The sequence below is a fragment of the Spermophilus citellus genome (assembly GCF_964194105.1).
Source record: "Spermophilus citellus genome assembly, chromosome: 17".
Taxonomy (NCBI): Eukaryota; Metazoa; Chordata; class Mammalia; order Rodentia; family Sciuridae; genus Spermophilus; species Spermophilus citellus.
Window position 1 is genome coordinate 55,760,561 of NC_138199.1, and position 71,433 is coordinate 55,831,993.

Consider the following 71,433-nt stretch of genomic DNA (forward strand, 5'->3'; position numbering starts at 1 on the left):
CCCACAGCAACCCACCCCAGGGATTTCTCTCCCCATGTCCCCAGCCACTTCCCTCCTAGCCCAACCTGCAGTCACCCATTTCCCTGTGCAAAGTTCATCCCCCCCTGCCCCCAACAACTGCAGCAGCATGGGTGCAGTTGCTTTGCTGCTTTCTGCATTCTAGCTCTCAGAGGTCCTTCCAGCATTCCCTCTCCTTACTTTCCTCCAGAAACTTCCCCTCTTGCCAAACTGCTTCTGTTCCTCATTGCTCTGACTTCAGAATTCTCCTACACACTCTGGCTCTGTTCTTTTCTATCCCCTGTGCATGCGTGCGGGTGTGCGTGGCGGGCGGGGGGGCACATGCGCATGCGCACTTTTCCTCCTCCTAGTGCCTTCTGAATCTTAGCCCTTCTTCAGGACCCTGCTCCAGTTCATTCTCCCTGGACCTGCCCAGGCCAGCCCTTCAGAGAAACCCCACAGAACTGCAGTCCCTGTGTCCACACCTTCCCCCATAATCATTCTCCTCCTGAAAAGCCAGCTGGGCTCCGAAGAAGTCCGCAGGCACTCCTGAGCCCGGGGCTTCTCTGATCTCCTAGGTAGCCACCTGCGCAATGCCTGATTGTGGGTTGACAAGTGATTTTCATATTTGCAGTAGTGTCTTCTACAAGCAGCCCACGGAGAATGAGGTTAGTTCTGAGAGGATTCCACTGATCCATGTTGGACAAGCCTGCTTGAAAGAATCTATTGCAGGAGAGGCAGGCCCGGCCACTCCCACTCAAGTCTAGAAGTCAGCCCTGGCCTGCTGGGCAATTTGTCCTTCCTTGTGACCCCCTACCCTTATCCAATCCCAGCAGCAACTTGGGATCTCTGTCTGTAGTTGGTGGGTCCACTATCTTCCTGGACCATTCTCTGAACTGTGAACTCTTTGAGGGTTGCACCTTTACCCACTCATCCTACCATACCCACAGGGACAAGCTGGGGACTGTAACACATCAGTATGGTCCCCACATGTGTGCACCAACTTCACTAATAGTGGTATTAGCAAACTTACCTGGGTGGGGTTTAGGGACTCACCCAGGGTCACCCTGCCAGAAAGTGGCTCAATGAAGGTTGAAACCCAAATTAGTAAGATGGATGAATCCCTTGGTCCATCTAGAAAGCCAGCTGCATATCATACTTAACTCATAGAAGATGCACACAATAAAATATCCACAGAAGTGAATCCACCTGGGAGCAAAGACTATAAGAATCATCAGGAGACTTGAAATGGAGCACCAGGGAGCCCCAGGGTTCTTTGCACATGCAGGCCAATTGGAGGGCTGAGCCAGACACATCCCTCTGGTTTTAGCCCAAAGGGACACATTTCAAAATAGCTTCCCAGAGGCTCACATTTTATCTTTAACTGCCATCCAGTTCCGGGAGATCTGGGGCCTGGGGAAGAGTCTGCTGGGTAACGGTCCCTGTCTAATTCCTCATGTTCTCATCTCAGTTTCAGTCAGGGACCTGTGGCCAAGTATGCTACAGGTTGGGAGGACACCCCTTCTCCACAAACACCAGCTTGGGAGCAGCTCTCCTCTCCCATCAGAGGCACATTCTTTTTTTTTTTTTTTTTTTTTTTTGAGAGAGAGAATTTTAATATTTATTTTTTTAGTTTTCGGCGGACACAACATCTTTGTTTGTATGTGGTGCTGAGGATCGAACCCGGGCCGCACGCATGCCAGGCGAGTGCGCTACCACTTGAGCCACATCCCCGACCCCAGAGGCACATTCTTTTTTTTTTTTTTTTTTTAAAGAGAGAGTGAGAGAGGAGAGAGAGTGAGAGAGAGAGAGAATTTTTAATATTTATTTTTTAGTTCTCGGCGGACACAACATCTTTGTTGGTATGTGGTGCTGAGGATCGAACCCGGGCCGCAAGCATGCCAGGCGAGCGCGCTACCGCTTGAGCCACATCCCCAGCCCGAGGCACATTCTTAATAGTCCTGACAGCGTGGAGGAGAGGGGACACCTCAGTGACTTCCCAGGCAGAAATGAACAACTCCATAAAGAGTGGGTGTCAATGCTAATGAATCTGACAGACTAGTTTAGGTGATGCCGTGAGACTTCCAGGCACAGACGGGTGAAACTCTGCTCAGGGCCTGAGGACTCTGCCCAGGGGACGATGCCTGTGAAATGTGGGGAGAATTGTTAGCATGGCTCTGTCTGTAGCTACTTGCTAATGAGATAATTAAGCACATTTTTGAAAATAACTAAATAAGCACATTAAAAAATAACCTTCAAAATTGTAGATATTGGTGAGGCTGGCCTTGAACTTGTGATCCTCCTGCTTCATCCTCCAGAGTTGCTGGGTTTATAGGCCTGTGCCATCAAGCTCAGCTTGTTATCCCCATTTAACAGGCAAAAACCTGAACTTGATAGGCTAAATCGCAAAGCCAAGGTCAAGTGGCTTCAGAGCCAGACTATGCATATGATTCAGACCTAGTTGTCTCAGGTCTGGCATCCTGCCCCCACTTGCCTTGACATGTTAACTGCCTGACTGGTGATTGGCTGCTTGGTCCTTTCAGTGAATCGAGTTGGGCTCTGAGAATTCCACCCCCCAACACAGGGAGTTCAGCACATGCTGGCTCTCATAGCATGATGGTTATATTGCCCTTCAGTGGCTCCTGCTGCCCGGGCCTGCCTGCCCCTAACTATTCCCACCTCCACAATCCCCCAAGCCATATCCCTGTTCCTTCATCCCATGCCTGACATTGAGAAGTGGCTGTAGGATGAAGGAATGAGGTGTCAGAGAATCTCAGACTTTCAGCATTAGGACTCCTTATCCAAGCCAAACTTGTACTCAGCAAAGACATCTAACCAAAACCTCCTCCAGCCCACAAGTCTTTGGGCTGTCACCAGGGAATTTGAAGGAAGGATGCAGCTGCCTTTGCTGGTCCATCTGAAAAAAGCAGAGATCACTCCCAGCACTTTTGGTCACACTGAAGCATTTTACAGTAGGAAGGGTATATTATCATTCTCATCTCAAACCCAGGCCATGAACTCCAGGAAACCCAGATTCTTTTTCCTATTCTAGAGATGTCCATCTGTAGTCAGGAGCAGTGTAATCCCAGCAACTCAGGAGGCTGAGGCAGGAGGATCTTGAGTTAAAAGCCAGCCTCAGCAGATTAGCAAGGCACTTAGCAACTCAGCAAGTGTAGCTAAGTGGTTAAACATCCCTGGGTTCAATCCCTGGTGCCAAAGGAAAAAAGGAAAAAAGAAAAAGAAAGAAAGAAAAGAAAAGAAACAGATGCCCATCTGTGCTAGGCTAGGTCCTGTTCCAGGTTCTTTCTTGGGCCCATGTGGGTGAATGAGGCAGATACAGGCCCTGATAGCAGCTGCCTTAAAGTCTGCTACTGGAAGGGGACATCACAGAGTTGTAGCAGGGACAGCTGTCTAGCCCACAGCACTTTCACATTTCTTCCACTTAAAATTTAGAAAATGGAATTTCAGGGCAGATGTGCCTGGGGCTATTTTGGAGGAGCGTGATTCAGAAACCTGCAGGTGACTCTCTAACTTCCCAGGCACGTGTATGCAGCTTGGGCCACAGGGGCCACAGACACTTCACACCTCCATCCATTGGCCACAGTTCTTGTTCTATGATCAAAAGTGTGTCCTCAAGCTCAGGAGAGTTAGAAGCTCTGGCCGGGGCCCATGGCAGTCCTGTTGCAGTTCTGGATTTCATCGCAAGGTGGCGGCCCTCATCTCACCACCTGGTTCACAACGCTAAAATATTCCAGCTGAACCCAGAAATCAGGTTTTCTCCCTCTTTCTCCAGAGTAAGTGAGAGCTCCTACAGAGATTCCCTTTGACCAGGGCATCAGATGCTCTGAATATCCAAGAACTGGAAAATTAACTGTTTTGGGTGTCAAAAATGAGAGGTGTGATGTGGGTTAACTGATAAGAGGAGCTGAATGCCATTGCTGTTTGAAAATGTAAACACATGTTGAGATCTCAAAAAGAACCCATAGCTGAGCCATGACTATAGGGGTGTGTGTGGGTGGGTGTGTGCGCTCTTGCCCCTGCGTTGGTATTTCTATTCAGATGACAGAACTTCTGCTGAATGGAAGAGCAGGTCCGTGCAGTAGCATGTCTAAGAGCATTTGCCATGGATGCACAAGTGTGCTGGTGCACTGAACCTATCCGTATTTGATTTTGTGTAGCGTGTGGCCCACACATATGGACTCTACACAGGCCCTGTCGGAATCTGGGGAGATGTGTGCAGGTGAACTTGTGTGTGCGCATGCGCCCCTGTGCACTGCCGCTCTAGGGCTTGGGCAGGGTCAACTTGTTCCCTTTTCTTGATATTCTACCTCTCCGGACACAAAGTCCTTCTAGGCTGCTGTTGTCCTCGGCAAACCTTGCACCTTCCTCTCTCCTCGGCTGAGTGTGCCTTAGGGGAGATTGTTTATTTCTTCAATTAAAACAAGAAAGACCCTAGGAGGCTGCGCACACTCGAAATAACGATATTTTAAAAAGCTCTGACATTCATGAAATCATAAACCAGTGGTGGTGCTCCAGCTGCCCCCAGGCTCTTCCCTGCGCTGAACTAAGGATTCCCTCCTGCAGAACTTGGACAGTTCCACCCCTGAGGCTGGGAGATCTGACCTCTCTGTAGCCAGAAAGGCTCTGTGTGTCCATTGTATGCATAATCGTCTGTCAATCTTAGTTCCCCTGGGTCTTCTTCTGCCTCAGTGTGATATTTTTTAAAAAAGCTAAGAGCCGGATGTAGGGGCGCTTGCCTATAATCGCAGTGGCTGGGGAGGCAGGAAGATCGAAAGTTCAAAGCCAGCCTCAGCAATGGCAAGGCACTAAGCAACACAGTGAGACCCTGTATCTAAATAAAATACAAAAATAGGGCTGTGGATGTGGCTCAGTGGTTAAGTGCCCCTGAGTTCAATTTGAGAGAGAGAGAGAGAGAGAGAAAAGAAAAGAAAGAGACTAAGAATCAAGAAACCCAAATTCTAGCAACCCTGTGTGAACTTGGAAAAGGCCCCTACCCTCTTTGGGCCTCAGATTTCTCTGTGGCCAAATGAAATTGGTGCACACTATGATCTTGTGAGACCTGAGGTTCTCTGATATGTAGAACCTTGCACAGTGAATACAGAAGGAGTTAGCATTATTCCCACTTTACAGAAGATACAGAAGTTCATTGAGGTTAACTGAAAAAGCAGAGATCACTCCCAGCACTTTTGGTCACACTGAAGCATTTTACAGTAGGAAGGGTACTAAGTACTGTTTTTCCCATACTACTACCCTGAAATGTGCAAAGAGAGAGCAGCGAAGAACATGGACTCATGCTCACCACTCCATTCTCTGGGCCTCTAGAGCACCCCAAAAGCTAGGAGGGGAGAAATGAGAGTTCCTCACAGCCCTACATGGTAATGATCCATGTTCATGATGTCACCCGCAGGCATTACATTCCCCCTAAGGCCTTCAGAATCATCAAAGAAAGATTAAACCTTGCCTAGAATCATTGCTCTTTGAAATACCTTCTATTTTATTCTCCTGCTTGGAAAATTGATAACCTATGGATTTTCAATTAACTTTAAGTTACAAAGAATATTCAGTTTACCCAAGTGTCTCATTCATTTATAGTTCCCTGTGAGAAGGGGTTTATTATCCAGCTCAGGCCATAGCCCCCAAGGAGCCTGGCATTTTTATGGCATGACAGAGTTTGGAGATGGAAAAGCCCTACCTCTGTAATTGAAGGTCCTGGCCCCAGATCTTTCTAAGGCTGGGACTTTGGCAAGTCACTTTGCCTCTTGGAGCCTCCATGTCCTCACCAGTAAGAGAGTGGATTAATGTCAGCTGTGCTCCCTCTGAGTCATTTCCAGAATCAAGTAGATTAAGAATGTGTTTGTAAATGTCACGTCTATGCAAACCAGAGCTGCTCAGAAAGCACTTGAAACTGCTTGGTAAGACTCCTGGCTCAGCCAGCAAAATTGTTCGTTTAGGCAAGGAGCACCAAACAGGCTCCTGAGCCTATAGAGTTCCCAAGACTGACCTGCCCATGTTGGGTGCCAGGCCTCCCTGGACCTCAGCTTCCTCATCTGTGAATAGGGAGCAGGGAGGCTTGGACCATATCGGAGATTGCCAACTGGCCACGCAAGAATCAAATCATGTCCACAGCTCTCTTTTAATTAATCAGCATTTTTTAAATTCATTACCAATTTTGAAAAATTGAGAGATTGCCTTCTCAAAAAGTCCAAAATTCCTGGGTATAGTGGTGCATACCTGTAATCCCAGCTGCTAGGGACACTGAGACAGGAGGATTGAGAGTTCAAAGCCAGCCTCAGCAATGGCGAGGTACTAGAAACTCAGTGAGACCCTGTCTCTAATAAAATACAAAATAGGGCTGGGGATGTGGCTCAGTAGTTAAGGGTCCCTGGGTTTAATCCCCAGAACCAAAAAAAAAAAAAGTCTAAAATTATGACTTCTCTTGGATAATGGAAAGATGTGGTGAAACTCAGCTCATGTTCACACCTGGCAATACTGGGCAATGCCAAATAGCTGTGGGTGGGCACCTCCACCTCCCATCTCATCCCAGTGTCTCCCTCCAGCTGGTAGCTGTGTTGACTCGCCTGGCCCCATGTGGGTTCGAAAGCCCCAAAACTTAGTGATCTCTAAATTTTTAGACCTGGAAACATCACAGCTCCTCCAGGGAAGCTGGTCATCCTTCTCCGGGAGGGAGAGGTGACCAGAGAGCTGCCAAGGGCCACCTTTCCTACCTAGACCCAGCTGGGGAGGGACTTATTGCTTCAGCAATTCCCAGGCCTGGTGGGCAGTGCGCTGGCCCCCAGAACCCTGGCAGCCGGAGCCCATAACTCACGACTGTGGTTACCCGCATGCTGATTTCTGTTTTAAAAAATACTGCTGGATAAACAGTGAGGGAAACCCGAGCTGTTCCCACACCACATAAATTCCCGGTTCGCTGTCCTATCTGGTTAGTTGCTTTCCCCCAAATAAGGGCACGGCTGCCTCCAGAGCAAGGGCTGGAAAAGCAAGTTCCTGGGAAGTGGGAAGTGGGCGATGAGTCTCCCAGGTGCTCCAGCCCAGTCATGGAGGCCTCCTGCCTTCTCTTTCAGCACTTCCTGTCCAGGGGCACTCACCTTTGCCCTCACTCCCTCCACCTGGGCTGCCCTCCCTCCACCTGCCCTCCTCCCCCAGCTTCTCTCATTCACAGGAGACTTTTCCTGGGGACCCTGAGCTCTTCCAGAAACAAGGAAGTTCACAGCCTAAGTAAGTCTACTCCGTTACCACACCTCCCCCTGGAAGCCCCTTTGAACTTCCCTTCCAGAACCTTCCATCAAAAAATAATGCCCAGGGGCTGGGGATGTGGCTCAAGCGGTAGCGCGTTCACCTGGCATGCGTGCGGCCCGGGTTCGATCCTCAGCACCACATACCAACAAAGATGTTGTGTCCGCTGAGAACTAAAAAATAAATATTAAAAATTCTCTCTCTCTCTCTCCTCTCTCCTCTCTCACTCTCTCTTTAAAAAAAAAATAATAATAATGCCCTGGCACAAAGGTAAAGCCAGAGCCTTCTCCATTCTGAAGTGCTAGATTAGTATGGCCAATCTTAGGGGAGGGGGTAGAGACACCCAGTTAAATTTGAATTTTAAATAAACAACCATTTTTTAAGCCACTATATGTCCCAATATACTTTTGTTGTTGTTGTTGTAGATAGACACAATACCTTTATTTTATTTATTTATTTTTATGTGGTGCCTCATACGTGCGAGGCAAGTGCTCTACCACTGAGCCACAATCCCAGCCCCTGTCCCAACATACTTAGGTGGGCACCCTATATTCTACCTGGTGGCCCTACCTTGAGAACTGGTTCTGGGGGAGAAGGGGAAGAGGGAAGAATTGTTAGGGCCTCCAGTTTCCCAGCCTCCCTTGCAGTTCCACATGGCTGGGTGGAAAGTTCTGGTCAATGGGGCTGAAGAGTGATTGTTGAATAGGACTCATAGAAAGTCTCCTTTGAATGGAGCAGGAAGATGGGAAGAGTCCATTTGTCCTTCTTTCCTGCTTCTGGGAACACGGACATGATAGTTAGGCATAAGGTCGCAAGTGGCTGAGGGGAAATGAGGTAGGTTTCCTGCTGACTTAAAGGACTTGCCAGGCCAGGCCAGACTGTCACCTCTGGACTTCTTTTAAGGGTAAGATAACCAACTGTGTGTGTCCCCTGTTGTTACTCTTGGGTTTTCCTAACTAATCAGTCTTGACTGATGCAAGCTTCCCTGGCCCATCCTTGCCAGGGCCTCACCCAACACCTTTGTAAGTCCACCTGCCTCTAACTTCATCAGGCACAGACCCCCTGGGAAGTGTCCATTGGCTGTCACCTGCTGAGTGTTTGAACATCATCTATACAGTGATTCTCCACTTGACAGTTGAGGAGACTAAGCTTATGTGACTTCCAAAAGCCAGGCCATTCTGCATATTATTGTGTCTTTGGTCAGCTTCAAAGTTTTAAAAAATAGAGAAACAAGAGAACATTGTCATCTGCAGAGTTTGTCTCCATCAGCACACTGTTTTGGGGGATTTGGGTGGGGGAACCATTGTGGGGTCCCTGAGATAGGATGTCTTGGTCCCCTGGTAGGCGTCAATGTGACAATGGTAAGAATGGTTTGCTCATCTCCATCCCATAAACCATAGTGTCTGAGCCTCGTAAAGCCTTTGAGGGCAGTCTGGCAGGCAGTAGTAACCCTGCTGCCGCAAAGCTTTCCGGGAAGCAAAGGGCATTCATCCATATTCCAAATAAATACCTGGCCCAGTAGCAAATATCCTAGTTCATAGCCATTTCCAACATATTCAAAATTTGTCTCCTGTCCCATCTCTCAAGGTTTTGCCAGGGAATAGGTATCTTATCTGATTCACATGTCCTGTTGTGTGAGTGGATACTAATTGCTTCATCTTGTCCCCTCTCAGGTGGCATATAAATATTTTACAGAGGCCTTCTGGAGGTGTCCTTAAGGCAATGAACTCAAGTATTATCTGCATATGTTTTGACTGTGTATCCAACTGTGTCAAAAGCTTCCACAGATCACCTGGTTCACTTCTCTCAGCAGCTTAATGAGGAAGAAAGAAGCTTATTCCCATTTTACTGATGAGGAAACTGAGGCTCAAGTGACAAAGTGAGTTGACTAGAGTCATTCAGCTTATTAATGGAAGAACTGGCATTTAAACCCATGCCCTCCTGATTCCCAAGAATGTGGTCTTGATCTTTGAGTTATATGGCCATAAAAGAATAAATTTGGGGACTAGGTCGGGTGTCTTCCCCCTCCCTCCATCCAGAAGTAACCCCCTGGGGATCAGCATATTGAAGGAAAGAGAAGGCACAATAGCGGGCCTCATGCCTGGTGCCTGGCCTCAGACAGCAGTTCGGTTGTCCTCGTAGCAGCCCCACAAGGCCCTGCTGTCAACTCCATTTTGCCAGTGAGAAAAGTGAGACTCAGAGAAGAATTGACACTGCCTGAGACCACACAGTCTATGAAAAACAAGACCCCACCTTGAACCTGCACCTTCTGCCTCCAGGTCCAGACCCTTCCAGAACCCCCTGCATCTCCAAGCACACATGGGTGCCTGACCCAGCGGGAAGTAGGCCGGCCATGCCAAGGACACGCCTGCTTGTCATACATATTGGAGGAAGTTCCAAAAGTTCTTTGGGATAGCTCAGGTGTGGCCAGCCCAGGGCCCTCCTCAGGGTCCCTGGGGACCTCCTCCTGACTTAGGCTTTTCCTGTTCCTCCCCAGGACAAGGACCAGAAGCCGCCTGGCCCCTCCCTTCCTGAAGGTTCTGCTTGGCTGGGAGGCCACAGGGCTTTCTCTACAAACAGCCACTTCCATCCATCTCTGTCTCCGAGGCCCCGGGCCTTGACAGGGCAACGCTGACTTTGAGGAGGTTAAAGGTGCTGGTGCTCGGCCTTCATCTAACAAATGGGTTGCCGCGAGGGGAGGAACTGTTGTTGTTTTTTCCTGGCCTCAGAAGACGGGCCTGTCAGGAAGATGTAGAGGCCGCAGGCCCCCCGGCGGCGCCCTCAGGGGCTGACAGACGCTGGCAGCTGCTGGGGCGCTGGGGTGCCAGGGCCCAGTGCTCCCAGCACAGAGCGCCCTGCCGTGCACCCGCCCCGTGCCCCTCCTGACCTCTCCGCCCACCCCACCGTGACCCCGACCCACCCCTTCCAGGGGCAAAGGGCCAGGCTGGAGGGGCCTCCCTGGCTTGGGGTCCCTGAGCCAGATGCAGAGGTTGGAGCAGGAATCAGGTTACAGCCTGCCAGGCCAGGCCCCAGGAAGATTTTCCTAGGGAAGCTGACAGGCCAGATCCTCCTCACAGCCCCACATGGATTCCTTACAGAGCCCCCAGGACCTCACAAGGCTGTTTTCCTAGAATTTCCTTAGTTTCCCTGGTCCCTCCCATGTGCTCCCTCAGAATCACCCAGGTTCGTTTTTTTTGTTTTTCTTTTGTGGTGCTGGGGATTAAACCCAGGGCCTTGTGCATGTAAAGCAAGCACTCTACCAACTGAGCTATGTCCCCAGCCCAATCACCCAGGTAATAGGACCTAGATCGTGATAGAAAGGAAGCCCCTTATCCATTGTCCATTCTGCCCTCACATAAGTGGTTTCTTCTGAAATTCAAAAGCACCAGGGGGGTGGCCTTTCTGATAGAGCCCACACTGGCTTCCTGGGTTTGAATCCTGGAGCCTTCTCTTCCTAGATGTGCAACCTGGTTCAGGTGGACAGCATCTCTCTGTAGTTCAGCCTTCTGGGAAAGGGATGATGAGAATAGCCCATGCCTCAGAGGGCTTTGGTGGGGACCCACTGGGGTAATATGGGTAAAGTGCTAAGATTAATGGATGAATATTGGCTAGGACTATCACCCCTCATGAGGAAACAAAGAATTAGAGGGGTGGGGTGACTTCTCCCAGAGCACACAGCTGGAAGTGGCAAACAGCAAATTGGACTTGGACTTATCTTATCTCAAACCCTACATTCCTTCTTCTATATCTGGCCTGCTCTAAACCAGATAGCTGAACACTCAGGAATGACTATGGAGGAGCTAGGGATATAGCTCAGTTGATAGAGTGCTTGCCTCAGATGCACAAGGCAGGGTTCAATCCTTAGCACTGGAAAAAAAAAAATGACTTCTAGTCCTGCCATTTTAGTTGATTTTGAGCAACTGAGTCATCTGACTGAGCCTTGGTTTCCTCACCTGCAGAATGAAATCACAATTCATACTTTACCTACAACAGGAGAATTGGGTCTTAGAGGAGAATTGTGTGGGCAACAGCTAAGCCCTGGGCAGATGAGAAAGATGAGTCCAGTTCGTGGCTATGACCTACGCTCTCCTATTGGTCTATATCACCCTAACTGCTAGTTCCAGAAGACCGGGTATCTTCTCATGAATAGTGTGGATGTGCGCATACCTCACCCCACATCCTTTTGCAGCATTTCCTGTGCCCTGGGATGCACAGCTGACTGGAGTCTAGGTTAAAGACTAATTGTAGCTTCTGCTCCCTACCCCTGGCCCCCGTGCTCTCTTTCAAGACCTGTCACACAGAGTACTTCCTGCACCTTTCCCCAGAGCGCTGCCTCCAGGCTGCAGAGCTAACTTAAGCCCACTGGCCCTCCTCGGGGGAACCTGGTGTCTTTGAGACAAACCAGAAGAGACATTGATGTTCAGGTCCATGTCTGTTCCTGCCTCCCTCCTGCTGTTCTGTGCTGTGGAAATGCCCAGGGGAGATGTGCTGTGGCCCCCGCATGTTTGGAACACCATCCTTCGAAAAATTACATTAAACTTCTGAAAAGATCATCAGGGCATGGCCACGATGTCGGCGGACTGGTGGCCAGTTGAAATGGCACTTGGGCTGGCCATCCTGCGACAGGCACCAGCCCAGAAGACCTAAGTGACTGTCTGCCAAAGAAAGTCCCCTTCAGGGATTATTTAGGGGAAGAAGCCCCTGAGTCCTGTTTCCATGCTCTGGTTCCATGATCTTTGGCAGTTGAAAAGGGAAGCAGGTGGGGGAGGTGAAGGGACAGGGAGCAGGTGAGAAGGTTAGGAGGACAGGGAGCAGGTGGGGGGAGGTCTGGAGAAACTTCAAGGACTTTATTTAAGAGGCTTGCCTTTGCTATGGAGAAAAATGACCTGGAATCACTCTAGAGAAGAGTGTGGCTAATTGGCATGCAAGTAAGAGGTTAAAAAGTGCAAGAAGAATCAGATGGCCTCTTTTAAAGCTGGTGAGAATGTCACTATGGGCAGGAAGAAATGAATTGGGGTTTTTTTGTATGTGTGTGTGTGTGTGTGTGTGTGTGTGTGTGTGTGTCTTTCTTTATACCACAGACCATAGTGGGCCACTGAGACTTGCAAAAAAGATTTCTTTTAATCCACCTTCCTTTTTGCAAGCAGCAGTAGAAGGGCCTTTAAATCAAATGCAATCACCAAGCTTGTCTCTTGTACTTATTCCCCACTTCACTCCCTGGAATTTGGCATTTGATGGATTCTGGATCTGACTTAAGGCTTTTTCCAAATCCAAGACTTGGGGAATTTTGTTAACTGTGCAATAAAAATAACTTTATAGTGTTACAGGAGGCACACTAAAGACAGCGTGTGTGTGTGTGTGTGTGTGTGTGTGTGTGAGAGAGAGCATGCGTGTGTGCACTGCTCTCTCCTTAAAAAAAAAAATACAGACAATGTTTCTTTAAAAGTCTCCATCTGCAAATCCCATTAGATGTGCATATAAGGTTTCTGATGATTAATAGTTGCCTGCTCGGGTTTTGGTTGGAGGGGACCTTGTGTGAGCGGGTTAACCCCTCCCTCTCCTCTCTCACATTTCACTTCAGAAATTTGTCACTCTCTCCCCACCGCAGGATTTAAAAGTGTGTCTCAGCAGCCCTGGTCCAGCCCTCTGCAGGCATTTGCTTCGGGCTCCAGGACCATCTCCTCCTCGCTGGTGCGTCTGGGCTGGGACAGTGAAAATGTTTAGTGCCATCGGCAACAAATACATGTACAAGGGACCCCGATAGGCAGGCTGGTGTGTTGGGGGGCAGGAAGCAAGCAGTGAAGCCCGACACAGGTGTGCACACACACACACACACGTGTGTGTGTCGCTGGCCACATGTGTGTGTAATTTCAGAAGAGACTTTAGTTTTGTTTTTGTTTTGGTTCCTGGAGTGAATTTGCTACTGAACATTTCCCCTCCTATTGAATTTTGTTTTTGTTTTTGCATTTTTTTAAAAATTTGAATATAAAAAGTGAAAAGAGTCAAACTTTTGAAAGGACTGAGGTGGGCAGCAGACAGCAGATGGATCCCGTGGCCAACAGCTGCATGAGGAGCCCCCACCCCCCTGCCCCTGTCTGGGGCTGTCTTCGAAACCCCCACTCGGAAGGCACGGGGGCCTCAGGGCTACCCCACTACCCGCCAACCCCATTCTCCTTCCACCAGAAATCAGACTTCCCAGCGACAGCGACAGCTGCCTACCCCGACTTCTCAGCCTCTTGCCTGGCGGCCACCCCACACAGCCTACCCCAAGAGGAGCGCCTCTTCACTGAGCAGCACCCCGCCTTCCCGCAGCCTCCTGACTGGCACTTCCCTGTCTCCGAGGCCCGGCAGAGGCTCAACCTGGGCCCAGCTGGAGGCTCCAGGGAGATGGGAGCCAGCAGCCCAGGCCTGGTAGACACCATGGGAGGCCCAGGCGAGGACTACGGGGTGCTTGGGAGCACGGCCAGTGAGACGGAGAAGAAATCATCCAGACGGAAAAAGGAGAGTTCAGGTAGGTGGCACAGGAGTAGACCATTCTTTTACTGTGTGACACTGAGGAGCTTGCTTGCCCTTTCTGAGCCTAGGAGCCCTTATCATGAATTTCAAACAATACTATCTAACCTACCTGAATGCAGGCGACTTGGGGTTTCTTCCATTCTAGCAGTTTGAGGATTCTCTGGAGATGGGGACTATGTCTGTGTCCCTAGCACTCTTGTTCCTGGGAAGGATGTGCCAGCTAGAGAATAAAATAAGATTTGAAGGACACATGGGATGGCGCCTCTGGGTACAGACTGTCAAGGATCAGAGGGGGGATTTCCTGACCATTCAGCTGAGATCAAAGGTCAGAGGTTTAGGACTGAGGCTGGGACTTTGGGTGGCCCTGCAGAGCCACCCTACACCTCCAGGAAGCTATAGGCAAAGAAGCAGGCCCAGGGCGGGAATGGGAGAGGCAAGAGACAGAGACAGAAAGAGGACTGAGGTTTGGGGCTGATGCCCAGGAGGGATCAGGCTACAGAGCTGGGCTGTGTCCAGGCCAAGGGGACAGCTCAGCATGTCAAGGTCTGGCTGACCTTCAGGGAAGGCAGTGCTGCAGGGCCCTGCTGGGGGAGTGCCAGCCTTGGGAAGAGCTAGGGAGGCAGGCTGCTGAGGGCCCTGCTCTGAGCCTGGGAATTTGGGTAAATGGGGATGGACCCCCGAAGCCTGGAGGATGGCGAAGGCCTTCTCCTCCCTGCTGTGGTTGTCCCTAGCCTCCCCCACAAAGTGCTCCCAGATTCTCTCACTGCCCTTTCAACTTTTGCCTGGTCCCCCAGCCCCACAGCCCCACCTTGAACAAGGCAGTGTCCCGGCCTCCTGCCCCTGTCGCCTCACTGTACTCCTTACAGCTTGCTCAGGGGAGACCTGCTGGTCTAAACGCATAAAGGACCTTCCTGGAGCTAAGCAAGAGCAGGCCAGGAAAGGAGCGCGCCAACAAGCAAAGGAGCACTCAGAGTGATTTGCTTTATGCAAAGCTTTGGTCCTGGCACAGATTGCCTGAGCTTCTGCCTTTTGCCAAGCACAGTAGGGTGCTCAGATGAATAAAGTGGTCCTGACCTCAAAGAGCTCAAACCTAGAGGAAGATCGACCTATAGAAGCCTGTCAGCAGTGGGATGTGCTCTGATCCAGAGTTCCAAGGTGCAGCGGAATCTTAGCGAGGCCACGGAGCTACACCCAGCCCACTGTATTTTATTTGATCAAATTCATTCATTCATTGTATTTATTATTTATTTATTTTATTTTATTTTGGTATTGAAGATTTAACCCAGGGGCTCTTTACCCCTGGACTACATGCCCAGCTCTTTTATTTTATTTTGAGACGTCCTTTCTAAGTTGCCTAGGGCCTTGTTAAGTTGCTGAGGCTGGCCTTGAACTTGCAATCCTCCTGCCTCAGCCTCCCTAAGTAGCTGAGATTACAGGTGTGTGCCACCATGCCTGGCTGTTATTTTATTTTAGATACAGAACTGGCTTGGAACTTGTGATTCTCTTGCCTCAGCCTCCCAAGTAGCTGGGCCTTGTGCATGCAAGGCAAGCACTCTACCAACTGAGCCATATCCTCAGCCCCAGACCTTCTTTTTTGAGTCCCACAAATATTTACAAAGTCAGGACAGCAGATTTTATTAGTTTCTCAATTTTGTATGTGTGGAAAGAAAAGATAAAGTTTGAAGGGAATCCTGCAAGAATGGGGTCAAAACAGAGTGACCACCTCATCTCAATTTGTCCAGGATTTTTCTAGTGTTTGGATTCAAAGTCCAAAACCCCAGGGAAACCCCAGGGGGAGATTTGGTGACTCTGAATCTCACAGCCTGCAGCAGATTCGAAGCATAATCATCATTGGGAAATAATAATCGGTCCCCATGCTCGAAGCCCTGTCATGTGCTGACAGTGGGTGACAATAACCACAGCATGACCTCCTGGCTGCTAAATAGAAGGATCCTTTATATCCCCATGGCTAAATCCCCAGAGGCAGAGTTTAACTATTACTGTCCATGGATGGTGATCTGCTGAGTTGGGCCACTTTGTGCTTCTGGAGCCCAAGGCATGCTCCGCCACTAGCCACTCGCTGTGTCTGTGTGCCAAGTAGAAAAGCTAAAAGCATCCCCCTCCGTGGCGCCTGCTGTGCTGCTCCTCCAGCTCCGCTCACACCCCATGGCTGCAACCAGCCACTTTCCAGGGAACTGAGAGCCAAGGGCACTGGGAAGGATGAGCAAAGCCAAGAGCCTGCTGGGCTCAGGCGAAATCTTTCATCATCTGGAGTTTCAGCACAAGCTGAACGTGCTGTCTTCCTTTTGGCAAGTGGCTGAGGTCACTCCATTACAGAGTAGGCACACGTGCCAACTTCTGACCACCTGAATAGCACGTGGACACCCTCTGCGGACTGTCCTACACTCTTGATAAGGTCAACCTCTTGGTGGGAAGAGGTTCCCACTCAGGAGGGCCCCTGGGCTCTCCCCATGTGGGGTCCCTTCAGGAGCAATGGCAGGATTGCAGCGGCATGCATAGGGCCCAGCTGGCCCAGGCTCTCTCTCTGTTCAGCAGGGAAATATTTATTGCCCAGATGCTAGAGTCTTCATTTGGAATTTAACTGAAGGAGAAGAAGGAGGCAGGAGGGGTCAGCTTCATAAGAGCCCAAGGAAGGGAAAAATAATGAGCAGGACTCAACCAATTCCAGAATATGGAATTCAGCTCAGAAGGGATAAGCCCACAAAGAACCCCCATGCCACCAGGCTGATCTGAGTCCCTGGTAGAGGCTCTCTCTATTTTAAATTTTAATATTTTAGTCATATGGAATTTGTTTTGGAGCTGGGGATGGAACCCAGGGCCTTGTGCCTGCTACACATGAGCTCTACCACTGATTGAGCCACATCCCCTCACTATGGATTTTTGCATTAATTTTGATTTTTTAAAAGCATCTCATTAGCTGGGGAGGTAGCTCAGTGCTAAAGTGCTTGCCTAGTCTTTGGAAGGTTCTGGGTTTGATTTCCACCAATGCAAAAAAATTGATGATAATAATTCAAATTATTGTATTGAAACATTATTTGTCTTGATTATTGAGATTTTGGGTGCCCTTTAAATTTATGCTTTGCAAGCTGGGTGCAGTGACACACACCTTAATCCCACCTGCTCGGGAGGCTGAGACAGGAGGATCATGAGTTCAAAGCTGGCCTCAGCAATGTCGAGGCACTTAGCAACTCAGTGAGACCCTGTCTCTAAATAAAATACAAAATAGGGCTGGGGGTGTGGCTCAGTGGTTCAATTCCTGGTTTGAACTCAGGGGCACTCAAAAAAAAAAGAAAGAAAAAAATTGTGCTCTGCAAGAGTGAGTGCCTCGCCCTAGTCCCAGCTGGGCCATCTCTGGAAGGTCAACCAGCATTGACCACAAATACATCTTTCCATAATGTTTCACTGTTGAACTGACAGGTGACAATGTCAGCATCCAACTTTTGGGTGGGAGACTTTGAGAAAATTAACTTCTTGCACTCTCCACTTCCCCAGCTGTAAGATGGGAATATAACAATAGCACTTTCCTTTAGAGACTCTGTGAAGGGTAAATGTGCTGATCCATAAGATTAACACTGCGCCTGAGTCATAGTAAGAGTTTAATAAATAGCAACTGTAAATGTATTAGGCCCATATTTCCTGAATCAGCCTTCAGAATAAGGGGTGTGAAAGATAGTGCTATACTTACTGGAAGATTGGAATTGAATATCTCAAATACACTATTTCAGAAATTTCTGAGCCTGGGGCATAGACATGGGAACTACTTGCAATTATTTTGCCCTAAAATCCAATTGTCTTCACTTAGGATCTTGGAGCTCAGAGATCTGCCAGAGGGGTTGGGGGAAGGGGACCAAGTTGTACCTGGCAAATGTGTATCCATACTGGCTGGCCCAGGAGGCCCAGTAACTGAAAGTGTTTACAAAAAGAACATTCTCTGCTCTGCCCTCTCCTTCCTCAGCCATCTTCAACTGCTCCCCCTGTGCCCCCTCTGGAAGCTGGCTCTGATTTGCTGCAGTAAATTATCAAAAAAGTGGGGGAGGCGGGAGGGGTCCCTGGCCCTCCCCCACCCCAGGCATTCTGTTGGTTCACAGCACGAACCAACTCAGGAGGATCCAGGCGATGTTATTCCATCAACCACTCCCAACCCGGGGGCCAGTGGGTGTTAAAGACCCCTGCTGACAGGGACAGCTGTGAGGCCACTGTTGTTTTCTCCCAAACTGTCCTTGCTACTGTGGTCGTCTTTTATTTATGGGGATGAGGGATTTCGCATCGATTTCCTGATGGGGTTCAAGGGAAGGTTGAGTGTGATCAGCCTGGCTGCAGGAGAAGCAGCTCGGCGCCTGCCGCGCTGCGCTGTGGCCACTACTGTAGGCTCTCTTCCCCGCGCGCTCCGCGCTGTCTTCTTCGGACTGGCTCCGTCCCATCCTCCGTCCCATCCTCCTTCAGCTCCAGCTAGTGCGCTTCCCTGGGGCTCCTCTTACCCGATTTCCTTTCTCCAAGACCTGATCTCCACCTGCCCCTGCCCAACTACGGAAACCTGCAAATGTGCCAGAGGTTTAAAGCGGTCCACAAATCGGTCCCTCTCTCGCGCCCTTCTCCACCCGATCTCCCCCTAGGACGGGCCACCTCCCCACCTCCACCTCCACTCACGGTGTCACAAAGCCACACCTTGTGCTGGCATGGAAAATACATCCTACTTTCCCCTCCTGCCTGACTGCTCTGGCTGTTTGCATTCAAGAGTTCTCCGGCCTGTTGAAATCCTACGTATTCAAAACGCAGCTCAAAATCTACCCTTTCAAGAGTATCCCCCCTTTTTAAAAAAATTATGACTATACGTGTACATAGCATCATATAAGTGAAAACTATAGTCAAGGGCCGGGCGCGGTGGCTCATGCCTGTAATCCCAGTGGCTCAGGAAGCTGAGACAAGGAGGCAAGAGGATCGCGAGTTCAAAGCCAGCCTCAGCAATGGTGAGGCACTAAGCAATGCAGTGAGACCCTGTCTCCAAATTAAAAAAAAAAAAAAAAAATGGGCTGGGGATGTGGCTAAGTGGCCAAGTGCACCTTAGTTTAATCCCTGGCACACCCCCGCCAAAAAAATGAAAACGTTTTGGTGAACTATAATTTGCAACTTCATAAAGGAACTCTCCTAAGATTTCTTATCATGTGACATTCTATATTTGAAATCTCCTTTTTCTTATAATGGTCAAAACAACATAATATAAAATTTGCTATCTTTAACTATTTTGAAATGATACTGTACAGTAATTAAATATAGATACATTGTTGTGTGATAGATTTCTAGAATTGTTGCATTTTTGTGAAAACAAAATTCTAGCCAGGTGTGGTGGCACCTGCCTCTGATCCTAGCAACTCAGGAGGCTGAGGCAGGAGGATTACAAATTCAAGGCCAGCCTGGGTAACATAGTAAGACCCTGTCTCAATATTCAATTAAATTAAAATTTTGCAAGGGTAGGGGATGCAGTTCAGTGGTAGAGTGCTTGCAGAGGATGCACAAGGCCCTGTATTCAATTCCTGTCGTCTCAGCAAAAAAAGAAAAAAACTATATCTGTTGAAAAATCATCATGCTATTTTCTAGAAGGTTGGTTATTTTAGATATCTCATGTAAGTGGAACCATGTAGTATTGGTCTTTTTGTGACTGTCTTATACCATTTATACCCTTGGGTTTTGTCAACATTGTAGCCTGACAGAATCAAACCCAGATCCTCATGCATGCTAGGCAAGCGCTCTACCATTGAGCCACATCCCCAACCCCATACCATATTTCCTTTATCCATTCATCTGTTTATGGACACAATTGACAATTGTTAATAATGCTGAAGTGAACTTGGGTTTGCAAATATCTCTTTGAGCTCATGTTTTCAGTTCTTCAGAGGATATATATGCTTAGAAGTAGAATTTCTAGATTATATGATAATTCTTAATTTTTTTTAAGGAGTCTCCGTGCTGTTTTCCATAGCAGCCTCACTGTTGTATATTCCAAGGGTTCAGATTGCTCTACATCCTGGCTAGCACTTATTCCTTCCTTCCTTCCTTGCCATCCTAATGGTTTAAGGTGATAGCTTATGATTGTTCCGATTTGCATTTCCATAATGATTAGTCACATTGAGCACCCTCCAATATCAGTGTTGGCCATTTATGTATCTTCTTTGGAGAAATGTCTATTCAGGTTCTTCATCCATCTTGAATGGATTCTTTGGGGAGGGTTGTATTGAGTTGTAGTTCTTCATATATTCTGAATATTAACCCTTATCAGAAATATAATTTGCAAATATTTTCTCCCACTCCATTGGTTGTTTTCACTCTATTGATTGTTTTCTTTGCCATGCAGTTTTTAAGTTTAATGCAGTCCTGTTTGTCTATTTTTGCTTTTGTTGCCTGTGCTTTTGCAATCATATCTACAAAAATCATCACCAAATCCAAATCATGAAGCTTTCCCAAAGGAGTTTAGGAGTTTTATATTTGTAGGTCTTTCATTTAGGTCTTCAATCCATCTTGACTTAATTTTGTACAGTGTGAAGTCAGGATCTGGCTTCATACATGTGGGTGTCTAGTTCTCCCAGCACCATCTGTTAAAGATGCTAACCTTGCCATGCAAAGTGGCACACGCCTGTAACCCCAGCAGCTCCAGAGGCTGAGACAGAAGGATAGCCAGTTCAAAGCCAGCCTCAGGAACAGAGAGGCACTTAGCAATTCGGTGAGACCCTAAATCTAAATAAAATACAAAATAGGGGATGTAGCTCAGTGGTTGAGTGCCCCTGAGTTCAATCCCTGGTACAAAAAAAAAAAAAGCTATCCTTTTCCCATTGTGTAGCCTTAGTAACTTTGTCAAAGATCATTTGAGGGTTTATTTTTGACCTCTCTATTCTGTTCCATTCCTCTTTGTCTTTATTCCATGGTTCAATTGCTGTAGCTTTGTAATGTTTCAAAATTAGAAAACATAGGGCTGGGGATGTGGTTCAAGCGGTAGTGTGCTCGCCTGGCATGCGTGGGGCCCCGGTTCGATCCTCAGCACCACATACAAACAAAGATGTTGTGTCTGCTGAAAACTAAAAAATAAATATTAAAATTATCTCTCTCTTTAAAAAAGAAAAAAAATTGTTTAAAAATTAGGAAGCATGAGGCCTCCAGTTTTGTTTTTCCTTCTCAATTTTGTTTTGGCTATTTAGAGTCCTTTTAGATTCCATATGAATATTAGGATTTTTGTTGAAAAATGTCATTGGGATTTTGATAGGGATTTTATTGAATTTCTAGGGTTTTGTTTGTTTGTTTGTTTTGTTTTACTTTGCTTTTGTGATGCTGGGGCTTGAACCCAGGGCTTTACACATTTGAGGAAATGTGGATTGTTTTACTATATTAAGACTTCTGATCCATGAACACAATGTCTTTCCATTTATTTGTGTATTTTTAAAAATTTCTTTCAGCAATGTTTTATAGTTTTCTGTATATAGACCTTGGTTAGGTTTGTAAATGGAATTGTTTTCTTTAATTTCCCTTTTGGATTGTTAGTGTATAGAAACACAACTGATTTTTGTGTGTTATTTTATATCTTGCAATTTTGCTAAATTTATTAATTCTAACAGTTCTTTTTTATGTGGAATCTTAGGGTTTTCAGCATATAAGATCATGTCATCTGTGAATAGAGAGATAATTTTATTTCTTCCTTTCATATTTGGATGACTTTTTCTTTTTCTTGCCTAATTGCTCTGGCCAGTACTTCCAGTACTATCTTTTTTAATATTTATTTTTTAGTCATAGGTGGACACAATATCTTTATTTTATATTTATGTGGTGCTGAGGATCGAACCCAGTGCCTCATGCATGCCAGGCAAGCACTCTACCTCAGAGCCACAACCCCAGCCCCTTCCAGTACTATTTTGAATGTATGTGGCAAAAATGAGCATCCTTGCCTTGTTCCAGATCCTGATTTTAGAGCGAAGCTTTCAGTTTTTCACCATTGAGTATGATATTAGCTGTGGGTTTTTCACATATGCTCCTCATTAGGTTGTGGTAATTTCCTGCTGTTCCTAGTTTCCTAAATATGTCAGAATCCTTTCTTGATCTCCATCTCTGCACACATGAATGGTGCCTTGTGTGTACCTCTACAGTGGCATCAAACCCAGTTGACCTTGCATCCAGAGTTATGGATGCACACAACTCCCTGTCCCCTTAAAACTAAAGGGTCTAGAAGATCAGAATGGTATCACATCACCTGTGCCATCTCCCCTAGCTCCTGGTGACACATTTACACACAGGAATTGCTCATTCAATATCTGGTCAATAGTCTCAATTGCATTTATTTTCTCACTTTCTCTCTGAGAGCAGCTGCACCGCCTGGCATGAGTGTTTCACCCTGAGTCATGTGCTTTTACAGTCTCACTGATGAAAAAGGTTTTCAAAGAGCCAGACTTCAATCATAAACTCAACCCATGGTCAGAGTGAGTGCTGGGGTCTGGGGTCAGAAAGATGCATAAACATGCAGGCTGGGCTGACTCTTCAGGAATCCCTCATGTGGTGCTGGGGTCAGATGTGGAGATAAATGAGTCCCCTTTTGTCTTCAATATCTCCCCCTCATGCTGGCTGCATCCCAAATTGCTCATGTTCAAATCCTGGCTAGGCAAAGTGACCTGAGCTAAATTGGAGACTTTGCTACCTGCCATCAGCCAGGGTGGCCTGGCTTTAAATGCTCTCTGGTCCAGGGTCATTGCAGTGCTGGGCAGGGTGTGGTTGAAGGGTACACAGTGGCTATAGCCCCTCTTTTTTTCTTTTCTTTTTCTTTCTTTTTTCTTTTTCCTTTTTCTTTTTTCTTTTCTTTTTTTTTTTTTTTTGGTACCAGGGATTGAACTCTGAGGCACTCAACCACTAAGCCACAACCCCAGCCCTTTTTGTATTTTATTTTTAGAAACAGGGTCTCGCTGAGTTGCTTAGGGCCTCACTAAGTTGCTGAGGCTGGCTTTGAACTCCCAATTCTCCTGCCTCAGCCTCCAGAGATGCTGGGATTATAGGCGTGCACCACCACACCCAACCCAGAAGCCCCAGCGAGAAAGAAGCTTAGGGCCTGAGGTGACTAGCTTAGAGGAGAAAATAACTCCACACTTGGCCATCCTTGCTCCTCGCATTCCCTGCCTCCTGGCTAGAGCTCCTGGCCAGAGTCCCAGCTCCTGCTGTGTCTCTGAAAAGCAAAGTTTGGGGCCCAAACAGGACTGAGGCCTTGGCCACATCTGAGCTCAGAGGCACCAGCACAAATCCTGGCCTGCTCAGGCCCCTAACCAGCTATGGTTAGGAAGTTCTGGAGAAAGTCTATTTCTGCTGAGGCAGCAGAATCTTGACCAAGATGTAAGATGGAAAGGTTCAAAGGGCCCATGGGCCACGAGACGGTCAGTGAAGGGACTGCTTCAACTCTGCCCACTGCCCTACCAGATAGGGACTCAGGCTGCCTATTTCTCTGGTTTGAATAAATCAGGAAGGTTGGAGGGATTCTTTCTTCCTGAGAGGCAGGCCTTACGTCCCCTACAGGCCCCGGAGCCCCCAATACCCTCTCGGCACACAGAGTTGGGAGTTTCACATCCAACTCCCTGCCTCTGGCCAGGACCCACCCTGTCCTCTTCTATTTCTTGCTTTTCCCTGTTTTCTTGAAACAGTACAGGGGGACCACATGAGCAGCAGCCCTAGATCCTGAAGCCTCTACTTCCTTTGGTGACAACTGAGGGTGACATCTGGAACTTATAAACATGAACAAAGCCCAGTGCTGCCTGCGCCTCCCCAGCCTCTCTCAAAGGCTGCTCCCCAAGTCTGGGGATGTGGCTAGGGATAAGGTGCTTGCCTAGTATGCACAAGGCCCTGAGTTCCATTCCCCACATCACCACCACACACACACACACACAAAAAAAAAACCCGCTATCTTCACCTCCTGTTGCCACCGCCACCTCTGTTCCCCCTATTCTTGGTTTTTCCGTATTCCACAGTCCCCCCCACTCTCCTCACCACTGCCTAAACTCACAGTTCCACCACATCTGGGACTCTCCAAAACCAGGCCTTCCCATTCAGAAGAATCTGCTTCTTTCCCAGAAAACATACCCTGAATTCCCTGTCCCCACTGCTGGGCTCCTCAAAGAGGACCCCTGCCGATATATACAATTAGGCACTTGCAAGAGAGTGGAAGGGTCTGGCTATTCGGGAAGGGCTGAGTGAGAAAGTCAGGCCAAGCCCAGGAGGTTCCAGATGGGAATATCCAACTGGTCTTGGTCTGGCTCATTCCAGGTCTGGTCTGGTTTTGATGGACTTGGAGCCCTGCTCCTGAAGGTGAAAACAGCAGAGCTAATGATCACCTCCAAGTGTCCCTAGTGTGGCAGCCCAAGAAGCTGCAGGCACCATGTTCAGGGGGTTTGCCTCACCTACTGAGGTCATAGCCAAACAGTCCCTTTCTCTCCCTTCCCTGGCAATAGGGATCCAGACCTGGACCCAGACCCAGACCTGGAGTAGACACAGCCTCCATTATCCACCCCTGCCACCTTGCTTTAGGGCAGTGTGATATGTGGCTATAGCCCTAGACTTGTCCCAGGAGAATTGGACAAGCCATTTAGCCTCTGGGTCTAATTTCCTTACCTGTTCAATGTGCTAACTGAAATTTAGAACAGAGGGGCTGGGGATGTGGCTCAAGCGGTAGCGCGCTCGCCTGGCATGCATGCGTGCGGCCCGGGTTCGATCCTCAGCACCACATACCAACAAAGATGTTGTGTCCGTCGAGAACTAAAAAATAAATATTAAAAATTCTCTCTCTCACTCTCTCTCCTCTCTCACTCTCTCTTTAAGAAAAAAAAAAAAAAGAAATTTAGAACAGAGATTGGGGCCCAAGCAGGTCCTCAGGGGTCCTTCCAGAATAATTACTAGGACAGGGACTGGGGTGTAGCTCAGTAGTAGAGCACTTGCCTAGCATGTGCAAGGCCCTGGGTTCAACCCCCAGAACTGGAAAAAAAGTAATAATAATAATGATTCAATAGGAAGCAGCATGATGGTGTATAAATAGCTACCTATAAGGAAGTACAGAATCCAGCCCCAGTAAGCAACTAACTTTCTGTATTCTTAGGCTAGTCCCTTACCTTCTCTGTCTCACCTATAAAATGAACAGGGACAATAAGTCTTCTCTAAAATCCCTTCCAGCTCTACTATTCTGTGATCCTGGAGTAGATATGAAAGTCCAAAAGAAGTTTCTCTATGGGAGAAAGAAATCCACCATCAACTGCAAAGTGCTATTTGAATCTGGGACATGTGGCTTTCTGTATGGTCTTGGATAGAAATATATGTAAAATAATGCTGTGGAGTGGGGAGTGGGAACATAGGACTCCAGAAAGGCATGTTCCACTCGGCTGATGGAACCTTCCTGCAGCTCTGATAAGGCTGTCTGCTAACTTTAGGAAGGCCTGCCAAACCTGACACCTACTTATGAAATAATTCGCCTTGGACTATGCAAAAGCTCATGGTGGAAACTGCAATCACACACACACACATCCTGTTTGCATTTCTTGGGGTACTGTTGACTGATCCCTCGTGGCCCTTCTTGGGGTGGGTGGCTCCTCCCTAACCACAGAGGCAGCCAGCTGAGGGTTTGCCTCCTCCCTCTGTGATCCTGCCAAAAGCAGTGGCTACCCCTGAGAGAAGCAGGACCAGGAGAACCAATGTGGATGGTCATTCTGTAACTGTGCGTGGGAGTCTGGGCCCCCTGGAAGACTCAAGGAGTGGTGCCAATAGTGTCCAGAATATGCAGATCTGTATTCACAGATGTAGAAAAGAAGTGAAGGGAAAATTGCTGAAAACTCAGACATCGGAAGGGCATCTCTTCCACACAGGGCTGGAGAAGTGGTGCTTTTCGAGCATCTTATTTAAGCTGGTGAATCACATCTCAAACATCACATCCATTAAAATCAGAGTCTCACTGGGCCCAGCACCACGCTAGGGCTGAGTACGTGTTATCCATCTCATTTTACCTTCTCATTTGCTTTATAATCACAGTGGGTGTAGCTATTCTCATTTTGTAAATGAAGAAACTGGGGCTCAGAGAACCTCAGTGACTTGCCCAAGGTCAGAAAACTCCTCCTTGGAGCCAGCACCTGTGAGTGCAAAGGCCTAGGCTCTCCAATGGGTCCTCAGATGCATCTGTAAATACAGTACCCCTCACTCAGCTCAGGACAGGAAGTTTTGCATGTGGGAGGGAGAGAGAAATTCTCTAGCATATGCCCAATCTTTGGGCTGAGGACTGAGGGAAGGTTGGAGAGAGTTTTGTGACTGATCACACAGTAAGAGATGGAAGGGGCCACAGAGTTCATCAAGGCCAGATGTTGTCCAAAGAAAAGGGACAGGGAGAGGAAAAGAGGGTGTCACAGCTTGTATATTGGAAGGAACTCCAGCTCTCCAGGGGAAAGAGTCCTGTCTGATCTCATGCTTCTACACATGGAGAAATTGGCCCAGAAAGGAGAGGGAGCCTGCCCAACAAAGATGTACTCTACCCAGGGCATGAGTTCCTTACACGTGGTAGTATGCACTTGAACTGAGCCCCTGAAATGGCAGACTTGGACACCCCCAGACAGAAATGGCAAGAAAGTGCTCATGGTTTTCTTTTCCTGTCTTGATAAAAATATTGCCATTTTTAATACTGTTGCAAAACAAGAGAACAATAACTTCCACCTGAGATTCGCAGTGCCTTCCCCATACTTCTGGTGCCTTTATCAATCCTAACAGTGTAAAAGTTTATGCCACTCTGGAAAGTTAATGAGGGACAAGCGTTCTCCCAGAGCATGGGGAGACATTAGGCCCTGAAGCCCCAGAACCTAAATCAGGACAGGAGACAGGAGAGGAAAGGGGGAGGGCGGGAGTTGGCTTGGTGGGGGTGGCCAGCTGCCCACACAATTGGTCCCAGACCAGCTGCAAAGGGGTCATTTCCCTTTCTTCACTTTTGCTAGGGAGGATTGTGTTCAGGACTTGGGGGGACATGGGAGTTGTTTTCTGGAAGAGCACAAGGCAGCTGTGTACACCTAGGAAGTCCTAAGAAAAGGGGAGGGTGGGTATGGGTGGCAACCTAGGGCCATGCCCCTAAGAGCCCTGGAGGCGGAGGCAAGCAGAGCTGCTATGGTCCCTTTCCCGGACCTGGCCAGGGCCAACCAGAAGATAGAGAATCTGATGCTAAGATTGAGAAAGCCTTGGCTTTAATCAGGTGGATCTGTATTCAAATCTCCCTTCTGTGGCTGAAAGGCTGCTGGGCACACTGGGCAAGCTCCTGGGCCTCTCTGAGGCTGCTTCCTCTGTATAACCACAAATGGTTTAGCATGTGCCAGGTACAGGAGCTACTGGCTAGAAGCAAGAGTGAGGAAAGCATCCCTGGGAAAGAGCTATTAACCAAATGATCAGGCAAATCCACATAGCCTTGCTAAAAGGGGATAATAATAGCACCTACTCCCAGAGGAGATGTGTGGCAAGGATTAAACAAGTGAGTGTATCTAAGCACAGAGAAGCCTTCAGAAATGCCAGCTCTTATTATACCCGCTTTCCCATGGCAGCTCGTGGAGTGAAAACACTGGAACAATATATTTGTCCAGTAACTTTAGATTTTAAAAGCATTTTTTACACACATTAGCTCATCCAGTCTTCCCAAAATAGCCCTGGGAGGTACGTGCCTTATTTTCTCCCATTTCTTGTGAGGAGAGCCCGGAGAGGTTAAGTAACTTCCTCAAAGTCTCCAGCAAAAAGATCAGGATTGAAACCTCTGCGCAAGTCCTCTGGACTATTGGCTACCCCCAGCTGTGACAAGGAAAGGCTCTGAACACTGTGAACCCCGGGACAGGAGGAGGTTGAGGAACTAGACACCAGGAGGGGGCGGGGGGCGGGAGCCGGGGGGTGTTCCTGGCCTCACTTTAGCGTCCACGGGCCTGGATGTGCCCCGGGGAGGCCGTCCATCCGCTGCCTGAGCCTCCCCAGACCGCTGCCAGGACGGGGTGCGGCTCTGGCAGCCGCCAAGGCCGGGGGGGCTCCTCGGGGACCCCGGCCCGGAGCTGCGCGTCCTTCCTCTCCGGCCCACGCTCCGGCTTCCGGAGGGGTCTGGCCTGCCTTCTCCGGTCTGGAGCCAGAGGCCTCCGGGCAGGCAGCCCGCGCTGGGGAACTCGCCCCCTCCCCTGTCCCCAGGAGAGCCCTGCAGGCAGCCCCCGCGAATCGGGCGCGGGCACCGGGGCCAGGGCTCCGTGACACCCACGGGCCAGGCATCTAGACTGCGGGAAGCACCCTCGGGCCATCTCGGGGTTCCCGGGGCGGCCACAGCGGGAGAGGAGCGTCATGGCCCCGCTCCTCTCGGGATTGCAGAGCCACCCACCCCGCCCCTCTCTCCGGGTGCCCCCGCAGTCGCCCCGGGGGCGGAAGTCGGGGAAACCGAAGTACAAACGAGTTGAATGGAAAGCATAAGAAAGAACCAGCCAGGCTCAAAGTTCTAATTGGATCTCCCGGTTAATGTGGGGTTTCTACCTCCCCAGGCCCCTCCGCCGTTTGGCAGCTCAGCCCAGAGTGTGGGCGGCTGGCCTGACTTACATCCCGTCTGCATCCTCCGCCCACCACCCAGATCGGCTTAAACCTGGCCTCAGAGAACAGAGAACCCACCCCTGGCCAAGTAGGCGACGAGGGGACCAGAGAGCCGGCAGTGGGTTGGGGCGCAGCTCTCGGTAAAGCCCCTGATTCTGAGCCACAGTCCCCATGCCTGTAAAAGGAGACCAATGAAGAGAGCGCAGAATATTAGAGCATGGCAGGAATGCTTCTTGCAACCATTCACGGGCCACGTGGCACGCATTGTTAGTTAATTGTGTGGATGTGTAGGTCTCCTCCCTGTGCCGCTCTGTGTACCACCGTGGAAGTGAAGGTCCAGCCACTAGCTCAAAAGATAAGACACAGCACAGCCCCTTTGATCTGCACAGGACTTTACAGTTTGTAATTCTTCCTACAAATATTGCGTTTGAACAGTATGCGAGTCAAACTGCCTGGGTTTCATTCCGGTCTCCATCACTCCCTGGCTGGATAAACTTGATCAATTTGAACTCTGTGCTTAGTTTTCTGGTGTATAAAATATGGCTAATACTAAAATCACCTGGTTGGGTAATTGTGAAGATTAGGGGATTAATGCATGCCAGGTGCTAGGTAGAGTGCCTGGCACAGAGTTTATGTTCCCCTGGCCCTGTTAGCTTTTATGACAGAGTCCCACTGTGTCTAACCAGCCTCCTCCCCAGGGTTCAGATGGCTTTCCAGACTTGGCCCTCTGAGGCTGAGTCAGTAGGTCTCTGGCAGGGCCTAGAGCCAGCCTGTGTGACCAGCTTCCCAGCAATGCTGATGCTGCTGGCCGCCTGAGAAACTTTGGGGAGTGAGGTCTTAGAGCAGAAGTGTATAAACTTGATCATGCACGAGAAATATCAGGAAGTCTTGTTAAAACAAATGACTGAATCCCCACCCCACCCCAATTTCTAATCCAATGGGTCTGGGGTGAGGCCCTAGGATTTGCATTTCTAACAAGTTTTCAAGTGAGACTGATGCTGCTGGCCTGACATGCCTTGAGAATTTGTTGTAGAGCATCTGGTACACATGCAACAGCCACTAATGTCATGCTAGGGTTGGCTGGGGTCAGAGATCATTAAACAGCCAAGAACAGCTTTACATCCTTTGGAAATAGAAAAGTTGCAGGGCAGGGGTTGGGACTGAGATTGGAAGCCCCAAAAGCTTCCCAACTGTCAGAAGGATACAGCACTAAAAAGAATGAAGGAACGAGGTAGCTTCTTTCTCAGCATCCTCCAAAGAAGATTGCCCAACCAAGCCCCCTCAGCTCACATCTTCTTATTTGGGGGTCCTTTCTCCCCAGACAATCAAGAGAACCGAGGGAAACCAGAAGGCAGCAGCAAGGCCCGAAAGGAGAGGACAGCCTTCACCAAGGAGCAGCTGCGGGAGCTGGAGGCTGAATTCGCTCACCATAACTACCTGACCCGGCTCCGCAGATATGAGATCGCGGTAAACCTGGACCTCTCTGAACGACAGGTACAGCCCAGGCAGCCCTACCTTCTCACTGCTCTCTCACCTGCTTCCTTCTCTCCCTTCCCACTACCCCTCCCTGGACTTTCTTTTTCTTCTCCCTCCACCCAACCAGTGGTTCTCAACTGTGGTTGTACCTGAGAATCATCCGAGGAGATTTTAATAACACTGATGTTTGGGCTCCACTCTTTGGGATCATTGTAATTGATCTGGGATGGAATCCAGACACCCAGATTTCTCAAATATCCCCCAGGTGATTCTCTGTACATCTGATCTGCTTATTCCCCAGATTTGAGCGGGTATCGGAATCACCTCGGCACTTGTTCAAACGCAGGTTCCAGAACCCTGGGGTTCTGGAATTTTGCAATAATGATGAGAGGGAATGAGAATCTGCATTTGTGATAAGTTCTGCAGGTCATGAGGATATGCAGTTCATTCCTGGGCACACTTGGAGAAAAACTTCCCTGGCCTTTTGCTGAGGCCTTTCCTCAGAACATCTCACCCTGCTCATACCCATGTTCTGATATAGAATAACACCAACAACATTCTATAACAGTATTCAGTTGACAGAGGACTCTGCCAGAGTGTTAGATTTTGAATCAGAAGATCCTGTCTGTGGATCCTGTCTCTGCCAAGTCCATGACTCTGGGGTCTCCATTTGTTAAATGAGGTCATAATCCTACACTCAGACCAGAAAATGTGCTGATCAGAACTATCTAAACTGAAAAGTGCTCTATAAATGTACCTAAGGATGAGGCTGATGACCCTCTGCTCCCAGACCTTTGAGGGAGGCGTGTTGGCACAGGAAAGGTGGGACAGGTGAAAGAGTGGGGCCCATGCAGAGGTTCCTGCACCTGTCTGGGGCTTCATCTTGAGATACAAGGTGGACCTCTCAGCTGACTGGTATGTTCTCCCTTTAGCCTCAGTTCTTGAGATCTTGGGAAAATGGGGAGCAGCAAGTGAGGGATTTAAGCTGGGGTCCCTGGAGTTAGTTGTACCCTGGCTATCTTGAGCATCACCATGGGGAGAAAGTCACCGGGGCCCTGGAGTGATCAGTCTCCTTTGCTTCCTCCCTCAGGTGAAAGTGTGGTTCCAGAACCGAAGGATGAAGTGGAAGCGTGTGAAAGGGGGTCAGCCTGTCTCTCCCCATGGGCAGGACCCTGAGGATGGGGACTCTGCAGCCTCTCCAAGTTCAGAGTGAGGTTCTCCATGGAGAAAATAAAGACTAAGGACTGAGCCCCTCCCCAACTGCCCCTTCCCTGTCCCACCTTCACCTTTCTCCCTCTGCCCCACAGTTGCCTCTCCATACCTTTCACTGACTCAGAAACGAAGCTGCCCAGGGTGCCCCGGCGCTTTGAGTTTCCCAGAAAGTGCTGCCCACATTGCTGGCTTAGCAGCCCCTCCCCAGGGCCCTTTGCTTCCCACACTCTTGTGGAATCATCCAGCGCCAGCTGAACTGAATGAGTCTGGAAAGAGCTCCAGGGATGCTGCTTCTCAGGGTCTCTTGGCTGTCACCCACACCTCCTCCTGCCACCTTCCTCCTGCTCAGCCAGGCCTCCTCCAGTTCTGGACACCACCTGGCCTGCAGGGAAAGAAACCTTGGAACCAGCTGGTGACTCATAAAAGCAAATGCTCCAAAAGAAAGGAAATGATGGAGACACACACACACCCTGGCCCACCTTCCCATTTTCCTCTCTGAGCTCTACACCTGAGGCTTTGGGGGTTGTTAGTTGTCCCCAAACCCCAAGGGAAACCAGCACGAGGAGGGCTAAAGACAGCAACCCAGGGACTGCACATCAGTAACCTGCCCCTGTCTCCAAATGTGTTGGCTGTTGAGTGAGCAAATTTATGAGCATTGACTGAAAGAAGGCAGAAAAATAGACTGGTATAGGTCCTTATGTCCCCGTTCAGGCAGGTTTGATTGGGTGACTGAGAACAAACCCAGGACAGCACCTGCTGCTCAGCTCAATGCAGGAATACAGAGCTGGGGCTCTCCAGCAAAGGTCCCGGGAAGTGCAGCAGCGATTCCTTTTCAATCCACAATTTCCAGATTGAAAACCTCTCCAGATGCTGATACTATTGAGAGCTGGACAGTGGCCCCTATGTCCCAGGGATGGAGTGAAAACATGAGGGTTGCTGGGTGAGGACCTAGCAATGTGGAACTCTGGAGTGGAAGGTTCCCTGGCTGCAGCATCTTGTGCTCTCAAAGGGCTGACTGCAAACAGGACAAGGAGACAACCTCTTTTTCCATGGGATGCAATTAAGTCCCTCTTGTGTGTCCCACAAATGCCATAACTTTGGGAAGAATGGCTAGGTTCATGTGTGGGCACTGCTCGGACCTCAGTCACATCTTCTGGGGATGCCACTTTGAGGACTGATGGCCAAGCAGCCCGAAGCGACTGCAGCCTTGGAAAAAGAACACCCCCCTCAACCCCGCCCCTTGATTGGTGCTTGGTCTCTGGATCTCAGCTGGTATTGTAGAAGAAGGTCAGAAAGAATTTGGAATTTGGATTTCTGTGTGTATATTTAATCATTTATGTGTAAAAACAACCCCACCTCCCCACCCCCAGAAAGCACAAAAGCTGTGGAAAATGACTGCCAAATGAGATGGCTGGTTGGAACATGTATAATTCTTTTCTAAAGCATACTTCATTTATTTTCTTAAGATAACATCAAATTAACTGTACAAGGTCAATTCACTTTGTAAGAAATCTCTTGGAGAAATAAAATCAATACAAAAAAAAAAATTTCCAGGCCCTTTTCTTTGCAGCACTAAGAACCACAGTTCTTGTGTGCAGTCTTCTGATTCTCATCGGATGATTTCCCAGACAATGTCTAGGAAAAACAAGAAAAGGAAAGAAATCATTGAACCCATGGTCTTCTACTTTAGGTTCTTCAAAATGTAATCACCGAAAAACAAACTCCAAAAAAGAACTTTTCGCCCATACAGATGAATTGTGTTCATTTCCCATTTGTAAAAGTTTCACTTTGTTTCCCCAACCTATGACTTATCAAAGAGTCAAAGTTCAATAACCAAAAGATGAACTCTTCTATTAGTAAAGGAATCTTGACCATAAAATAACAATCCCTAGTAAGGTTCTCCCTCCCCCCCCCTTTCTCTCTTGAGATTCCAAGATTGGAGGGTTTTTTTTGTTGTTGTTGTTGTTGTTCAGGGTAGAAAATATACATACACCAATAATAATGACATATGGGGGAAAAAGTCCCATATTCTATATCTTTTTAATTAAAGAACAATTTTATCTCACCAGGATATCCACAAAGGACAAATAGGACTGGTTTGGGGGGAGGGAGGGAGCAAGGAGAGGAGACCTGACCAGGATTTTGCATTGAGGTAGCCTAGGTCAGGTATGGTAGGTGGCTGGAAGTGACATCATCAGGACTGGCAGAGTGAAGCCGACTCACAAAAATCAATGTACCAAAGGGAATCTTAGCTCAGTGGGCTAAGGTTTAGGTTCAAAGTCAAGTGACACGAATGTCTTCAGGCAATCCAACACTCCTCCCTACAGGAAACTCAACTCTCATACTTAGGGAGACATCAATTTCTTATTTTCTTTCCATGTCCCAAAAGTTCCTTGAAGATCCTTTCTCAATGCCATTGTCCTCACAGCTGTTTCCCAAGCTCTTTTCTTTCTGCCCATCACCTTCCTTACTCTTCATTTCCTCCCTAAATGATCCTATCACCCACAGTTTTTAAATTTTGGTAAAATATACATAACATTATATATTGGTCATTATGTTACTATTCTGACAACTTTTAAGTGTCCAACTTGTTGCATTAAGTACTTTTTATATTGCTGTGTAACCATTGACTCCATCCATCTTCAGAACTTGGTTATCTTCCCCAGTGAAACTCTGTACCAATTAAACACTAGCCTTACTCCTTTCCCCTCCACTCTACCCGACTACATTTATAGTATTTACTGTGTTGGGCACCATTTTGAATGCTTTCCATGTATGAACCAAGTTAATTCTATTAACAAACTTAAGAGGTAATACTATCATTCCCTTTCACAGATTACGTCCCCCAAACAGAAGTTGTATGAACCCCCAACATTTTATAGCCAATTGTATCATTAGGCCCAATTATTTTCTTTCCTCTCCACTGGGGGAATGTGCCTCCCTGACCATTGTCATATGAAGTATTCACAGCAGTGGGGGGGTGCTGTCCTACCTTGTGGATCTGTGTGACTCATTTTGTCCAACAGAATGTGAGCAGAAGTGACATGTGCACTGTCCAAGTAGAAGCTTTGAGTCACGGGGTGACTCTGCCATCATTCTTTTCCCTTGAATAAACCTGAGATGGAGGTTTCCCCTTTAGCCTGGGTTCTAGAATGGGAAAGATGTGGGGCAAAGCCACATCTGACTCCATGACCTTCACATTTGTCAGTGAGGATATAAATGCTTGATGTTGTAAGCCACTGGGATCTGGGGTCATGTGTCACTGCTGCACAACCTCATCAAGACTGAGTACTCCAGTGATGAAACCTATGGCTGATCCGGGATCTTTAGGTATTATATATAGTCCATTTCCTAGTGCCCTTTGTCACCTAGATGACTGCGAACACTTCAAACTCAAAATCCTGAAGGAGAAACCTCCATCTCCCTCAGCTGGCCTGGCCCCTCTCGCCTATACTCTGATTCTCCTTTGTTAGTTGGCAACACCACAGCCTACCCATTTGCCCATACTGTGCATCTAGGACATACCCTTGGTGCTAATGTCTTTGCTTTTCAGAACAAATCCATGACCAGGTCTTGCTCATTTTACTTGCCACAGAGGTAGTCCTCCCACCCACAACATCCTTTGTCCCCCTTCCACCGCTGCCCTTGTTCAGACTGTCAACTTTTGCATACTCCCTGTCTCCCTCCTCAGCGTTGGCATTTGATTTACCTGTGCTGGCTGAACGGTAGCTGGGACCAATTGGTAAAAACCCACTACTGTCTCTCTAGGGGAAAGCTGTGCAGGGGAAGAAGGGCCACCCACTGGTGACTCCCTGATGGGAGCCACTGACTGTGCCCAGAGAGGGTGACATGGTAGAAAATCAAACAACTGAGAATTCCCAGACAGGAACTTTTCAGTAATGGGTTTATCTCTCCTTGAGAGAGCATCAGGGACAAAGGAATGTATGGCTACCCTTCCCAGAGAGGTGGGGAGAGAAGAGAAAGAGGAAGTGAATACAGAATTCATTTCCAAATGAAGGGCCTGAAGGGGCTCAGAGCTGCAGAAATCTGCCCACCAGCCTGGGCCAGGACCTGATGCATTTCTGACAGATCTTCTATTTAAAAAGAAAACCAGTGTCATGTTCAGATCCACTCTCCTGTCATGATCCCCAAAGCTGCACAGTGCCAGTAACTGGGTAAGCCTCTGTTGGGTGGATTTCTCTCCTTCCTTTAAGAAGAAAAGTTTTCCATTAATAGCTGTATGTTCTCCAGCCAGATGGAGGAGACTGTGTTAGCTAACCCCTTACAACCACCAACGAGGCAATTGCCAATTGTGTCCTCTCTTGGCCACCTCGGCACTGGGCTCCCACCATGTTCCTTTTCTCACTGTTTGTCCATTCTCAGTCCCATTTTCCCCAAAACCCTGAACATCTGAATAGTTTTGAAACCCCTTCAAGAATATCTCAAATCCATGCCCTTCTTTAATGTCACCCACACCCATGTCCCATACCATCCCTTTCTGTCTTCTCATCTTGTGTCTGTTCCTTTTTGGCCATGACCTCAATTTAAATTTCAGTTTCTTCTAATTTTTGATTGTTTATTTTTGGTCTGCTTTCCAAGCTGGAAGGAAGGGAAGGGATGTGTTTCTCTAACCATTTTATTCCTAACTATTATCATGAAGCCTGGAACATAATGAACACTCAATAGATGTTACTGCATGGATGGATGGATGGGGAAACTTAAATCCTCGGTATCACCTGGATTCTTAGCTCCAAACAACCCATTGCTGGACACATGGGCCATGTAGAGAAGCTCTGGCCCAGAGGCTAGTTGGATGGCTTGATTCAGTACAGCCCTTCAGAGACCACACGGTCTAGCAGACATTACCCTTGAAGAGGGGATACCTACCCTGTTTCTAGAGCCCAGGGGAGCTCTCTCTGATCCTGGTCACCAAACCAAGATTCTCTGCTGATCTTTTGCCTACCCTCTCAACCCTGTCTGAAGTCTGAACAAGCCTGTCCTCTTTGACCAGCAATTGGCAAAGAAACAGCTTTCAGCCCTGACCCCTGACCACAGTAAGACTCAGAGGACAGCCTGATAAGAGGCCTGTGAGCTGCACATGTACGTCTCAGAGGGTGATGCTTAATAGCTTGAAGGTGACATCAGGGTTGGGAGTAATATCCGATTGAACAGAGAGAGACATGACCTAACTCGTCTCTCACCACGGGCCTGGCTGCAAGAGATTCTCTGTCTTTATTAGTTTCCTAACCAGAGCTGCTGGCTCAGGACTCTGGGCTGTCCCCAGAGCTGGGGCCCACGGCTGGGCTTAACTCCAACGTGACTGGGAAGGCAGCAGGCTTAGCTGGGGTCTGAGAACCCCCGTGAAGCACATTCACCATTGAATCTGGGCTTTTCTTAGCCAGAGGTTCTTAGCCTGTGATTGGCTTTTTCTCCCACCCAGCACATTTACCACTCTTTGAGAAGTTCCAAGGAGGGCAAATCCCAAGTTTCGAAAGTTCCTCATGGTGCACAGGAAAACTTGCCGCAGACTTTCATCATGCTGCAGGCGTCCCCAGTGGCTATGAGGGATGGTTTTATTTGTGTTTTTACAGATGATTTAAACCCAGTTTTCCAGGAACACAAATCCTGTCTAAAGCACCCAGCACACCTGGCTAGAGGGCTGCAGGCCTGTGTCTGAGCTGGCAACTCTCTAGGGGCTAAGCTCTCTCCAGCTATTTTCCTTTAATATTCTCTGCATTGCAGGAGGAGAAATCCTTCACTCCTTATCACCTTCCTCCCCAGCTCCTGTCCCATGCACAAGTACACACACACACATACACACACACACACACACACACACACACACAGACTTGGGAGACTGAAAGGCTTAGGGGCCAGCATGAATTCTGCCACAGACTTACTCTGTGGTTTTTGGAAGCCACCAACCTTCACTGAGCCTCAGTTTCCATATCCCAGCGGCCTGCAGAAGTTGGGCTTGATTTGTTGAAAAATGCTTCTACAAAGAAGAGATCATGTTTTACTCACAGTCTGATGGGAAGATGAGAGTCATTCCTTCATTCCACAAAAATATTTCTTAAGTGCCCAGTATGTGTTAAGTCTTAGAGATGATCATTGGAGGCACAGGCAGCCTGTCCCCAGGACAGTGGGGTAAGGTCTACAGAGGACCTTGCACAGTACCTGGCTCAGAGTGGGCCCTCAGTGGGCATGAGCTCCTCTCTGTTCCTCACATATGCATACCTTGTCATTGTCGCCATCATCATTATCATCAGTGATGTGGGGGATGGACCCAGGGCCTTGCACATAGTTAGCATGTACTCTACCCCTATCTCAGATACAACAAACTCTGGTCTATAAGGAGACTGAAACCCGGGAGAATCAGGCAGGAGGAGCCTGGGTTTTAGTAGCTATTCTCCTATTCATTTGCTGTGTGAATTTTAACTAGCCTGCTACCTCCCTAGACCAATGTTCTGTCTGCAAAAGTGAACATTCTAGTACTTGCTGTGCCCTGAATACAAATGGTAAATGCTCTGTGAGCAAAATGTTTTTGAAGCGCCCAGCTATAAACAGCTGTAAGCAGCTGAGAGGCAGTAGAGGACAGTAAGAAGGTCAAGGGCTTCCAAGATGATGAGTCCAGATTTGCTTTCAGTGTGTGGGCCCAGAACAGAACCTCTACCTACTTCCACAGTGTGGACACACACCACAACCCCTAAGTGCACCTTCAGTTATTAAATCAACCCCCCACACACACCTTCCATAGGGTGTCACTCAGATCTTGACCCAGTGGCACCTAGGGAGGGGCAGCCTATTTAGAGGTGTCCCAGGAGGGAACTGGAGAACGGAGGCACAGGGTACCTCCTGGCAGTGTTCTCCCAGAGGCCTGGCAATGCTACTCAGGCCATGGTCATTTCTCACCTGCCCACTGTCCTTTCATTCTGTCTTTCCAAGGCTCTCCCTGCTGGAACCTCACCTTTCCTTCCTGCATGACCAACCCATGAAAGATCTTCCCAGCAATGGTGAGGTGCCCTGTACGTGGCCTGCCACATGGCTAAGTCCCCCTCCAGAAGGAGAGAGCCAATGCTGAAGGCTATTTCTTCTCATAGAGGGTGAAAAGGCCCAGTCCCCTTAAAATGTTTTTCTATCCTCAATCCTGACAGACCTGAAGAGATGCTATTGTCACAGCCTTTGGGGGGCTGAGAGGACTGTGGGATGCTGGGGGCACTGGGACGGCCAAGGCTGCAAGGCTGCACGATCCCTCAGCCAGGACCAGTTTCTTTCAACTCAAGAATTTGTGACCCTTCTGGGCCTGTGGTGCAGGATGAGGCGCCTTCATCCCTTAAATCCCCTCTGTGCGTCCCCCAACGGATCTCTGTGGAGCAGATGCCAGGGGTGGGGAGGAGGACACAATGCCCCTCTTTGTTGGGGGGATCTGGGCCAGCAGTCAGGGGAGGAAATTAGACAGCACTCCTGACAGCAGGCCCCGTCTGGGTGTCTGTGAAATATGGGCCAGAGGGGCTCTTTCCCGAGGCCAGTCATGGCTGCCGACCACCCCCACCCCTGCTCTGGGCAGAGGGGACACTGCCTGTTTGAAGAGAAATGATATATGACTCCCAGCTTCCTTCCCTCCTCTCCTGAGCGGCTGACGAGAGTTCTGAGAGCTTGAGGGAACTTATGGCCGCTTCTGGTAGGTATGGGTGTATGTGCATGTGTATGTGTGTGTTTATGTGTGTGTGCCTGTGTGTGCGTGCACATATGGGTGTGTGCACAGTGCCGGTGTTTTGGGTCTTTTTTGAGTGCGTTTCTCTTGATTCATGGCCAGAGGAGAGGGTTCAAGATACTGGCCAAAAAAATGTGAGCCAACATGGCTCCTTCTTTTAGCACCCCCAGCCCAGGACGAGGACCTTTGGAAACTGGAGCCTAAACAAAATTCTTTAGAGAGTCATGTTATGAGGGGAAGGGGTAGCAGCTGCCTAAGCACCCTGTCCTCTGAGTCCATCCTCCAAGAAGTCACCTCATAAGGTAGGAATAGTTTTTATGACCAAGCTACCTCCTGTCTTAGGGAGGCTTCTAATCCAACCGTGGCCTGAAGAGCCTCCAGCAGCCCCTGAACCATTTGTCTTCGAGAGAGGAAATGGGAGGATGTTCCCACACACCCACCTCCTTTGTGACCAGTCAGGTCTCCACATCTGGGCCACAGCTGGCTGCAGAGTTGCCCTTACAAGCCTGATCTCTCCAAATGACAAGAAGACAGAGAACTGTTGACAGAGTGCTCCAAAACCATGTCAACCCTTCGACAAGCTGGGAACCATAAAGGGTCGGCCTCAGTTTCTACATCTGTGAACTAGAGCCAAGGAGAGGGGCAGCCCTGCCTACTGAAAGATCTGTTGGGAGAATTAAAACTAGAAGACATGGAAATATTTACTAAGCTCTAAAGGGCAGTCCAAGGTGGGTGACAGGTATACCTCCAATAATGTCTGCCAGGTATTGCTACAGGTGACACTTGGGATGGGTGGGTTCTATGAGTGAAAGAAGATAGTATGTTTTTACATCTGAGTTAGAAAAGTCTGTTCACTGTTGCTGCTCACCATAATCTGTTGAGAAAGGAGTCTATTCGAACACCCATTATGCACATGAAGACACCAAGGTTTTTGAACCTGGGAGGAACTTATCCAAGTCCTCACAGTTCCTCTGTGATGGAAATGATGTCACCTTACACAGTGTCACTTGGGTTCTTGTAGGATTTGTTAAAAAGCCCTCTTTAAAGAGTCAAATTGACAAAGCTGGGTGGGGAGCAGACTGGGTGTGATGTCCCTTGCCAGGAACCTTGACTTCAGGTGAATTATTGCCACATCCTAACCAGTTTCTGAGATTTGAGTGCTTCCTTTTCCCCTGTCCTGTTTACCTGAGGAGTATTTGTGTCTTCAGAGCAACATTCTGTGCTCTGTCTTCTCTGCCATTTGGCCACCCCTGTCCTTGAGCCAGGAATTTCCTCCAGGAAGAAGCCAGGTGGTTACATGATGCAAAGGAAAGAATCTGGCTTTAGGAACAAACAAATGCAGTTGGATTCCCAGCGTCACCTCTTCTTTGGGACTTTGCCTAAGCCATGGTTTCTCAGCCTCAGTTTCCTTATCTGAACTGACTCATCCGTGGCTCTGAGATGTCTTTGAAGATTCAGTGAATTAACTAACCCACATGGAAGAGCCCAGCCTGGGGCCCAGCACTTAGTCAATGCTCAGGGAGAGGGGGCACCTTTGTCTTTCCCCCACTGGGGAAGAATTTACATGTAGAGATATAAGATCGTGAGTCCCAGGGAGCAGGCAGAGGAGAACTTACCAGCTCTGGCCACCAGGGTCCTAAGAAAAGGAGCTAAGCTTCAGTAAGACAGGTCCAGAAAAACTCATGGGGACAAGTTCAGAAACATGCATGGGCTAAGATGTCCCTGGGAGAAGCAGAGAAAGTTGCTTCTCGAAAAAAATAAATCAATCTCAAGAAAAAAATTCACTCCCTCTTGGGGAATCTTAGGAACAAACACCATTATTTTTTTTTTTTTAAAGAGAGAGTGAGAGAGGGGAGAGAGAGAGAGAGAATTTTTTTAATATTTATTTTTTAGTTCTCAGCGGACACAACATCTTTGTTTGTATGTGGTGCTGAGGATCGAACCCGGGCCAAACGAATGCCAGGTGAGCGCGCTACTGCTTGAGCCACATCCCCAGCCCACAAACACCATTATGTGCAGAGTTGATAGGGCCTTGAAGATCACCTTATCCAGCTGCTTTACCCATGCAGAAACTGAGGCACAAAGAGAAGAGATTAGTTTTGGGGTGACAGAAGGCATTCAGGGCAGACTCCCAACTCCCTCCAGTGTTCATTGCATCTCCAAGGCTGCTTGAGTGGGACTGGAAGAGGGCCTAAGTGTGTCACGGGAAGGGAGAGAGAACCTGCTCCTATCCACTGGAGGTCAGAAAGGGACAGGAGGGAGGGCGGGTCCATTGGCAGCATCCAAAGCCTGGACCCCACCCCTCTGTCCAAGGCTGGTGTCCTTGCAACAAGTCCGATCTGCCAGCGGAAACTGGCTGGCCAGCCCTGGAGGTCCCTATCTGTCTAGACTGCTCCTGGCCCATCCTGCCGAGAAAGGAGAAACTCTGCACTCAAAGCGGGGCTGGGGCAGGCAGGATGGCCTTGGAGGTCCCCGACAGCTCCGGAAGTCTGCACACGGAGTCTCTGGAAGACTGAGAGGTGTTGTCTCTGCAGAAAAGCCGTCGGACATTTCCGTGTGACGGTGACACAAACCATTCCTTCCTCCATAATCACCCTCGCTGCAGCGCTGGCTCAGGGCAGACAGCCTGCCGTGCACGGACTTTATTTTAAAATCCCTCTTGCTTTTTTTTTTTTTATATCCCTGTGAATGCCTGAACTCCCAGGCAGAGGAAAGCACTCAAGTCTGTCCTTGAGTGTGCTGGTGGTGATGTGATGTCCCAGACGGGACCCTCCGAGCTCTGCGGCAGGAACAAACCCCCTGCTGATGTAATTTAAAAGAATAACCTCCCAATTTTCTCATCTCCCTTTGCTGGATACACCTTATCAAATGACAGGAGAAGCCAATGTTTGGTTAAATGGTTCAGAGGTTAATTCTCAACAGATGCGAGAAGTTTTTTCCCTTCTTTTCCTCTGCCTTAGAGGGGATCTGGTCTGCTCTTCTTGCTGGATTCATGAGGCTAGAAAGGAAGGATGGGGGAGGGAGGGGCAGTCTTCCCATCATGCCCATCGAGGGAGTCCTTTCTCCCCAGCCACTGTCAGCCCCTCAGGGTCTCAGGCTGTGTCTGGAGCCTCCAGAGAACCATACTTTGGGCAGGGCCCACCAGAACCACACTTTGGGCAGGGCATGGTTACATTCAGGAAGGTACAATGTGTCTGCACTGTGAGGTAAATATGTGCAGCTTACAGAAGGGAAAACTAAAAGGAAGGAGGGGGGAAATTTTTTTTTATATTTTATTTTTTGGGTACCAGGCATAGAATCTAGGGGCACTTAACCACTGAGCCACATCCTCAGCCCTTTTTGGTATTTTTTTAGAGGCAAGGTCTCACTGAGTTGCTTAGGGCCTCACTAAGTTGCTGAGGCTGGTGTTGAACTTGTGATCCTCCTGCCTCAGCCTCCTGAGCTGCTGGGATTACAGGCGTGTGCCATCGCACCTGCTGGGCAGATTATTGAGTCTCCCTGAAACTTTACTCATAAGGTGGATATAATAATTTACATGGCAGGGATGTTAGGAAGATTTAGAATTCTTCTGGGAAACCAGATGTTCACATGCTGCCAGTTTCACCCCAGATTGCTGACCAGTGGCAAAGAGAAACAAATATATTGCCTATGAAGAGATCTGACTTCTCTTGTCATATCCAGTGATCAACTTTGCATCACAAGTCACAGAGTACTCACAAGTCACAGGGTGTTTCCTGAGGAGATGCTGCATGGAGTGCCCCACATGGCCCAGAAACCTCCTTGTCCAAAATGGTCCACCTAACTATATGAGAAGGTCAGAGGATGTGGGAGTGAGTTAAATAAGAGAAGGAAATAAAGGGCGATTCCTAAAGACAACTGGTCCAGTCTGTCTTCAAAAGTCGATGTCAAGAAAATAAAGTGATGGGCATGGGGAGAGGCTGCTTTAGAGAAAAGGAGGTTAAGACACATAACCATCAAGTGTAATCTGTGGTTCTTATAAGAATTATGGGGTTTTCTTTTATATTGAGGTGAAATTCATATAACATACAATTAACTTTTTTTTCTTTTTTTTTTAATTGTTATTTCTGGTACTAGGGATTGAAACCAGGGGCCCTTAACCACTGAGCCACATCCCTAGCCCTTTTTATTTTTATTTTTTATTTGGAGACAGGGTCTTGCTAAGTTCCTTAAGGCCTCACTAAGTTGCTGAGGCTAGCCTTGAACTTGCAATCTTCCTGCCTCAGCCTCTGGAGTTGCTGGGGTTATAAACATGTGCCACCACACCCAGTTGCAAGTAACCATTTTAAAATGAACAAAGGGATAGTGTTTATTGCATTCAAAGAGTTGTACAACTACCATCTCTCTCTAGTTGCAAACTTCCCCATCATTCCTGAACATCTCACATCCTTTAAATAATCACCCACTTCTCTCCTCTTCCTGTGCAATCACTAATCTGAAATGCATGACCAAAATTTTTTGGTTTTTATTTGTCTGTTTGTCTGTGCTGGCAATCCAATCCAAGGCTTTATGTATATTAGGCAAGCACTCTGCCACCAAGCTATGTCCTCAGACTTTTTTTGTTAACCAGGTTTTTATAAATGTCAGCATGTGTTTACCATGTGTGTACTATATACAGTCCTGAGTGTCTACCTTAGAAAAATAAAAACTTACCTCCAAATGAAAACCTGTACACAAATGTTGATTGCAGATGTATTTATAATTGCCCAAAGCTGGAAACAACCCAAATGTCCTCTAGGAGACAAGTGAAAAAACAAACGGTGACACCTCCATACAGTGGAATACCATTCAGCAATTAAAAGGAATGAAACTGGGTGCGGTGGCGCAGGCCTATAATCCCAGCAGCTCAGGAGGCTGAGTCAGGAAGATCACAAGTTCAAAGCCAGCCTCAGTAAAAGCAAGGCACTAAGCAACTAAATGAAACCCTGTCTCTAAATAAAATACAACATATGGCCGGGGTTGTGGCTCAGTGGTCGAGTGTCCCTGGTACAAAAAAAAAAAAAAGGAATGAGCTACTAATACAAACAACTACTTGGATTAAGCTAAAAAATGTTATGCTGAGAAGCCGGGGTTGTGGCTCAGTGGTAGAGCACTAGCATGCGTGAGGCCCTGGGTTGGATCCCTGGCACCACATAAAGACAAATAAATAAAGGTATTGTGTCCATCTACAACTAAAAAATAATAATAAAAAAATAAATGTTATGCTGAGTGCAAGGATCCAACCTTAAAAGGTGGCATACAGTGTGGTTCCACCAGTTTGACACTCCCAAAGAGAGAAACAATAGGGGTTGCCAGGAGTTATCAATGGGACCAGGGGAAGGTGTATCTGGAGAGGACTTGTACCCAGGAGCTGTTTGGGTGATGGAGCTGTTCCATAACCTCATTATACAGGTGTTAAAATGTGTTTAAAAACCTTATATACATGTGTTAAAATTCACAGAACTGTACACACACACACACACACACACACACACACACACACGAGCCAATTTTAATGTACAATTTTTGTGGTTAGAGGCACTTAACCACTGAGCCACATCCCCAGCCCTTTTTCTTTTTTATTCTGAGACAGGGTCTCGGTAAGTGACTGACACTAGCCTCCAACTTGCAATTCTGCCTCAGCCTCCCAAATCACTAGGATTACAGGGGTGCACCACTGCACCAGGCTTAATGAATAATCTTAAAAAGAGTAAGAGAGATATTGGAAGAAAAAGAGAAAGTGAATGGCAAAATTTGACTGTTGTTGTGTCTAAGCTGTGGATACATAGGTGTATATTGTGCCAGTCTTTCTGTTTTTCTGCACATTTGATACTTTTTATAATCTAAAGAGGAGAATTACCTCTGACGAGTCAGCCTGACCCTGTCCGGCCCTCAGAAACGCCATTCCCCTCTCCCCTCACCCCCGGGGAGCAAAGGGGAGAGCAACCATTCCTCCATAGGCCTCACCCTTACATCCGGGACCTTCAATACGAACAAAACATTTCCTGGGTCAGCCCTGAGCCAGATACTCAGCATCTGACCAGAATCTCCAATCTGAGGACATGTAAGATTGCACATGTCTAGTCCCAACCTCTTGCACATTCTCCCTGGAGACCAGACAGGTCCCTTCAGGAACCCCTGCTCCCTGGTGATGCTCCCACAGGACTCCTGCAGACCCCCTCAGCAGCCTTCCTCTGGGCTCCCCTCAACTACACACAACTATACATCTTAGTGGCATTTGTCACATTGTAGGGTCATGACATTGTAGGGTCTGCCTCCAAGAACAGAAAGGAAATGTCCTTGATCCCCTGACAGGAGCAACAGGTCTGCGTACATTGGCAGAGGACAGCACTTCTCAATGTGACCTGGAGACACCCTCCCACACCTCTGAATCACAGGTGCTAATTGAAAGGCAGACTCGGGTCCCCACCTCAGACCCATTAAACCAGATTGACTGGAATGAGGTGCAGGAAACAGCATTAGAGCCAAGGCCCCCCACACTCACAGCTAAAAACACTAGCCCAGGAGAGCCTCATATTCCTCCCAGGTGAGAAACCTCTCCTAATGGACCTACTATTCTGGGGAAGAAACCCCATCCTTGCCTCCTCTCTAACTCCACCCTGGGTTTGGCTTAAGCAGAGGTCAGAAATTTTTTTTCTGCAAAGGGTCAGATAGTAAACATTTTAGGCTTGTGGACCATGGAATATCTGGGACAACTACTCAACATGCCTTGTAGCATGAAAGCCACAAACGTGTAAATGAATGGGATGGCTGTATTCCAATTAAACTTTGTTTGTGGGTACTGAAATTTGAATTTCCTATAGTTGTCCCACATCATAAAATACTCTTCTTTTGATTTTTTTCCCTCCTAGTACTGGGGGTGGAACCCAGGGTTACTCTTCCACTAAGATGAATCCCTAGCTTTTTTAATTTTTTATTTGAGTAGGGTGTCACTAAGTTACCCAGGAAGTCCTTGAACTTGTGATCCTCCCACCTCAACCTCCTGAGTCACTGTGACTATAGGTGTGCTCCACTGTACATGGCTCTTCTTTTGATTCCTTTAACCACTTAAAATGTAAACACCATTCTTCATAGAGACTTAAAGTAGACTTGTAGTTGCTTAGGCCTGGGAGGGTGAGGGAGTGGGAGATGACAGGTTAAGGGGGTGGAGTTTCTTCTTGGAGTGATCAAAAGCACATATCTGTGAATATACTAAAAAACACAGAATTGCACACTTTAAATGGGTGAACTATATATCAATGAAGCTGTTTCTAAAAAACAAACAAAAAAACTCTTAGCTCATAGACCACACACAGACAGACAGCAGGTAAGATTCAGCTCATGAGTTCAGCAGTCCCCTGGAGCAGGTAGGAAAAATTGAGCTCAACAAGATTTAAATGCTTTCTTCCATTTGGCCAGAACCACCATTTTCCAGTAATTCTGCAGAATGAAAAACACAAAGGGAAAGAGGAGAGGAATCTGATAGATGTTCTCTAGACCTTTTAGAAAACATGGAGTCATTCCTTTGGTCACATATATGCAAATCTACAAGAAGGGTGATACAGTAGACATTAGGGGAAGGCTACTGTTCAAAAAGGAATGACCCACAAATATTACTGTGGCAATACTGGGAAAGTCTACAAAGTTACCCAGCCTGCTATGTGCATAGTTGTGGGCAAGAAAGTTAAGGGCAAGATTCTTGCCAAGAAAATTAATGTGCATGTTAAGCCCATTAAGCACTCTAAGAGCGGAGACAGCTTCTTGAAACGTGTGAAGAAAAATGATCAGAAAAAGAAGGAAGCCAAAGAGAAAGGGGCCTGGGTTCAGCAGAAGCACCAGCCTGCTCCACCCAGAAAAACCAACGGAGCTGGGTGCAGTGGTCCTGTAGTCCTTGCGGCTTGGGAGGCTGAGGCAGGAGGATTGTGAGTTCAAAGCCAGCCTCAACAAAAGCGAGGCATTAAGCAACTCAGCGAGACCCTGTCTCTAAATAAAATACAAAATAGGGCTGGGGATGTGGCTCAGTGGTTAAGCGCTCCTGAGTTCAATCCCCGGTACCAAAAAGAGAGAGAGAGAGAATCAATGGAAAGGAACCTGAGCTGCTGGAACCTGTACCCTAAGAATTTATAGCATGCTAGATATTAAAAAATAAAGGCCCTTAGACTGTTAAAAAAAATTCAAATCTCCACATACTAAATGAACAGTGTTCTCAGAGTTGAATCTAGACTTGAGGGGGTGGGGAGGAGGTGGGGAGTTAGATAGGAGAGGTCTGGTGGGGTGACATGAGGACAGGCCAGGGCTATGTTAGACAGCTAGGTAGTGAGGCAAGGATAACTGTCTAGGCCAGGTGCTGTGGTTTGAAAGCGTTCCCCACAGTTCATATGTTAGAAACTTAATCAACAAATTCATGTGTAGATGGTATTTGGAGGTGAAGTCTTTGAGAGTTAATTAGGGTTAGGTGGGGTCATGAGGATGGGGCCCCCATGGTTGGATCAGTGGCTTTATGAGAAGAGGAAGACAGACTTGAGCCAGTTCTCTTATTCTCTGCCTTCTGCCATGGGATAATACAACATGAAGGCCCTCACCAGAAGCAGCCCTTTGATCTTGGACTTCTCAGCCTTCTGAACCATGAGTCAAAAAAACTTCTATTGTTTATAAATTAACCAGTCTCAGATAATTCTGTTATAGTGAACACAAAATGGACTAAAACACCAAAAGTCAATAAACCATAGTCTATTGTCTGTTTCAGTAAGGCCTGTGAAGTAAGAATAATTTTTATAGATGAATGTTTGCAAATGGATAGGGAAACCTACACTAACCGCTGCAATGGTTTAGTGTCTCCCAAAAGTCTATGTGTTAAAGTCTTGGTCTCTAGTATGACACTGTTGGGAGGTAAGAAGGCCTTTAAGACATGGGGCCTAGGGCTGGGGATATAGTTCAGTTGGTAGAGTGCTTGGTTTGCATGCACTAAGGCCCTGGGTTCAGTCCCCAGCACCAAAAGAGAGAGAGAGAGAGAGAGAGAGAGAGAGAGAGAGAGAGAGAGAGAGAGAGAGGGCCTAGTAGGAGATCTTTAGATCACTGAGAGAAAGTCTTAAAGAAATTGTGGGATCCCGGCCTGTTGCTCTTCCTTTTGCTTCCTGGCTGAGAGGTGAGAAGTTTTGCTCCCCCATGCAATCCTAACATGACATACTTCTCTTGCCAGAGCAATAAGGAACTGGAATCTCTAGAACCAATACCAATGAACTTTATAAGTTAATTGCTTTGGGCATTTTGATATGTGGATAGACAGTTTATAAATGCAAACCTCAATTAAGCAAAATGTTATATCCCCCAAATAATTCCACTCTTCTCATTAGTTTACTTGAATTATTAAAAAGTACTCAATTATTATGTTTTGAATTTTGTTAATATAAAAAATTATGGAAATTTGTTTTCTATTTTGTTATATAAATCTATACATAATAATCTTGATTTTGCTCTTGGCCCACAGCACCTAAAATATTTACTATTTGGCCTTTGACAGAAAGAGCCTGCTTATCCATGGTCTAGCAATGGATGATATTCCATCTTAAGTGGTGCCTGTCTGGAAACCCCACATTGCCCCAAACGTGGAGTGCAAGTCTGTCAATTGTAAGCCATCGCCAGATAGAAGGTGGAGGCAGGGGAGCACTAGGGAGAGATGCAAAGACCATGAACTGAGCCACAGCCCATGGAGATAGAGCTGCTTTTCCTGAATATTCTATAGAAAGATGGTTCTGTAGAAGAACAGGACAGGACTGGATTCTTCTGCTACCTGAATAGAACCACATGGAGACAGGCAGTTGATTACTCTCTCACTGGAGGTCAGTTTCCTAAGGGTGGGAACAGGATGGTCTTGTTCTTGGTTTCCTCAACACACATAGCCTCCCACATAGTGGTTTGTTGTTGCTCTTGTTGTTGGTTTGGATATTTTTGTTTTGTTTTGTTTGGGGTACTAGGGATTGACCCAGGGACATGTAACCACTAAGCCACATCCCCAACCCTTCTTATTTTTTATATTGAGACAGCGTCTCACTAAGTTACTTAGGGCCTTGTAAAATTACTGAATTTGTGATCCTCCTGCCTCAGCCTCCTTAGCAGATGGGATTACAGGTGTATGCCACCATGCCTAATGCACATAGTAGGTATTTAACAAACCCACTATTAATGAGTAAATGTGACTCCCTGAGTTATTGGATTTAGCTGATCTGAGTAAAGACCTCTGATACATACCACCACCCTCTTTCCCAGACAAATTTTAATGGTATTACCCAAGCTGTGTTCCTCAAGATGTTAAAATGTAGAAAAAGCCTGGTGTGGTGGCACATGCCTGTAATCCCAGGGGCTTGGGAGGTTGAGGCAGGAGGATCCTGAGTACAAAGCCAGCTTCAGCAAAAGTGAGGCACTAAGCAACTGAATGAGACCCTGTCTCTAAATAAAATACAAAGTAAGTGCTGGGGATATGGCTCAGTGGTCAAGTGCCCCTGAGTTCAATCCCTGATACAAAAAAAAAGTAGGAAAAAAGTTTTATGGGTAAATATATTTTGAAAATACTGCCTAGTGAATTCCTTTCCTGGAGAGTCCCAATAAATATGCTCACTTATCAAAGGGCCTGAGAAGTCATGCGCCACTAGCAGTTCAGAGTCCCCCTCACACATTTCCCCAGAGTTTCTAGAGCTTCCCAATGCCACCATTCCCAAGAGTTTGGGGATTCAGGTAATGAAAATCAGGCTGGTTCCCAACTTTCCCTGTGGCTTATACAAGATTGAGCTTTCTCCATTCCATTCCATCCGCCTTCTCTCAAGTTTCCAAATTCCTGTTATATGTTGCCTCTTCTCCTATCTTCCTAATCTTGTGCATTTATACCTTTGCGGAAAAAAAATCCTCTTCTTTTGGGGATTTTGGTTGAGGAGGTAGGAAGGGCCAATGCGCATGTGTTGGTCAGCCATCTTTAGATGGAAGGAAAGAAGGGCTCTGCATTCAGGTCATGCTGGGCAGCAGGAAAGACTGAGAGATGGTAGGTGAGTTTAGGACACTACAGCTTTCCAGGCTTCCCCAAGCACTTGGAAACCAGGGTAGGGCTGCTTGGCTAAGAGCTTCAGTAGGACCTGAGAAAGAAAAACATAAAAATGTGGGGATACCCACCCCTCAAGGTGCTTAGTGGGTGAGAGATAAGTAGATGGTTGAGGGAAAATAAATGGGAAGTGTACATGATAGAAATAATCACAGGAGACTAGAGAAACCCCAAGAAGTGGTAGTCCAAGCAGTGTGTGTGTGTGTGTGTGTGTGTGTGTGTGTGTGTTTGTAGAGGCCAGGACAGCACCGTAAGGAGTGTGGGGGTAATAAATAGTAAAGGTGTCAAGAAGACATTGTGACCACTGAGTTGGAGAAAAGGCAGAGAGAGGACAAAGGAGGGCCTAGGGTGTCATGCTGGAGCCTGGGCTTTATCTTGAAGGTAGTGCAGAGCCCCTGAGGGGTGGCCAGGAGGAGACTTGCTGGTGGAAGAGAGCCCATGGCAGATAGTGCTGGACTCCGAGGCCACTGTGGGAGGTGTTGCAGAATCCAGTGGGAAATGATGAGGATACGCTCAGGCAGCTCGAGTATCCATGATGGATTACTGGGGACAGAGGCAGGAGGATGAAATCAGTGGCATGTGGGCCTGGGAGCAGGGAAGCAGAGGGTGGCCTCAGAGAAAACTCCCAGGTTTCCAACTCTGTTGGCTGCTGAGAAAGGGCGGGACTATCCCCTTCCAGCTCCTCCTCTCCTTTCTAAAGCCCCCATGACCCCCACAGACCCCTGAGAGGAGAGTGTTGACTCTCCTCCCGCCCCACCTTCCCTCCCGACTATTTGCCTGGAGCCCCGCCCCCCCAAGAGAGAGAGAGAAGATGAAATCATGGAACAAAGGAGATTAGAGCCACATTTCTTTCTTTGTCTACAATGGAAAACTCTAGTTTGTTACGAGAAAGGAGATTTGAGAGGGGGGCCTCCTGATGAGGTTATGGTTTTGAAACAGGAGCTGTCAGGAACGGCCAATCTGATGAGCAACAAGGTCTCATTTTCCTTTCTTTCTGAGCTCTCCTTGGTTGCCCTCAGGGTAGGGCCCCTCCTCTGGGGTGAGTCTGTCCTATTGGATTTCCCAGCCTGAGTATGCCCCTTTCCACCTGGCTGATCACTCAACCTAGGCACCCACGGAGGTCACCTCCTCAAGGGAAGGAAGTCCTCAGGACAGGACAGGAGGAAGGGGGAAAGGGGGGTAGGGACAGTAGAGTAGGAAAAGCCAGATGTGGGTTGGAGAGTTTGATTTCAAGTCCAAGTTATATGGGGCTGGGGATGTGGCTCAAGCGGTAGCGCGCTCCCCTGGCATGCGTGCGGCCAGGGTTCGATCCTCAGCACCACATACAAACAAAGATGTTGTGTCCGCTGAAAACTAAAAAATAAATATTAAAAAATTCTCTCTCTCTCTCTAAAAAAATTAAAAAAAAAAAAGTCCAAGTTATACCACTTTCCAGCTATGCAAACTCAGCCAAGCTCCCTGAGCCCCACCCCAAGACTTCATTTGTCACTGAAAAGGATTACAATTTCCCTTCCTTACCCATAGCCATCCTGCTTTCCAGGGTTTCAGTTACCTAAGGTCAACCATGATCTGAAAATATTAAATGGAAAATTCTAGAAATAATGATCCATAAGTTTTAAATAACTTTTATTATAGTACACTGTTATGATTGTTCTGTTATTGCTAGTTATTGCTATTAATCTCTTACTGTGTCTAATTTATAAATTCAACTTAATCATAGGTAAGTATGTATAGAACAGAACCACAGTGTATATAAGGTTTGGTCCTATCCTATTTAGGCATCAGTTTCAAGACCCATTGGGGGTTTTAGAACACATCCCTCATGGACAAAGTGGGGGACTACTGTATACCCAGCTTATAGGATTACTTGGGGACTAAATGAGATGATATCTGTGGGGGGAATAAAAGAATTTGGAAACCAGGACAATCCCCAACAATCGCAGGGCCTGGGGCAAGAATACAGATGGAGAGCTGGAGAGGTGGTGCAACACCTGAAATCCCAGAGGTTCAAGAGGCTGAGTCAGGAGGGCCCTAAAGTAAAAGTCAGCCTCAACAAGGGCAAGGCGTTTAGCAACTCAATGAGACCCTGTCTCTAAATAAAATACAAAATAGGGCTGGGGATGTGGCTCAGTGGTTGAGTGCTCTTGAGTTCAATCCCTAGTCCTAAAAAAAAATAAAATAAATAAAATAAAAATAAAGAATACAGATGGCGGTCCACCTACATGTGCCTAAACACTATAGAGCTAAAAATCAAGTTTACAAAATTTAAATTTGTTTCATCCTCCAACCTTGACTAATATTCTATCATGTCCAGAAGGCCAGTTTGAATTTAGAGGCCCTGGACTCCTTGGAGTTCAGCATGGAACACCACAGCATGGGGAAAAGCAGCTTTTGGCTCTTACCCTTGGCTCATTCCCTTCCTCTCTTCCCCCACCAGCTCCATCCTGCCTGGCAAGGGCTTCATGCAGATTCATGAGGAAGCCCCAGCCCTCATGCCTAACCCACAGTCCTCCTACAAACAGCTGTGAACCCAGAGGTGCACACCTGGGGCATTTGGGGAAGATAGAGTCCAGGGAGAGGCCCATGCAGATCCTGGAAAAGGGCTCAGAGCCATAGGGGCAGGGAACCCCAGGATCCCAGTCATGCACAGCATGGTACAGAGGGGGATGCGACCTGCAAGTAGCCACATATCTTTGGCCCTATGAAGGCAGTATGGCAGGAGAAATCCAGCCCTGGGCTCAGATGGCTGAACACACCAATCAGGGGCCACTCCTGAAGCTATGCTCTAAACTATGAGGTGAGAGTGAGTAAGCGTTTATTCTTTTCTCCCCAGGGTCTTGGCGTTTCTTTCCTCACTTTCTCTTTCTCTGATTCTCCACTCCTCCCTTCTATTTTCCCTAGGAAGAATTGGGGATAATTTACATGCCAGCAGATCAGAGAAGTAGGAGAGTAGATGTCTTTGGGGACAGATGAACCAGGATGCCAGGAACTCTTGGGTAAGATCCAAGGTCTCTTCAGGCTTGAGAGCTGCTAAGCGTCTCCCTTCCCACATCTCTGGAAGACTTGAGAAACTTGTTATTTATTATCTGAAAACAGAGAATTCTTAGAGCCTTAGACAAGAGTGTGGCCAAAAACCTGGAGGGAAACAGCTCTGAGCACAATGAAAAATGTAGTGCCAGGCAAGGGGACCTGGGGAGACATAGTGACACCAACATGGACAACCCAGGGCTGAGCTTAAAGCCATCGTGCATCATCCCCCTCACTGAGTGAGACTGAACACCCAGGCCCTGGTGAGACCATGGGGAGCCTTGGAGTCTGAGCCAAGAATCAAGAACCAGATGCTGCCCAGCGTGGTGGCACACACCTGTAATCCTAGCGACTCTGGAGGCTGAGACATAAGGATCATAAGTTCAAAGCCAGCCTCAGCAATTTAGTAAGGCCCCAAGCAACTGCCTCAAAATAAAGAATAAAAAGGGCTGGAGATGTGGCTCAGTAGTTAAGTGCCCCTGGAGTCAATTCCTAGAGAAAGAAAGAAAGAAAGGGAGGGAGGGAGGGAGGGAGGGAGGGACAGAGAAAGAAATAACCAGATGCCTGGCCTGGCTGAAGGGGTAGTGAGCATTCTAGAGAAGAACATCAGATCTAGCCACCAGCTGTCTGATCTCAGTCAAAGTCCTTTCCCTCTCTGAGACTCAACTTTCTCATCTATAAAATGGGGATAATGTGTTTTCTTCACAGAGCATATAGTAAGGATTTAATTACATAAAGGGTGAGTGATGCTTAGCATCTTGCCTGGAACAGATAAAGGGATCAATAAATGGTACCCATATGATTATTATTGTGACGGTAGTGCCTGGAAATGCTGGTTTGACTTGTATGACCTTCAATGGATTGGGTCCCAAGTACAAGCCTTGGTTTTCTCACCTGGGAATTTCTTTTATTCTCTGCAGACATTTTGCTGTTGATTCCCGACATGACGCAAACAATAGTGTACACTTGGAGAACACTGGCTGGGGCCAGCACTGCCTGAAGCTCTCCATGTGGTGAGAGCATATCATCCTCACAATCTCCTCTGAGGGGCCTTCTATTTGTCCCTGTTCAGCACATGAGGAACCCATGACACAGGAGGATTAGAAAATTCGTCTCCCCTGTAATCTCCTCCTTCCCTGTGCAAATATGGGCTGGGTCCCTGCTGGAATGACCAGCAGGAGTAACATTTTGACCCCTCCAGTCAATCCAGCCAGCTCACTGGTCTGGCTAATGCTTCTGACTCCAAACTGACAAGTTATGGGGCAAAATTAGTCACCTTGACCTTTGAATCCATGCTCTTCCTCAAGATTTTTAGATTTTCTGACAGTGACACAGTCCCTCCAGCTCTGGATTTAAAGGAATCAGTGTCTGGAAACACTGATTTTGAATTAAAACAGGAAAATGGCCATTCCTGAGATCATGTATCTCCTAACCTGGGTCATTCACCCCCTTGCCTCATGGAGGGCATTAGAAGTCTTGTGGTGACATCCACTGATCTGGGATTGCTAACCCATTCCACAGATGAGAAAACCCACCTGTTGGCAGAGAGGTGGGGGCGTTGCCTGGAGTCCTGCTGGCAGTGGGGACAGAAGCAGGATTTGAACCCAAGCTCCCAATGCTTCAGACTGTGTACATCCTGCTGCCGGATAATTTCCTCTGAGGGGCCCCTGATCCCCTAGGCACTGAGGACACAACCACAAAGACTGGGAATCGCTGCAGACCATTTGGTCTGGCCTCACATTTGCTGTGCCTTTTGGCACTGATCTTCGAAGCTACATTAAGCGTTCTTTTCTGAGTCTTTTGTGGGCAAGAGAAGCCTCAAAATTGCAATGAACGGAGGCACCTGGATCCCCAGGGAGAATTGTGAGCCCATATCCCCACCTTGTTTATTTGTAAAATGGGAACACGGACACAACTGGTGTATGTTTTACATTAAACCAGATAGGAGCTTGTGGCATTTCTGTCTGTACTTGAGACATGTTTATATTGCTGGGTCCATTATGAATCTGTTTAATATCCTTCAAATTCTCTGAGTCCTTCCATCCCTGCAGCCAGGAAATGGGTAATGTGCACACAGGGAAGAAATTTCCAGGCATTCAGACCTTTAGGCAAATGAGGACTTTTTTTTCTCTCTCTTTTTTTTCTGTAAAAAAGGGGAAAGCTAGTTGCAAGAAAAAAAATTTAAATTAAATTCTTCCTGTTCAAAATGGTTTTTCCAATGATTCTTTCCTTGTAGGAAATTGCATAGGTACTAGAGAGAGGCCAGGGAGGAGCCACCAGCTAGGGGAAGCCGAGGCTGGTGAGAAGAGCACCCCTCTGCACTGGAGAGACTGGCATGCAGACAGGGAGGTAAGTGATTGCCCCCTAACATACACAAGGGATGAGCAAGATACCAAGGGACCTGCAGCCAGGAGTTCAAGGTCACCTGAGGGCTGCCTTGGCTGCTGGGGGCTGCTGGGAAGCCAGCATCAGACTAATCCTACCGGATTGGGAGCAGGCTTCCCACAGGACGGCTGGCAGGAGCAGCTCCCTGCTTGTTGGCAGAACAGAGAGGTATTATTTTAAGGAGAAAAATGAGATTCCTGTTACTGTCTTATTCCTCCTGCAGAAATGTTGGTGTGGCCCAGACGGAGCCAAGAGAAGAGGCAGTCATTGCCAACAGAAGGGTGAGCTCATCACAATGAGTGGATGTAGGTGTTTCCAGAAAGTATAGTGTGGAAAAAAAGCTCCATGCTTGGAATCTCAAATCGCTTATTGAGGCAGAACCCTTTGACCTCCTCTCTCCTTCCTCCACCCTCCTCTTTGCTAGATTATCTGATTCCACTATTTATTTATTTATTTATTTATTTATTTATTTAGTTATTGGTACTGAGGATTGAACTCAGATGCACCCAAACACTGAGCCATCTACTAGCCCTCTACCCCCTGGCCCTCAGCATAATACTTTTGAGTTTAATCCAACTGTTTATTTGTATCAGTAGCTCATTCCTTTTTTTTTTTTATACCGGGGATTGAACCTGATCAGGGTCACTCACTCACTGAGCCCCATCCCCAGCACTATTTTTGTATTTCATTTAGAGGAAGAGTGTCACTGAGTTGCTTAGCACCTCGATTTTGCTGAGGCTGGCTTTGAACTCACACTCCTCCTGTCTCAGCCTCCCAAGCCGCTGGGATTACAAGCGTGCGCCACTACGCCTGGTCCCTTCCTCCTTTTCTTCCTGTGGAAGCAAAGGATGTTGTATAATTAAGGGAATTGTGAGACTTTGGGATTTACAAATATCAAATTCCCACTGGATTCTGGGAAATATGGGGTCACAGGTTATTTGTTGGACTCATCACCGGACTCCCTGGCAATGACCTAGGGATGACACAAGTCACTCTGAACTAAACCCAGAATTAAGAAGAATAATTCCAGGGAGCTTGGGGTAACTTTCCTGGTCCTTGTCAAGGAAGAAACAGCATGGCCATAAGCCCAGGTCAGAAAGGGCAGGAAATAAGATGATGCTGGTTGGAGAGAAGCAGCCTGAGAACTGGGGAGTAAGAAACGCCATAAAGTGACCACGAAGCTGTACTAGTTGGAAATTCTACAAGGTGAGCATGAAAATGGTGCAAGTCCATGGGGTGAGTCACGAATAATAGGACACGGAGCTCTGGCACTTTGGCTGCCTCATGCAAGGCCCTGAAACGCACCCTCAAACCAACTTTGATTTTCCATCTATGAATCACGAAGAGGGCGATATTAACAACAGGCCCTCTGAAAGCTCCTGTTGGAAGAGCCAAATCCCTTTGTTTTCTGTCAATTCAGAGGCACATATGCTATGTATATAAATGTTGTACCATTTAAATTTTTACCATTCTTTGTCATTATTGTTTTAAATTTCATATTCTCCAAATTTCTAGCCCCCGATTAGACTGCCCTGATCATGGTCACGGTGAAGGGAGGCATTGCCATGATAAACTTGATTGGTTTATGCCTCATTTTTTGGATTCCCTTGACTACTTTTTGTAGTTCACAACTTTTTTTTTTTAATCCATCCTCTCTCAATTTGGCAAAGGAAAACCACATTTTGGTTAAATCAATTTATTTAACCTTTAGGGGCTAAGGCACAACAAGCTAAGATGCTAGAACAAATAAGAATTGTATTATTTTCTTATGTTTGGTTCAGGGCTGGGCAGACAACCAGGGCAAACTCCAAGAGCTTGTGTGGACATCTAGATTCCTTCCACGGTGTTCTCCAGTATCCCCTAGAATGCTGGCCTCATCTTCACGGCCATGGCCAAGGCTTCCTCATCATCCAAGTAAGGCTATATCCAGCCCAAGGCAGGAAGGACAGAGTGGGGGAGACATTAGAAGTTGCCTTTGGGCTAGGGTTTTAGCGCAGTGGTAGAGTGCTCACCTAGCATGCATGAGGCACTGGGTTCAATCCTCAGTACCACATAAATGTAAAATAATAAAAAATGTAAAATATATATTTAAAAAAAAAAGTTGCCTGTAGCAACTTTTGCATCATTCCAATGGCCACAACTTAGTCCCGTGGCCACACTGAACTGCAAAGGAATGCTGGGAAATGTGGACTCTAGTGGGTATCATGTGCCCAACTAACACCTGCGTTGTTCTGCTAATAAAGAGGAGAGGCTGAGTTTGGGAATGCTTGCCTGTAATCCCAACTGCTCAGGAGACTGAAGCAGGAGGATCATAAGTTCAAAACCATCCTCAGTAACTTAGCAAAGTCCTAAGCAATTCACCAAGACCCCATCTCAAAATAAAAAATAAAGAGAGTCTGACAAGTGGCTCACACCTGTAATCCCAGGGGCAGGGGAGGCTGAGGCAGGAGGATCACAAGTTCAAAGCCAGCTTCAGCAACAGCAAGGTGCTAAGCAACTCAGTGAGACCCTGTCTCTAAATAAAATACAAAATAGAACTGGGGATGTAGCTCAGTGGTTGAGTGTCCCTGAGTTCCATTCCCAGTACCAAAATAAGTAAAGACCATATAGCCCTGGGTTTGCTATATGGTCCCAAAAATAAAATAAAAAATAAAGACAAGGAGAGGGCAATGGATAATGGGGATAATTGTTGCCTCCTTCTCTAAATCCCAAGGGGAAAGTGACATCAGGACCACAGCAACCACTTTTGGAGATTCTCACTTTAGGAATAAAGAAGGTTCTGGGCTTTAGGTACACTGTAGTAGATTGTCATTCAGCTCTTCGCTCTCACTTATCTTGGGGCCTTGGGGTAGAAGAGTGGGTGGAATTTATTTCCCCATCTCAGTTTGGCCATATGACCTGTCTTGGCCAATGGAATAGGAGCAGAAGTGACAGAATGCCAGTCCTAAGCCAAAGCCTGAAGGGGCACCATATGTTTCTGCTTCTGCCATTTACCCTCAGAAGGACCCATGCCCCAAATAGCAGTTTGCCCCAGAAAATGAAGAAATGCATAAAGCATACCTGAACACCTCCTGAAGCCAAGTTCAGCTGAGCCCCAGCAGAGCCAGCCAACCCACAGAGTCGTGTGTGGAGAAAACATGTGAACCACAGTTGTTAGCCAGTGTCTGGGGCAGGTTGTCATAGAGCATTGCTGCGGTAAAACTGATGTGACATCCTTCTAATCCCTGATTGTGTCCCCATCCTTTCTTCAACCCCCACTTCTTCAGTTCACTGACTCAGGGAGTCAACAGTCATTTGTAAGATGCCTGTCACATGCCAGGCACTGGACCAAGTGCTGCCCCTACAGAACACTTATGACAATTCCAGTCTAGGGAAAGGGACAGAAACAGAAATAGATGATGAAACTTTAATGCAGCTTGTACTATGACCGGTGCCGACACAGGGCTGTGCAGAATGGCAGAAACAAATCAGCCTGCCTTTGCTTTCCTTTGCTCCTGTTCCTCACCCACAGTCCTCCCACCCATCCAGAAACCCAGGGCCTGCTCCCAAGTGAGTGTGATACTCCAGAAACGCTACAGAAGCAGCTGTGAATCTCTGGTACTTTTCTCTCACAATAACAACCAGTGCTGACTGGGCACTTACTACCAGAAAGGAAAGGCACATGCCCTGCCCTCAAGGAGAATAGTTTGCTGGGGATGACTTTTAGTAGACAAGTGGCACGTCTCTCTGCAATAGCACAGGGCTGATGGATATGGAATTCTGGCTGTGTTATCTTGAGCAATTTATTTAACCTAAGTATCTTTTCTGCATCTGTAAACTGGTGATGTGACTGATAGTATCATTCTCCCCTTCTTCCTTTAGCAACAAACCCTAGAATTTCAGCTGAGCCCATGGAGGCCCAGTAGACACTACATTTTCCAGCCTCCCTTGCAGCTTAGGTATGGCTCATTAGCTCCTCACGTGACTCTGTGATGACCAATGGGAAGCAAGCAGAAATGCCATGCGTTCCTTCTAGGCAATGAGAGCTTTGCCCATTTCCCTTTTGTTTTGTGACCAGCTGCAAAGACATAATGGAACCCCACCCAAAATTGGGTTCAAATGTCAAGGCAGACCACACTACACACATACCAAAAAGAGGATGAATAGTTTATTTACTCACATAATGAGGCTCTCTGGGAAGAAGAGAGAACAGGGACTGGCCTAAGGTTTTTGAGGTGGTTGGGGGATGAGGCTGGAGTGAGAGTTCCTGTGCAGTTTGAACTTCCTGCAGGTGCCAAAGGAGGGAGGACCTGGGATTTCTCATTGGCTTCTCAGAAAGAGAGGGGTGGAGCTTAAAGCTGCCTGCAGTCAACCATCAAAAATGAAGTCAGAGCTTTTCCTACACCCCTTCTTCCACCTGGAATATGAATGCAGAGGTAGTAGAGATCTGTCTGGAACCATGCAGATAAGGACACCACTCTATGGGTGGCTGAGTGACCAAAAAAAAAAAAAAAAAAAGCAATGCTCAGGGATGGTGGATCAATAGGAAAGAAGCAGCCTGGGCCCCCATTACTCTGGAGCTACCATATTAACCGAGGGTCTTAGCTGTTATAGGAGACAAGATTACCTTGGGGGGTCTCTGTGAAGTCAGTCTAAACTACATTCTGTGTAGTTTAGACTGAATAAATGAATAAACCTCACAGGCCAGTTTACTGGACAATGTGAAATGAGAAAGCCAGGGAAAATGACCAGCAGATGGAACTGAGGACAAGTTAAACCAGTCAAATTCCTCACAACAAAGGACAGTATTACATGGCGAGGAGAATGTGAAGCACATGAAATGAACCCACAGTGTCCTCCCAGCCTTGGCTAACTGTCTTGGGTCAATATTTTAGGAGGACCTACTATGTTCTAAAAACCATGAAGATGGCCACAAATTGGGACATACTCTGTGCTAAAGAGGAGCTTGTGGTCTAGCAGGGGCCATAGGCGAGACCAGAAGGGAGGAAAGTTCAGATTGAGCAATGCTGCCAAAGAATCCAAGTCCAAGGGCCTGCAGGGACCCAAGAGAGGGCACCTCCTTAGACTGGGGCTGGCCTGATGCTAGAAGTCATGATCAAGTCGACAGAAGTGAATGATGGCTATTCACTCACTGTTGTGCAGTCCCTAAGAGCCTGAACCATCTGACTTAGGGCCTTGCTGCCCACCCAGGAGAGGTCCAAAGCTCTTACCTTGTTCCGACCATGCTCGCCTTCATACCTAGTTAACCAGGTTGAAGTTCCAACTCAGCTGCTGCCCAGAAGTGTGACCTGAGCCTATCACCTCACCTCTTTCAGCCTGGTTTTCCTTGTCAGAAGATGTGATGGCTGTCACAATTACCCAATGACACAGTGCCTGGCCTATCACAGGAACTCAACAAAGGGTAGTTCTACCCCTTACCTACCACTTTGTAAATTGAATCCTTTTTCTTTTCTTTTTTTTTACTTTATCTTTTGCAGTACTGGTTGGTGCTTTACCACTGAGCTACATTCCCCAGCTATTATTTTTATTTTTATTTGAATGTTTGAGACATTCAAATAATGTCACTTAGTTGCTAAGTCTGGACTCAAACTTGCCATCCTCCAGCCTCAACCTCCTGAGTACCTGGAATTGCAGGTGTGCACCACCACACCCAGCTAAAAATTGAATCCTATTTTTAAAAAGCTGAAAAGCTTGCTATTTAAATAGTTTCTGCCAAGATTGAGTAACAATTACATCAGTAATCATTCCTGAACTGCAAATACCTGAAAGTCCAAATGGCAGAAAATCAGGCTCTTAGAGTTGGAAACACATGGTCTAGCCTGCCATCCAAACCAGAACCTTCACCACTTGCCTGGTTTTACCTAAGCATTAGCTTCTGCTTAGACAATACCAGAGATAGAGAGCTCACTATCTACACAGGGAGTCCTTTCCATTATTGGGGAGTTCTAATTGACACTCCAGCTGACTGGCCTCCCTGACATTTTTCCATGCATGTGTACCCTTGGGTGATGCAGTCAGCACGTCTGCAACAAGAGACCCTTCCTTTTTTAGGGGTGGGGTACCAAGGATTGAACTCAGAGGCACTCGACCACTGAGCCACATCCCCAGCCCTATTTTGTATTTTATGGAGAGACAGGATCTCAGTGAGTTGCTTAGCACCTCACCATTGCTGAGGCTGGCTTTGAACTTGCAATTCTCCTATCTCAGCCTCCTGGAGCTGCTGGGATTATAGGCATGCACCACTGGGCCCAGCAATAAGTGACCCTTCTTAACAAAGAGTGAGTTGGTACTCTGTCTTCACCTCTATCTCAAATGCTCTTCTCCTGGCTGGGCTAGGCAACCTTTAAGAGATGAGTCCCATTTGCTATGCCCACATCCTTGTATAATCTCTACTCCCTTTGAGTGAACTAAATCTCAGGGCTCTCGTCTAAAAAATAGAACAGGGCAGCCAGGTAACAATGCTGCACACCTCAGGAGGATGAGGTAGGAGGATCAAAAGTTTGATGCCAGATTTGGCACCTTAGCAAGGCCCCAAGCAACTCAGCAAGACCCTGTCTCAAATAAAAAATGAAAAGGACTAAAGATATATCAGTGGTTAAGCACTCTGGGTTCAATCCCTGATATCAAAAAAAAAAAAAAAAAAAAAAAGAAAAGGAAGAACAGGGTAAAAGTGATGGGATGTCACTTCCATTTTAGCTTTCCAAAAGACAGTGATTTCCATTTGTCTCACTCTCTTCCTCTCTCTGAGCCCACATTCTGGGAGAAGTCAGTTGTTATATTGTGAACTGCCCTAATGGAGAGACCTACAGGGCAAGGATCTGATGGCCAACTGTCATGAGAGTGAATTCAAAGTAGATCCTCCTCCCTGGTTAAGGTAAGATGACAACACCCCTAGTTGCAGCCCTGGGAGACCCTAAGCAGAGGACCCAACTAAGCCACACCCAGATTTCAGACCCACAGGAACCAGGAGATAATAAGTGTCTGGGGTTTTATTTAAGCCACTAAGTTTGGGTATAATTTGTTACATGTCAAGTAATAACTAATATATGGTCCAACATCTTTGTTCCTCCAGCCTCCATTTATTTCCAGACCCTTCCCCCTTCCTCTGTCTATACTCAATAGATCAATGTCCCTCCTGTAATATGGTGCCTGGAATGGCTCACAACACTCTAGATGTGGTCTTGCAACAGAACTATTTCCTCCTGAGTGATGGACACTGTCCATTATTCCCACTCAAGATGCCATTAGCATTTTAATGGACATATCTCACAGATGATTCATTCTGACCTTGTGTGTGACTAAAACCCTTCTATGTCCCATGAACTGCAAGGAAAACCTATTCACCCACTGTTGTGGACTTGAGTCAGTGATTTTTAAAATTCAAATGCAGGACTTGACAGTAGCATTAGAAAACTATCTTGCTGTCTGTCTTAGCCAGGTGAGGACTCTGCAGACTTAATTCTGTGTCCCCTGTATTCCTTTACGCTGCCAACTCTGGGCCACCTGTGTCCATGTTAAGCATTCACCCATTCCAGAGTCATCTTGTTAAACAAAACAATGAGTCCCATTTACTATGCCTGCTGTCAAGGGTTTTGAAAGGAAGACAGGAAATCCACATCAACTGAGACTTATTATATGTTGCTTACTTTGCCAGTTGCTCTTACATAGGATATCTCATCTTAGCACAACCCAACAAAACAATAACTGTAAAAAAAGAGACTGAGGTTCAGAGTTGGTTTATTCTTTTTTTTTTTTTCTTTTTTTTAGTGGTGTTGGCGATTGAACCCAGGGCTTTGTGTATGTAAGGCAAGCACTCTACCAACTGAGCTATATCCCCAGCCCCATTTTGGTTTATTCTAAGGGAAATAATTCTTAAAAAGAAAAAAGATGGAAACAGGATGCAATTCATTGCTTTGTTAATTACAATAATTAGACAAAACGTGAAAGTGCATCTGTGACTCTGGAGAAATAACACACTCTGAGTCTCAGTTTCCTCATCTTTAAAATAACGTCCATCTCACAGAGCTTGGAGAAAGGTCTGCTGAGCATACATATGTGCTCATATTTATACATCTGTAGCATGCCTGGCACAGTACCTGGCACACAGTAAGCCAGCAATCAATGACAGTTTGATTTCTTGGGAAATGGGGATGTAGCTGGGTTGTAGAGTGCAGGCTTAACACTCATGAGAGCCTAGGTTTGAACCCTGTCACTGACCAAAAAAAAAAAAAAAAAAAAAAGGCATTTTTTAGCAAACTTAAGCTGTGTAAGGCAAGTGATAAAATCAAGTGGAAGGAATATCACCATAGAGATACAGTCAAAAGATCTCAGGTTCAAAGTCTAGCTCTGCTTCATTTTATAAACTTGGGCCAAGTGCTTACCCAGCTGCCAGGGTAATTGCAAGGTACAGGGAAGAAATGTGAAATGCAGGGCAATTGTTGATTATTCTCATTATTAGACTTCTAGGTTGATGCTGATCAGTGTCACTCTCATACCACAGGACACCATCTTGCCTGTAATGCTTTTCTTCTTTTGAATTATTTCCTTGGGACAAATTCAAAATCCTTTCTCCAACTTTCTGTAGTTGTCAGATCCAACAAAAGCGGGTAGCAATAAATCCCGCAGGAGCTGAGGCCTAGGACAGAGTGGTGGCAGCTCCCAGGCTAGAGCTAGCTGCAGCGGGTGACCCACGGCTGCTCCTTCCAGCTGAGACCCTGCGCCAGAGATTACGTCATTGGGAGGAACATGTCCTCAGGAGTGGGGAGGAAGGGATGGGGGTGGCAGTAGACTTTTATTCTCTTGGGACAGGTACCTAGTCCTGAGGGGGAAGAGAACTCAACCAGATGCAGAATGCCAAGCTTACCCCATAGTCAGAACAGCCCAGAAAGTTCCCATGGAAATGTCTGGATCACATCTCAGAGTGAGCTAGAGAAGACTGTGTGTGAGGGGTGAAGTCCTCAGCCCTGGAATCTTCTGTTTGAGAAAAAATAACACGAATGAGATTTGGGATATGGGAGGAGCTCAGACCAGAGACAGTTTTAGGGATTAAAGACATAGGGAAGAGGTGACTTCCAAGTCTGGATTGGGCCAGAGCCAAACACTGGAAGTACCTGCAGGATAGGGAGAAGGTCCACAGAATTAGCCTTTTCTTATACAGAGCACTATCTTCATATCCAGAGGCCCACAGTTCTCCCAGTTCTGCCTCCACATTCATACCTGGCCCTGGGGCTCATGGCCCCATTGAATCATTTTCTCACAGACAGTCTCTTTCCCAAAAGGGATATTGATACTCTAATAGTTATATTGTACAGTATGTACACGTGAAGCATGCCTAATTCAAAAATCTGAAGTCCAAAATGTTCCAAATCCAAAACTTTTTGGCACCAACCTATTGCCACAATGGAAAAGTCCATACCACGAAACATTGTTTCACGCAATTGTTAAAAATATTGAATAATATTATGGTTGGCCAATGTATATGAGGTATATATAAGCGTAAATGCATTCGTGTTTAGACTTGGGTCCCATCCCCAAGATATCTCACTCTGTATACACAACTCTTCCAAAATTGGGGGGAAAAAATCCCAAACACCTCTGGTCCCAAACATGTTAGATAAGACATACTCAATCGGTATATATTTTGTCCTATAAGTGTTTTCTAAGGAGAAGATTGGAAACTTTCGTCAAATTGTCGAAAGAGAGGCCTGACTCAGAAAACAGAGAAAAGGGAAAGAGATGGTAGTGGGAGGGGCCGAGGTCCTCCTGCACCAGAGCAAGGCAAGCGCTGCCAGATGGAGGCTGGGGCCAGATGCTGAATGGCAGATCACAGACTGTTCCAACGAGAAAGGTCCTCAGAGGATTCAAGCATTTTCAGCCTCGGCACCCTTTGTTCAAACAAAACCCAATCTGTGAAATGGAGAAAAGGAAGCAAGGAGGGGGCCAGAGGAGGGGAACCTTGACCCTCAGAGACCCCTGGGAAGACCCGAGGAGGTTTTATGAGATTCTTAAGACTTCTCAATGTGTGCTTGGAAAATCCCTGATCTAGCCTCAATTCATTTTACAGATGGGGAAACTGAGACCCACAGAGAAGTGAGTTGTTCATGTGGCCCAGCTAGTTGTACATCATGGGGACCAGAATGCAAGAATCCCTAGCTCTAAATCTCCAGTGCTTCTCTCTCCCTCCTCCCTGCCCCTTTCCTGAGAAAAATTGGAAACTATATTTTCTTCCCCCAAATCCCAGGACACCCCGTCCCTCCTGGAGCTCACATGCAGGAACCTGCCTCCAGTCCCATAAAACAGCCCCCACTCTAGCCCCATGACCCTCCTGGCCTTTCTGAACAGGACACCGGGGATCTGCTTCACCCCAGAGAGAGTTCAGAGGAGGAGCCGGAAGATGCCTCCTCACGCAACCAGCAACACACAGCAAATCAGGCTGTGTCTCCTCCAACAGGGCCCAAGGAGGAGCCGGTGTGAACCTGGGACCCCAGGGAGCAAGCTCTGCTCGGGGCAGAGTCCCAAGATGTCTCACTTTACAAGGATGGAATCTCACGACTTGTGTATTTTAATTAAATTTTTATTTTTGTGGAATCTTAGCAAAAGTTCCCCCACTCCTACAGCTCGCTCCTTGTTATTAAAAACCATGACAAGATGAGGAAAAAAATGCTGTCCAAGTGGCCAAAATGAGGCCATATTTTAGAAAAGATCTGACCACACTGCACACTGGAAACCCACTCCCTGCATTTGGATGTCGATTCCACCCCCGTGACTTCACAGATCAGATTTTAAGTCCATGGCTTATTGCTTTCTGAGCCTCCTGGGGCTTATAGGATTATTCTGGATTTAATCCTTTAATAATTTTTCCTCCCTCCTGTCTGAGGTCTAGGTTTTTAGCTGAAACCAGCCTGGGTGAAATGCATGCTTCCAGTTCCCCTTGCAGACTGCTGTCCTCTGTTATTGTCAGAAAATTAGGAGTGAGCCACTCCTGGAACCTGCAGAGATAAAGCACCAAGTCCTGATTCTGAAGTTCTGGTTAGAGGATCAGGCAGCCCCTGCCCAGCCATGTGCCTGAAGCCTGGCGTATGCTATCCTCTTTCTTCCTCGCCACAGCCTTGGAAGTGAGGGTTAGTATCCCCATTTTGCAAAAGAAGAATCCAAGGTTCAATGACAACAAATAACTTGCGCAAGTTGACACAGGTGGTTAGAAGAAAATTGGGCTTTGAACCCTCTATGGCTGGACTCTGGAATCCTTGCTGTCTGACCTGAGGCAGCTGCCTGGTTCTTCTCAGCTCTACCCCAGCCTGTTCCCCCTTTCAGCTGAACTTGTGGCAAGACAGGGACATTCTCACTTAGAGACTCCTCACTCAGCTCAGCCAGCAGCCCTGGCAGTTAAAGGGTGAGCAAAGTCCCTACCTGATCCCCCTCACCAGCACAGTCTCCAAAAACAATGGGCAGGTGCCATCTAATTCAAAATGCCCTTGCTGAGGCTCGAACTAGAGGCTAGAGAAAGAAATTAACAAGGAGATGTTCTATCTGGTGCAGGAAACAAACCCATGAAGTTGCTTCCATGTGAAAGCCCCGGGGAGCAGGCAAGCCTCTGTGACCAGCACAGAGGTGGCCGCGCACGTGGACTTGGTCCTAAATGGATGAGTTGTACTAGCAAAAAAGGAACAAGAGGAGCGCTAAGCAGGGAGGCAGAGGCGTGGAGGCATAAAAGACATGTGCGTTGGAGACACTGTAGGAAATAGCTCTAAGTGTGGAAAGGGTGGCTGCAAAGACAACGAAGATATGAGTCAAATGACAAAATTGCAACCAATTTAGTCATAAATCAAATTGGCTTTTATTCACAATTCATTAATAGGATCCACCTCCATTCTATAAAATAGAATGAGAGTTCCCACGGGACAACAATGGGTTTGGTAATGAAAGAGAACAATTTTTAAAAAAATAATATTAGTTAACTTCAGTTTACTTTTTTGTTAGGGTTAAAGCAGAGGGACTTCCTTATTACATTGACTCAGATATCATCTCATGTTTTCAGCAAAACTGATCTGTTTTGGAGTATCTCCTTCCTTAAAGTTTCAGTTAGTATAAGTGATTCCATTTTGGTTTGCTCTGGTCTGTTGGAGCCTAGTGCAGAAGCTCAGTCCAAACAATAGCACAACAGCCTCACATATTTTTTGTTTAAAAGATGCATCCTCAAGGAGTTCACAGTTGGGGCAGAGGATGAGATCTCACCCAATTGTGTGGCTAGAGCATAATGTGTCAGGAAAGGGGACTGGGATGTTGACTAATTCAAGGGAAGGCTGGGTCTCCAGTTCCTTTCATCATCCAAGATTTCTCAGAAGGAGAAAATCAAGCTGAACTACTGAGCCCCGCTTCATCCTGCTGGCTTGCAACTGAATCAGTAGCCCTCCTGTTTCAGCTTTCAGGGGCACCTGTCGAGTGCAGGGTTTACTCTCCTTCACCTTGTTTAGGGTGATCCTCACACTTTGAAGAAGAATATCAATGTCAGTCATAAACACAGGAACCAAACTCGGAAGCTAAAAGGTAGAATATTAATGAGCACCATTTCAAACTTAAAGGCCTATTTCAAATGGTAAAGACCTTGAAGCTTGGGCTGGGGCTGGGGCTCAGTGATAGAGCACTTGCCTAGCACTCGTGAGGCACTGGGTTCAATCCTCAGCACCACATAAAATAAATAAATAAAAGGTATTATGTCCATCCACAATGAAAAAATTTAAAAATAATAATAATTTAAAAAAAAAAGAACTTGAAGCTCACCTTCACCCAACTCCTTTGTCCCAGAGATGGAAAACAGAAAGTGGGGGTGACCCCAGATGAAGTTATAGGAAGGAAGATGGGGGTGAACCCACAATAGCCTGGTACTTTTCCATGCTTATTGAACATACATTTTGCTCCATGCTTTACCCAGAACCATACCTAAACGCCCAAGATGGCACACCAAAACAGATTTTTTCTGCTGTCAGGTCCCCTCCCACACGGTGGGAGTTATATCTCTTTTCTCTTAAATAAATCCTGCTCTGTTTACTCTTCCCTTCCATGATTGCCTGTGAACTTTATTCTTCAAAATTTGCAAGACAGAAACCCAGAGGAAACTGGCAAAGTGGGGAATCTAGTCTCAAATCAAAACTCCAGTTTCAACATGACCCCAAACCAGCCCTCCTGCCCAGAAGCTCTGCTCTGGGAGACAGCAACTGCCCTCCTCCCCTGAACAGAGCTCCACAACCAGCCAGTCTCTTCTAGAAGGCTTCTTGGAGGAGGAAACCCCTGCAGTGAACAAGGAGCCAGATAAAGAAGTAACACCAGGTTCCAGGGGGCTGAAGATGTGTTTGCAAGAACACCCAGAGGGAGAGAATTTCAAAGAACTATAGGGGTGGCGGGGTGGCACACTGGCCCAAGAGTGGTTTGAGACAGGAGAGGGACTGGGGAAAGAAAAAAAAATCAAAGGTTTCAGGATTTCTGAGGAAGGAAGGTCGAGAGTGCAGGTGCAGACTCCCTTGCAGTAAACAGCCCTGCCTGAGCCAGGGAGGACAGCCACCCCAGCCTCCCAGAGACCTGGAAGCCCCCAAGCCCCAGCTACTCCTCGGGTTGGTTAACCAAAGCAGCATGACCTCATGTGTTATGGCTGCAAAGGTGTGGGGGAGGCCAAATCCGGTGTTTGTATTAAAATTAATTGGGGGCTCTGCGGATGATGGAGGCTTTGAGGAATGCACAGGCCCCCCATGTGATCCCCCAAACAATGGTGTCACGACCACCATGGCTCCCAGCGGCCCACATCAACACGTCCATGGGAACTCCTGGATGAAATAATAATCATAGATAGGAATATTTAAAATACGAAGCAGATACCAGCAATGTGGAGGACTCAGGCAAGCCCCCCCCCAACCCCCAGCTATTTTTAGCCCAGGAAGCAGAGCCCCATTTTACCAGGGCAGCAGCTTGTCAATCAGAAAAATCCCACTGCTCACCCCCAGCCCTGATTTATGGTGATTCAGAGGGGAGATGCTGCCAGGAACGGTCCAGGGCCAGGAAAATTTCATCTGTCTGGAATCCGACAGGAAAAAAGAGGCCTGGAAATTTCAGAGGAAGCTGGGATCTGCGCCGGTCACAGCGCCTCTGTTTGTGTTCGTCAGCTGGCTCCTGTTAGCAGTTAAGGGTCCGCTGAGGAAAAGCGTCAGGCCAGGTTTTTCCATCCCTCCAGAACCTTGAGCTTGATCCCCAGGCAGCAGCTGCTCCTGTGACCTCCGACCCTAAACAACAGGAGCCCTCGCCAGGTGTCCCCAACCCCCCATCCCCGGGTTGTATCTTAAATCAACATCTTTGTTTTTTTTTTTTTCTCTTTTCTCTTACTATAGAAAAATGATAGCAAAGTGAGTCTATCTTTTCAGTTGTTTGTTTAATCAGACATTTAGCACACTCAAGAAGCAGGGTTCAATATGAAAACTAATTAATTCAATTTACTTTTAATTTCCTCCCCTGGAATGACCCAGCTCTTCCAAGGTGGCCTTCTCACCCATTCTCCCTGATGCTGGGGCACCAGGAATCCTTCACCTCCACCAAATCTGATGCTGTGAGTTCTGAAATGACAATAGGGATTAGGGATTTGCTCAGAATTCTGCTGAATGGCAAATCCTGAAGGAGTATACAGACAGCAGCAGAGTTCAGGGCCACTACCCCAAAATTCAGGCCCCCTGGGCTCTTAAGAAAAGATAGAAGCAAGATCTCCCTGCCCTTCTGCCATTCTCCCCTGAAGCCAGTCACAAAAGAATTCTCTGATCTGCTTTTCAATCAGGTCTTGGGATCTTTATTCCAGACAGTTCCTGAACCTGAAGGAGAGGAATGAAGTCAGAGATGCCTGAACCCACAGCCTCCCTACGCTGCCCCCAGGTTATCACATCTGCTTAGGTCACACCCCTTTGTCCAATCTTGCTTCTGCATGACCATCCACTCTTCATCTAGCTTCAGTACAAATACCCACTTTCCCCTGTTCTATGAGTCTTCATTTCACTTATGAAGCCTCCCATGTCATGGAAAACATAGTAAATACATTTATGTGCTTTTTTTCTCATGAATCTGTCTTTTGTTATAAGGATCTCAAACCATGAACCTTGTAATGAACGAGGAAAGAATTATTTTTTCTCCCCTCCAATGCTATCCTTTCCATTCATCCAGCCAGCCAGCCATTGGCTCACTCATTCACTCAGTGCCTTTTTTGTGCCAGGGCCTATACCGGGGGTGTGGGCAGAGGGAATACAAAATGAACATGACCTGCCCTCGAGGAGCTCACAGTGTGGTGGGGACACAGATCTGTAAATAAATAACTATGACACAGAGAAGCCAACAGAATCACGTGGGTGAGCAGAGAGGAGTCACAAGGCACAGAAGGGACTCTGAGCTGGTTCAGAAGGCAGATAAGGAGATGTGAGTTCAGAGAGAAGCAGGGAAGAAAAGGACTCAGGTGCTCTAACCACGAGGAGTCTGGTGAGGCTGCAGCAGAGAATCCAAAGGCTAGGGTGGCTTAGGAAGGCCACCTGATGTGTAAAATAATAGAGTATTTGTGAGAATCAGGTGCACTCCCGTAATCCCAGCGGCTCAGGAGGCTAAGGCAGGAGAATCCTGAGTTTAAAGCCAGCCTCAGCCAAGGGGAGGAACGAAGACCCTGTCTCTAAATAAAATACAAAATAGGGCTGGGGATGTGGCTCAGTGGTCAAGTGCCCCTGAGTTCAATCCGTGGGGTTGTGGCTCAGTGGTGGAGCACTTGCCTAGCATGAGTGAGGGACTAGATTTGATTCTCAGCACCGCACCTAAATTAATAAAATAAAGGTCCATTGATGACTAAAAAATATTTTTTAAAAAAGTATTAATAACACTTATTAAAGGTGGTAAGGAAGACCGGGCACGGTGGCTCACTCCTGTAATCCCAGCAACTTGGGAGGCTGAGGCAAGAGAATCACAAGTTCAAAGCCAGCCTTAGTAGGAAAGACGGTGGAATGAATTGGAAATAACTTTCCTATGTTCATATGTGAACATATGACCATCATGTTCAACCACAAAAATGGGAAAGAATGGGAAGTTATGCTCTATGTGTGTGTGTAATATGTCAAAATACACTCTATTGTTATGTATC

The 71,433-nt window shown here is 47.2% G+C and overlaps 1 protein-coding gene across 3 annotated transcripts; it reads left to right on the forward strand.

Moving 5' to 3' along the window:
- Positions 1–12,899: 12,899 nt before the first annotated feature.
- On the forward strand, positions 12,900–32,594 carry MEOX1 (mesenchyme homeobox 1). 3 transcript variants are annotated; one of them, XM_081272570.1, is made up of 4 exons: positions 12,905–12,963; positions 13,456–13,783; positions 29,708–29,880; positions 30,953–32,594. In XM_081272570.1, exons 2-4 carry the CDS (start codon positions 13,660–13,662, stop codon positions 31,073–31,075), a joined length of 420 nt encoding a protein of 139 aa, XP_081128696.1. In that variant the 5' UTR covers positions 12,905–12,963; positions 13,456–13,659; the 3' UTR covers positions 31,076–32,594. The 3 variants fall into 3 exon arrangements, with proteins under 3 accessions (XP_081128697.1, XP_081128695.1, XP_081128696.1); XM_081272569.1 differs by having other exon boundaries at positions 12,903–13,783; XM_081272571.1 differs by lacking the exon at positions 29,708–29,880 and having other exon boundaries at positions 12,900–13,783.
- The last annotated feature ends 38,839 nt before the right edge of the window (positions 32,595–71,433 follow it).

Bases quoted from the DNA above. Each gene is read 5' to 3' on its own strand.
- MEOX1 (XM_081272569.1), top strand. From the start codon at position 13,315: ATGGATCCCGTGGCCAACAGCTGCATGAGGAGCCCCCACCCCCCTGCC. The intron at 13,784-29,707 runs GTAGGTGGCACA...CTTTCTCCCCAG, and splicing joins ACGGAAAAAGGAGAGTTCAG to ACAATCAAGAGAACCGAGGG. The intron at 29,881-30,952 runs GTACAGCCCAGG...TTCCTCCCTCAG, and splicing joins TGGACCTCTCTGAACGACAG to GTGAAAGTGTGGTTCCAGAA.